General features: G+C 46.3%; 6 protein-coding genes across 9 annotated transcripts in view; 3 read left to right on the top strand and 3 right to left on the bottom strand.

The window, feature by feature from the left end:
• The window catches only part of LOC130388742 (aquaporin-9-like), an 8365-nt gene extending 1677 nt beyond the window's left edge, over nucleotides 1–6688 (top strand). The window contains exons 3-6 of the mRNA XM_056598228.1: nucleotides 16–153; nucleotides 447–565; nucleotides 1564–1781; nucleotides 2532–6688. Coding sequence (XP_056454203.1) covers nucleotides 16–153; nucleotides 447–565; nucleotides 1564–1781; nucleotides 2532–2754 — 698 coding nt within the window. The 3' untranslated portion in view covers nucleotides 2755–6688. The remainder of the gene's footprint in view (nucleotides 1–15; nucleotides 154–446; nucleotides 566–1563; nucleotides 1782–2531) is intronic.
• A 2897-nt stretch (nucleotides 6689–9585) lies between these two features.
• Nucleotides 9586–27149, bottom strand: LOC130389066 (disintegrin and metalloproteinase domain-containing protein 10-like). Its single transcript, XM_056598730.1, has 16 exons — nucleotides 26983–27149; nucleotides 24745–24895; nucleotides 23403–23521; nucleotides 23081–23239; nucleotides 21126–21223; nucleotides 20755–20892; nucleotides 16152–16244; nucleotides 15863–16046; nucleotides 13299–13462; nucleotides 13031–13214; nucleotides 12716–12866; nucleotides 12109–12292; nucleotides 10702–10810; nucleotides 10178–10398; nucleotides 9958–10084; nucleotides 9586–9803 (listed from the first exon to the last, which is right to left on the bottom strand). The coding sequence occupies exons 1-16, from the start codon at nucleotides 27047–27049 to the stop codon at nucleotides 9586–9588; spliced, it is 2367 nt and encodes a 788-aa protein (XP_056454705.1). The 5' UTR covers nucleotides 27050–27149.
• A 430-nt stretch (nucleotides 27150–27579) lies between these two features.
• Nucleotides 27580–39043, bottom strand: fan1 (FANCD2 and FANCI associated nuclease 1). 3 transcript variants are annotated; one of them, XM_056599365.1, is made up of 13 exons: nucleotides 37625–39043; nucleotides 37410–37550; nucleotides 37102–37303; nucleotides 36774–37007; nucleotides 36286–36417; nucleotides 31949–32057; nucleotides 31669–31788; nucleotides 30675–30839; nucleotides 29358–29517; nucleotides 29174–29277; nucleotides 28871–29065; nucleotides 28481–28609; nucleotides 27580–28308 (listed from the first exon to the last, which is right to left on the bottom strand). In XM_056599365.1, exons 1-13 carry the CDS (start codon nucleotides 38766–38768, stop codon nucleotides 28165–28167), a joined length of 2979 nt encoding a protein of 992 aa, XP_056455340.1. In that variant the 5' UTR covers nucleotides 38769–39043; the 3' UTR covers nucleotides 27580–28164. The 3 variants fall into 3 exon arrangements, with proteins under 3 accessions (XP_056455340.1, XP_056455338.1, XP_056455339.1); XM_056599363.1 differs by having other exon boundaries at nucleotides 27581–28308; nucleotides 37102–37291; XM_056599364.1 differs by lacking the exon at nucleotides 28481–28609 and having other exon boundaries at nucleotides 27581–28308.
• A 1830-nt stretch (nucleotides 39044–40873) lies between these two features.
• On the top strand, nucleotides 40874–48410 carry apba2a (amyloid beta (A4) precursor protein-binding, family A, member 2a). Its single transcript, XM_056599720.1, has 12 exons — nucleotides 40874–40951; nucleotides 41135–41974; nucleotides 42205–42315; nucleotides 42899–42938; nucleotides 43054–43199; nucleotides 43541–43627; nucleotides 43741–43926; nucleotides 44121–44300; nucleotides 44532–44744; nucleotides 45033–45152; nucleotides 46473–46613; nucleotides 47207–48410. The coding sequence occupies exons 1-12, from the start codon at nucleotides 40874–40876 to the stop codon at nucleotides 47276–47278; spliced, it is 2214 nt and encodes a 737-aa protein (XP_056455695.1). The 3' UTR covers nucleotides 47279–48410.
• Nucleotides 48411–48753: 343 nt separating this feature from the next.
• On the bottom strand, nucleotides 48754–51705 carry duox2 (dual oxidase 2). The gene is made up of 8 exons (XM_056599321.1): nucleotides 51673–51705; nucleotides 50791–50968; nucleotides 50574–50631; nucleotides 50362–50496; nucleotides 49877–50084; nucleotides 49567–49781; nucleotides 49263–49441; nucleotides 48754–49024 (listed from the first exon to the last, which is right to left on the bottom strand). Exons 2-8 carry the CDS (start codon nucleotides 50935–50937, stop codon nucleotides 49013–49015), a joined length of 954 nt encoding a protein of 317 aa, XP_056455296.1. The 5' UTR covers nucleotides 50938–50968; nucleotides 51673–51705; the 3' UTR covers nucleotides 48754–49012.
• A 110-nt stretch (nucleotides 51706–51815) lies between these two features.
• Nucleotides 51816–68658, top strand: duox (dual oxidase). 2 transcript variants are annotated; one of them, XM_056599358.1, is made up of 34 exons: nucleotides 51816–51960; nucleotides 52188–52338; nucleotides 52456–52539; nucleotides 52623–52787; nucleotides 52937–53124; nucleotides 54054–54252; nucleotides 55032–55198; nucleotides 55489–55552; nucleotides 55854–55950; nucleotides 56026–56116; nucleotides 56305–56407; nucleotides 56509–56681; nucleotides 57107–57282; nucleotides 57409–57527; nucleotides 57622–57759; nucleotides 57878–57991; nucleotides 58504–58706; nucleotides 58926–59111; nucleotides 59358–59583; nucleotides 59694–59787; nucleotides 60057–60232; nucleotides 60423–60492; nucleotides 60787–60834; nucleotides 60988–61166; nucleotides 62278–62508; nucleotides 62636–62735; nucleotides 62836–62885; nucleotides 62999–63126; nucleotides 63656–63809; nucleotides 64804–65036; nucleotides 65520–65678; nucleotides 65766–65921; nucleotides 66739–66867; nucleotides 68221–68658. In XM_056599358.1, exons 2-34 carry the CDS (start codon nucleotides 52269–52271, stop codon nucleotides 68341–68343), a joined length of 4593 nt encoding a protein of 1530 aa, XP_056455333.1. In that variant the 5' UTR covers nucleotides 51816–51960; nucleotides 52188–52268; the 3' UTR covers nucleotides 68344–68658. The 2 variants fall into 2 exon arrangements, with proteins under 2 accessions (XP_056455333.1, XP_056455332.1); XM_056599357.1 differs by having other exon boundaries at nucleotides 52184–52338.
• The last annotated feature ends 522 nt before the right edge of the window (nucleotides 68659–69180 follow it).

Here is a 69180-nt window from a genome sequence, read left to right as displayed (position 1 = left end):
TCGTTGTGTCCCCAGGGGGTCATGTGAACCCGGCCGTCTCACTGGCCATGGTGGTCCTTGGCAAACTCAAGATCTGGAAGTTCCCCATTTACGTCCTCGCACAATTCCTGGGTGCCTTTGCCGGGGCGGCAGCCGTGTTCGGCTTATACTACGGTGATGTTTGTGTCCTGACATGATGCACGCACACACACGCATATTAAATTGTTGTTTTCACAGACTCATCCGACCGTTTACGATGGTAAAAAAAACAACCATCTCAAATGCGACTTATAAATGCTGAACAAACAGTAGAGGATGTAAGATTCGTAGAGTTCATCTGTCCATTCTGACCTCCCTAGAAGTCACCAGTCTGTTTAACTACCAGCCCCTCCAATATGCACACAAGGATCTACTCCCCTTGTGCTGACCTGCTGGCCTGTTCCTCTGTGCTGTCGTGATGTTTCCAGACGCCTTCATGGACTTCACCAGTGGGATCCTGTCAGTGACCGGCATCAACGCCACAGGTCACATCTTCGCCTCCTACCCTGGACGACACCTGTCAATCCTGGGCGGCTTCCTCGATCAGGTGAGCCCAGACGGCCGTAGACCACCTGTTCTGCTCCAGTCTAACTCTGTTCAGTCTAACTCTGTTCCGTCTAACTCTGTTCAGTGACAGTCTAACTCTGTTCAGTCTAACTCTGTTCAGTGACAGTCTAACTCTGTTCAGTCTAACTCTGTTCAGTCTAACTCTATTCAGTGACAGTCTAACTCTGTTTAGTCTAACTCTGTTTAGTCTAACTCTGTTCAGTCTAACTCTGTTCAGTCTAACTCTGTTTAGTCTAACTCTGTTCAGTCTAACTCTGTTTAGTCTAACTCTGTTCAGTGACAGTCTAACTCTGTTTAGTCTAACTCTGTTCAGTCTAACTCTGTTCAGTCTAGTTCTGTTCAGTCTAGCTCTGTTTAGTCTAACTCTGTTCAGTCTAGCTCTGTTTAGTCTAGCTCTGTTTAGCCCAGCCCTGGTCAGTCTAACTCTGTTCAGTCTTACTCTGTTCAGTCTAACTCTGTTCAGCCTACTCTGTTTAGTCTAGCTCAGTTCAGTCTAACTCTGTTCAGTATAACTCATTTAGTCTGACTCTGCTTAGTCTTACTCTGTTTAGTCTAACTCTGTTTAGTCTAACTCTGTTTAGCCTAACTGTGAGTGTTTAGAAAACTATGTCTAATGCAAATTGATTGATCTACTTTGTTTGAGAGCACCTCTTACTGTGCTTTGCTGTCAAATGACCCAATTTCCTCGGGATCATTGCTGGGTCAAATCTATATGCATGGCAGAAAGCACTGTTTTCAGTTTAGGTAGAGTAATCATCCAGAAATAATATGTATAGTGGAAACTCTGTGTTGTTAATTACAACGAATCAATTCCTTCTAGAAAGCTACTAAAATAAGCCCCAATCTGTTGGTCCATTTATCAGTTGTTACCACTATTGCTCTGCCTGTCTCTGGGATGTAAATGAAGTCACATTTCTGGAAGTTGAACGTGGTCACCAATCCGTACCATAACCCTAACCCTAACCCTGACCCCTCCAGGTCATCGGGACCGGGATGCTCGTGGTGTGCATCCTGGCCATCGTCGACGGGGGGAACATCGGAGCCCCTAAGGGCGTGGAGCCGCTGGCCATAGGCCTCATCGTCATGGCCATCTCCGTGTCCATGGGGCTCAACTGTGGCTACCCCGTGAACCCGGCCCGCGACCTGGGCCCGCGCCTCTTCACAGCCGTGGCCGGCTGGGGCATGGAGGTCTTCAGGTAGGCCTCCTGTCCTCACCAGAGCTGGGTCAGAGGGATCCTCCACACAACACTGTTTTATCACAGACCAAAGTACTCGGTCTGCAACATCCCAGCCCGCACATTAGCAGTATAGGTACTATATCATAATCATTTACAATTGAGCCCCGTTATCAGTGTAAATGATTTAACCTGTCCTTATTTGGACGTGTTTATTTAAGACGAGGATGGTTTCAAATGCGATAACCCAAGATTTTCCTGTTCTATAAAACTACCTTCTTTCTAAAAGCTCAACGCTGACAGTGAAACCTTGTTCTACCGTCACTCTCACTACTTCACAACGGATCCTATTAGCACGATTGATCTTTCCGGAACCCTCCCACAACGGACCCTTGACTCTGCAGCAGCTAGCAGATCCTGGGTGTTGCATAAGGTTACACAGCAGCACTCCATGCCTGGGAGAGACCCAGAGTAAGCGGCCTGCAGGCCAGGGGTCTTCACCAACCTGCCACCCTCTCCATCACTTTGGGTTTATTACTACATGATGCTTTCTGCATTCAGTCGCTTATATCTGGTGTGAGTTCCAGCAGGGAGACATTAGGGTTTTTAGCCTACATTTCTTCCACCCAAGAAATCAACGTACAGGGAATTAAATTACAGATGAATTCTAGGAGCAGGTAGGGGGTGAGGCCGCCTGCTCACTGACTGCTACAGAGGAAGTCTCTGGCATCCAGGAGTCAAACACCCTAACCTCCCTTTCCCTGTCCCCAGCACCGGCGACTACTGGTGGTGGATCCCAGTGGCCGGGCCCCTGGTGGGGGGCCTGGTTGGTGCGGCCCTCTACTACCTGCTCATCGAGCTCCACCACCCCCAGCAGCCCCCCCCCTCGAGCCCCGAGGAGCCGGAGAAGACCCCGGAAGAGGAGGACGAGGAGGAGGAAGATGAGGAAGACGACAGTCTCAAGGACAAATATGAGATGATCGCCATGAGCTAAGAAGTGTTGCTATCATATAACATCATACCATGATGACATAACATGATGACATTACATTATAACATACCATTAACCATAACCAAGATGATCACCATGAGTTTGGCAATAACATCACATAATAACATAATGGTCATGTAATATATGTTACATGAAAAAGAACATGACCATGAGCAAATTGTTGTAGCATTTACATAGGAACATCAATTTACATCCTAACGTATTAACATACAATGACAAAGTAGCATGATAACATTATAATGTTACTAAGATGATCACCATGAGCTAAACGGTTTTGCAATAACATAACATCATAACATGCCATTATAACATAGCATGATAACATACCATCGTGACATAACATAATAACATACCATTGTAACATTACAATCTAGATGATCCCCATGACCTTAATGGTGTGGGTATAACATAACATTACATTAACTTATAACATAACATATTAACATAACATTATAACACCACAGCATACAATTATAACATACCATGATAACATAACACCACAACATAACAACATAACATAACACCACAACAAAGCATCATAACATACAATTATAACATAACATATTAACATAGCATTATAATGACACAACATCATATTATAGAATAACCAAGATGAATGCCATGAGCTACACGATGTGGCTAACATAATATCACACAATAACATTACTTCGTACCATACCATAATATTATATCCGAACAAATAAACATAATTTCAAGACATAACTGTGATGATCACCATGAGTTGGACAGTATGGCTATAACATAACACCATAAGAGACCATTATAACATAACATTATAACATACAACATCACACCATGACATCATACCGAGGTTTATTGCCATGGGTTAAACATTGTGGCTATACATAATAACATAATAACATAGCATTATAACATAACATAATACAATATCATTATACAATAACATAACTGAGATGATCACCATGAGCTAAATGGTGTTGCTTTAACATAACTTCATAACCTACCATTATCACATAACATAATAACATACCATTATAACATCATACCCTAATTGATGACCATGAGCTGAACAGCATTGCTTTAAAATAACACCATAATATACCATTAAAATATAAGATAATAACATGACATAACTGAGATGATCTAGACAGTGAGTCTATAACATGACCCCATAACATCAAAACATACCATAATAACATGATATAATAACATAACCTCATAACATCAAACCTAAGCTGATCCCAACTGAAAATTGTGGCTATAACCATAACAGTATTTGAACATAAAATGATAACATTATAAAATAACATTATAACATAACTGGGCCTATCTTGCTAACATAACTATGGTCACACTCTGCTTTCTTAACATGCTCTCCAGTTCTAAATTGGTTTGAGTTTATTTTCAGTTACTGACGATTGCGCAAACTTTCAACAAGACATTGTGCATAAAATACATTTTCAAGACAAAAGTCTGCAACAAAAATGTTGGCTCAATTCATACTCCTTTTGTTTTTCAATCTCAGAAAAGTCCTGAATATCTATTATTTAAGAAGATTTGTGTTGTAAATACTGTCTTGTAAATAAGAGTGATATGTGGAATAGCCTGCACTAGAATGCACTAGATTTGAGAGCAGTCATTTTCTGACACATGAATGTGGTTCCTATGTTATGCTCATCTTGTTAATAGGTGATATTTAGGACTGTAGTGCTCTATTTACTTGCATGCCCTTTTCTCTGTTGTGGTTAATCATTTAAAAATAATTCCCTGACGAGGTCTATCTTAAAGAGTCTTGCCTTAATAAAAAAAGGGTTTGAAATTAATTTATTCTTTTAAGTATGTCATATGTCAAATCATGGGCCCCATTGACCTTAACCTTACTAATAAAAACAGTTTGGTATAACATTGCCATCAGTGACAGACTGCATCTTCTAATGTTGATGTTCATCTTATGTATGTATGAAGGCCTAAAGGAAAATAAAACATATAAAAGTACCCTGCAAGGCAATGCAACTTTATTTATATTTTAACACTTTTCATATACAGAGCAGACTCAAAATGCTATAGATATAGTTAACTGATTCATTTATTTGCAGAATAGTTAGAGCATAATCCTACAAACTACAATCTTTCATTCTTTTAACGTGCATAGCCTCTTTGGTCATGAATTAGACAAGGGGTTGTATGCTTTATCTTGGAGACACTCGAGGACGGTGACATCATTACAATCAGAGACAAGGCCGGTCTGTGTTCATCTGACATCATCCACTGGACCACTCAGAGGAGCTTCATTGGGTTTCTCTCCACTGGTGCATTGTTTTGGACACAGAGCAAAAGGAGAGTGCTGTGAGAAGGGGTTACATGGTGGCCAACACGTGGTCCCCCGGTCACTGCTGACTCCAACATACTGTACAACATACTGTGCCACTGTGGCTTGTTACATTGCACACGTCACAAATTGCCCAACCCGTGATTGGACAGAAGGATCCACATTGAAAATCAATGTGCTGTCACATTCCACTGCGTTAACGTGTTTCCACCGTGACGGTAGGCCTACAATCTACTACCAATGTTACAGCATCAACTGACAGCCTTTTGTCAATTCATTTCCTCTTCTACCAACGACAATAATTTAATGTACAAATAAAGATGCAATTTTGAATGCAAATTAATGGATGAGAAGAAATAATAATTATTTCAGTCTTAACAACAAATGTGTTTTGTTGGCGGGTGTAATAAACTCAGGGTTCAGGTCACCATGCTGCTTGTGTCGCTCTCTGCCGGCCATAAATCATCACTGCATCACAAATTCAGGAGGAAGGAAACAAGGACATATACGAGGATACGAAAGGATGCTTCATGTTCATCAAGTCGACGTGGTAACACATCTCAGAAGGAAATAATTAAAAAGCCCAAGGCCCATTTCATAGGGAGTCAAAGTAATGAGTTGAGGCCATTGCCTCCTTTGTTGTTGGCTCATGAACACACCAATGTGAAACATCCAAGTAAGGGAATTTATGGACAAGAAATATATAACATTAACGGGAACTGTTGAAAATGAGGCAGAATTATCCAAGAACCAAATGAGATCAGTCAGGAGAGACATTAAACAGGGGGCTAGTTTATTTTGATCGAGTCTTTTAATTAATGCATTTCAAGTACTCCAAAAAATTACATCTCTTTGCACAATACAATTAGATTTTTTTCTTTTTTTCTTTTTAGTAAAAATGTTCAAAGTGAACAAAAATTTCTGATACTGTATAAAACACAGTGAACATTAAAATCAGACAGTAGTTTTAACTTTTTACTCTTGTGTTCTTTCGGCCTACATCACCTACAACATTTCAACTCAATTTGGACATTTCAGTGCACGTTTATTCAAAACTAGAATCAAGACTAGAAAATAAAAATGGAAAGTCAAATTTACAGGCATTTTTTTCACCTCCCCACACCCTTGCCACAGAATAAGACAAAATTAAAAATGCAACAATAAATCCATTACACTGAATGTTTTTTTTCTTTCTTTTTTCCATTGACGATGGGTGGAGGAAAGGTATTATAATCAAATCTTATTTGAACTAGCACACATAGTAACATGAATAACTTATAAGAGAGGTTTATCACACATGAACATCTTACTCCAGAATTAGATTACAAAAAAAAAACACGTATCAAAATGTAATTTTCATCCTCAAGTGAAATGCAAATTCTCTAGGTTCTGTACAAGTTTATATTTATATAGCCCAGGCTCACTGTAGGGACGGAGCCTCGACAATGGAATCAAAAAGATGTCCCCGCTCTGCACAGACCACGTCGATGAGGACAACCTTCAACCTTCAAAACCCCCTTCCTCACTGATGTCACATAAACGGCCAACAGGGACAAGCTCAGTAGTCACAATGCTCTTATTTGATCACTGCAACACGATGGGTGTGATAGACATGAGCACAGATACAACATGAAATCATGGAATAAGTCTTTAAGACCAAAATAAACACGACGAGGACATAAGATACCTATAGTCCCCTGAGGCATGTGCCTGGCTGCCTGTCAGCCAATAGAACGCTCTGTACAACGGCAGTTGGTGTGTGGAACTTTCCTATTGGTGCAATAAGACTTAACAGAGAGCCATTCCAAACCATGCGCCATTTTATAAAGTTTTAATTTAGCATTAACTCTCATTATTATAACTCTCATGCTGATACATTGAGAGAAAACCAAACGAATAACGTGGAGGTCCAACCGTTGAAAAGGGGCTCCCTTCAGCAGTCCTAGAGCCCTGAAAGGGACTTACACTGTTGAGCTTGTGGGAGGAATAAAAGGATTGGTTTGCAGTTGGTCCAACCCAGTCTTTAAAACCATGATACAGTCAGACACAGTATATTCACAAATAATCACTGCATGTTTAAAAGTAGTGTTTTTCTTTTTAGGTTAGTTGTTAAATTTGCTATCCTCCAAATATTGATCTTGTTCAGACATTTGCACCAAAGTAACTAACCACAAGAGTAGCACCAAAAACCTTGTGTTTCTCATCTTTAGGGTCAGTCAGGTTTAACATTTCGACTGGACTTTTGAAACAGCTGGCGTACACGAAAAACAAGCTCAAAATGAAACAGTACAACTATTCAAAAACTGAAAAGAGTAAAAGTAAAAGGACAGGACTTGGTGTGGCTGCAGCGTTGTGCAGAGAGCCTGCCGGGGGTCTGAAGGCGTGCAGTATGGAGGTCGAGGCCGCACACGCCATCACATGACAGTAAACAATTCAACAAGGACCGGGTTAAAAACAAAAAGACATGACACACAACGATTAAGTGTTTGTGGATGAAGAAGATGGGCACCCACAGATGCCTTGGTTGGCTAAGAGGTAAGTTTACTTGGTTTTCAAAATAAGAAAATGCCACTTGGATCCGCTTCATCACTCACTTCAAAACACGCCAGGGTTATTTTCTGTGTAGCGCGACAGACAATGTAATAACATTCCTCCTCACATTGTTCCATGTTATTTAATTATATCAGCTAAGGAAGCAAAAAGTGATTACTTGAGACAAATATTACAGACCTTTGTCAATCATTTATCACATTTAAGAGATGTGTCTGCATGCCCACATTGAATAAATTCCTTTAAAAAAAAATATATAGATTGATCTCAAGAATCAGAAGAATGAATTCATCTCGCATGTTTGTACATCCCAACTAGAGTCCCTTTAATGCGTTGTGTTTTCGCCCTTCTATCGTAGCTCTGGGACCAATACACTAGTTTAGATGGGAGCTGAACCCCAGCCTGCCTGGTGACAGGAGACACACTGAGCCCTGCTCGCCACCAGCCAGCTCAAAGAGTTTGATCATCATCACAGGAGCCGACACACCTGTGAGGGCCAGGGTTGAGGGTTTTAGCAATCTGAGCCCTGAGCTACCCATCCCATCGTCACGTTGGTGACCACGGCGACGGTTGAGCACATCTGTAGAGATGTCTTCCCATTGAGGAACACAACATTTTGTTTTTCCCGCTCCAAGCTTTTGCTTCATATTTGACCAGGTAACATGATTCATCCCTCCTTCGGTTAGTGGTTATTCATTCCTCGATATCAACAACGAAAAGAAAAATTCTTATAGACCATACAAGGCGTTCCATGAACCTAGTGTCACTCCCTTTCCCACAACGCTTTACACAAACCAGCTCTAGGAAACAAGATGTTAGCAAAAAGAAACGGATGAAAGCAAAACACAGACATTTTTTTCACATGTGATGGTCCCAAAAGGAAATTAAAAAGCTAGGATATAGTGTCTTTCATCTTGTTCCAAAAGTAGGAATAGACATTTGCAATAGGTCCATGCGTCTGGACGTGGGTGTGTCTGAGTGTATGCGTTTGTGTGTGTGTGTGTGTGTCTGTGTCTGTGTGTGTGTCCTCGTTCCGATACGTCCACCTTCATGTGGGCTAAAGAGTCCTGAGAGCACTAACTGAAGTATTTAAAAAGAAATAAAACAATAAAGAAAACCTTTTAAAAAGTAAATCATTACATTTATAGTAGAAGAAATAGTTTGTCTTCAGGTATGATACATGTCATCTGTACAGTCACATGCGGAGGCCCGGTCTGCAGCAAAGACCGGAGCCGGTGATTCTTTGCCGTTTTGAAACGTGTTTAAAAAAAAAATCATCACAAAATAAAAGTGCTGTGGATTCCCCCCCACGGAGTGTTTCCTGGCAAGAGAGTGGAGACCAGTGGCACGGCCTGCCTGCCTTCAAGAAGACGATAAGAGGACCCCACACACACAACACACACACACACACACACACACACACACACACACACACAAACACACAACACAACACACACACACAACACACACACACACACACACACACACACACACACACACACGCACGCTTCCTTAACTCCTTGGCACTCCTTTTGAAACGAATGAGAAAGAAAAGGTGTTGGAAAACAAAGACACCAGGTCACACTGCGCAAAATGGCTGACAGTGGAGTCCCCTCCACAAAGAGCGAGCCACCGCCGTGGACTGCAAAGTTAAAGTGGTTCCAGTTGGTTTGCTTCTCCCTTCTCCCTGGAGGTTGGAGGCCCCTGGAGTCCCGGTGTCTCCCCGAGGCCCCCTGGCTCTGAGTGGATGGAGGATGTTGACGGTGGCGACGCGTTCGGCTTTTCTTTGGATGGAGGAGTGTCGTATTTTCCCACTGTAGGCACGAGGAGGAGCCAAGGCATTGAGGGGGAAGTGGGGGGGGGGGGGGTTTGAGGATCGGGGGTGGGGGGGGGGCTTAGTGTGGTGGGCAGGTGGAGGTGGCCCTGCGGGGGGAGGGAGGGGGTGGGGGCCCTCAGCGTCTCATCTGGCCCATCTGATAGTTCTCGCGGGTCTGGCGGTGGTGCCTCTGGGGCTGGGCCTGCCGGGGGGCCTGCTGCCGGTTGGCCGGGCGCTGGCCGGCCCCGTGGGCCCCGTGGGCCCCGTGGGCCGGGTGCTGGGAGTGGGGGTTCTGGGACTGGTGCTGGACCTGGGAGGCCGCCTGCTGCTGGGCTCGTCGCCTCTTCAGGGTACCTGGAGGGGCGGAGACGCTCGTCACCTTAAGGTTCGTGCCTCAGCGGTCGCGTTCATAATAGCGCCGTCACAAGGTTAACGAACACCATCAATCACCACTAGGGTCCACCCCAGCGCTGAGGGGCCTGTGAGAGCAGTCTAGAGCCGTACTCACCTGGGAGGGGCTTGGGCGGCGGGAGCTTGGGGTTGCTGCTGGGCGTGTGCACGCTGCAGATCTTGATGAAGCCGGCCATCAGCATGATGAGGGCGATGCCCATCAGCAGCACCGCCCACCAGTGGGCCTGGAGGAGACACACAGCCCCGATCAATGCCCCGGTCACATGTACACCCCCCCCACACGTCACCACAGAGAGCGAGGCCGGCTGGGTACGCACCACGATCCATTCGGCGATGTTCTCGTAGAGCTCGGGGTTGAAGATGGCCTTCTTGAGGCGGGCCAGCGGGCCGTCGGCGTCCACCAGACGGCACTTCATGAACACGTCGCAGTAGCCCTTGAAGTCGTTGCAGGGCGAGCCGGCTGGCAGCGTGGTCACCTTCTTGTTGAAGAAGCGCGCCAGTCGCTCCGAGCCCGTGCTGCTGCAGGTGTTGGGGTTCACTGTGGAGGGAACCGCGGACATCTCAGGGTTTAGAGTAGCCCAGGGTGTAGAGTAGCCCCGGGTCTAGAGGAGCCCAGGGTCTAGGGTATCACAGGGTCTAGGGTATCACAGGGTCTAGGGTATCACAGGGTCTAGGGTATCACAGATACTTTATACAGACTGCCCCTGCACTTTGTCGAAACTCGGAGTCATGCCATGCGTGAAACGCTTATTTTTTGTCTATAATATAAATATTAACTGCATTGCTTAGACGGCATGTGATACGGGAGGGGCATGATGGAGAGGGATGGAGGGGCTCTTACTCTTTTCCATGCAGCACACGTGGCAGAGCTCCGTCTCGTCCTTGCCATCCTGGCTGGCGCAGGTGCAGACCTCCAGACCGTACTTCTCACAGATGGAGCCCGAGCAGCCCTGCAGCAGGGGGAGAGAACAGATCAATGGACGGCTCCAGCAGTTACTCTAAGCATGCCGCACACTGTGGGAGGACGCAGTGGCGGAACAAGGACTTGTTTCCAATGGGGTTATGTGGAGTGCACCGGGCTCAGAAGGAGCCCAGCCCCAGACAAGGAAGGACGGTAGCTGGTGGTACAGCATGATGCCTGAGGTGTGGGACAGTGTCCGATATCCAGTACTACGGAGGCCTATGTACGGTTCCTCCGCAGTCCGTATCCAAAGCATCATCAAAATACAATACACTTCCACGTCAGCCAGGCGGAGAATAACAAGACTCTATTCCCCCCAATATTAAGTTAAAGATCCCATATCATGCTTTTTTGGGGTTAATAATTGCATTTGGGGTACTACTAGAATAGGGTTACATGCCTGTATGTAAGAAATACCCCTTATTATTGTCACACTGTTCATTTCTGCAAAACCAATTTCAGCATCTTGCAAAAACTTTCTGTTTTGCAAAATGTCGCTTTAAGGCCCCCCTCCTGAGAAGCCCAGTCTGCTGTGAATGGTCAATGCTTTGGGCCTGTGTCGTCAAATTCCGAGTCCTGAGAAGTTTTAAACTTTCCAGGCAGCCGGGAGGCGCGACTTCTGTACTTCAGCACCACCCACTGCAGAGTCTGATGTCAGACTGTCACAGAAGTAAAGTTTGAGCGCAAGCGCCCTGTTTCACACACTTATTGAAGGCCATTTTCAGTGTGCGCGAATACTCCCCCTGGCTCGGACTAGGGCTGCACAATATATCTAATTTTTATCGCAATGACGATATTGGCGTCCCACGATGACACGTAGTGTTCCCGCGATATTTTCGCGGGAAGCGTGAAAACAGGGGGAGGGGAGGGGGCGTGGCCTGGCGGCAATTTGCCGCTGAGCACAGTGTGTGGCTCCTACCACAAGGGGGTGGTAGAAATTCGAAAGATTTTTTTTTTTCAATGAATAAGCGTGGTAAATAATCGTGATATCAATATTGATCAAAATAATCGTGATAATCATTTTGGCAATAATCGTGCAGCCCTAGCTCGGACTTAGATTTTTCTAGCTTAGCAGACTTAAAACATGTACATATACGTCATATAACAGTCCAAAGCAAAGGGAAAAGTCTAAAAAGCATGATATCACCCCTTTAACGTTTCTCATGAGCACACAGATACTAAATGCCACATAACAGTGAGGATGAGAGACCCTTACATCGTCCCGCATGCCTCTGGTCACAAGACGGCGGGGCGTCCCGTCTGGAGACCAGCTCTGCCTCTACTCACCCCGTTGAGGCAGACTTGCGTCTCTCCGTGGCAGGCGGTGAAGTTGGCCTTGGGCTCCGAGGTGGGGCACATGGCAGTGACTCCGTTGCACATTCCCTGGTGCGCACACTCCGACTCGTCCCTGCACTTCTCGTTGCGGCCCTTGTAGGAGCATTCGGGGGTGCAGCAGGGGCCCTGGCTGGGGCTTGAGGGGGGCAGGATGGGAGCCGTTAACAAGACTAGAGGAACCACAGTACACAAGATGCTTCCCCGATAACGGGCCGAACCGAGGGGAAGTGACAACATAAACAGAAAGCTGAATTATACACGCTTTATATTAAATTCATATTGATGTCTCTCTGCTCATGAGACCAGATGGAGATGCTATTTTATCAGGGATTTAAAAATTAACGCTTTCAATACTCGTATGAAGACCGAGCTCCTCATCAGCGATGAACTGATAAACTGGCTACTGGCTGAACGTTTCACTGCAGATCCAGACCCATCGCGAGCCAGAATTAAGAGGTGCCGTTTATTTACAAACGGAAAGCCCGACTAATCCATTAGATTAAAATAGGCAGGGGGGTTTCGCTAAAGCCCAGGAGGTTTCCCTTCTGCCCCAGCTGACCTGCAGACTTTGTTGGGCTTCAGCTTGCACTTCTTGTTGTCGGGCTGATTGGCGTCGTAGCAGCACTGGTCCCTGCACTGGTCGCTGTAGCCGCAGTCGCACTCCTCCCCCGGCTCCACCAGCCCGTTACCACAGATGGGCTGGCCCGACTCTGAACCCGCAGAACAGAAACACACGTCAGCGATTCAGGGCTCACAGAAGGAGATCCATGACTTTGTACAGGACTGTGTTTTAACATGTGGTGCAGGGATTAAATCTGAGGTTTCACAGCAACACCGTTTTGAATCGAGACACGATGACACAGGACACACGTACCGACGAAGCAGTTGCCCCTCTTCTTCTCCAACACCTGACTGATGTTACGCACGCTGCAGCTGGAGAACTTGTTGTTGTTGAGCTTGTCTCCAGAGGTGGCGCGGGCGTACATGATGTAGTTCCCCTTCTCCTTCTTGTCCTGGCTCTTGGACTCCCCTGGGGTGCACTCTGTTCCAGAGTCATGCTGAGAGGGGATTCATGCATCAATACCGACTTACAAGAAATAAATACATGGCTTTTAAAAGCAGCAAAGGGTTTTCCAACTTACCGGGGAGCCGAAGTTGTGACCCACTTCGTGTGCGAATGTGATGTGGGAAACTTTGGGGGGTACGTGGGAGGCGTAGTTCTGCACGGTGATGATGCCCGTGTTCAAAGACTTCTTTTTCCCATCCGAGTACAGCTTGCTCTTCTCACAGATTCCTCCCGAGCTCCCTGTGAAGACGGAACAGAAACCAGAGATGTTACGTCTCAGGATTACCCGTTTGAGATCAAACCAGACACCGTGTTGCTCCCCAACCTCCGCTGTCGCTACAGGAAAGCCCCTCTGTGTATTCACTCAGAGTTTCAAAGACTCAGCTTGTTGTTATATGGATAATAATCATTCAACAATTTTTATGCCAACGCCATCCATCGATAGGCACATTGACAGAAGAACACAGTGAACACACTGAATGCGTTCACACACACACAAGTCCATCCTGGACTCGTGTGTGAACATTCGGTTTCTCCCATTGAAAGCCTTCTCAGAATTCTGAAAATAATTGGGCAACATAGCCCCTTGGGGAGGAGATTGAGTTCATGGCGAGGAAGAAGAGCTGCAGTGTGCCGAAAAAAAAAAAAAAAAAAGGAAGGTGGCGCCCAAGGAAGAAGAAGCCTTCTACGGAGCACTCAGAACGATCTTTATGGGAAATACAGTGAATAATGAAGTAAGAAGGATGAGTGCTGCCAGGATCTGTCCCATCGATGAGCTGGTCGCTTAAAATGCGTCAAATTCAGTATTATGAAATGCAGCATGTTTTTATAGTCACATTTTCTTTCTGTAAAAAACAATCTGTTCAGGTAAATTTGGAATAAATGTGGTACTTCCGTATCACAAGGTAATTGTCATTTAAGCTCCATCATGGTCATCACCATACAGATCAGAATAAAAACTCACTGCGGCTGCAGCTGTCTGCAACCAGAGAGGCAGAGCGTGAAGGTTTCCCCGGAGAGAAAGCTTTAGAAGTATTGGAACACATAAAACAAGCAGACTCAAAGCGGCCGTCCCTCCGCTGTGCATAATACCTATGACTTTAAACAACCAGTGGCCTGTGCCAACGCTGTGTAAAAAGTATAAAGCATACAGGTGCTGTTCTGGAAGGGGGACCTAAACACTGGAGGTCACACCAAGCGCCTTATTAAAACACCGCACCAGCTTTACTCTTGCCCACCTATGGTACAGTAGCTGTGATGACCCATTGTTGTCCTAGGGTACAGTACCTGTGATGAACCATTGTTGTCCTATGGTACAGTAGCTGTGATGACCCATTGTTGTCCTAAGGTACAGTAGCTGTGATGACCCATTGTTGTCCTAAGGTACAGTAGCTGTGATGACCCATTGTTGTCCTAGGGTACAGTACCTGTGATGAACCATTGTTGTCCTATGGTACAGTACCTGTGATGACCCATTGTTGTCCTAAGGTACAGTACCTGTGATGACCCATTGTTGTCCTATGGTACAGTACCTGTTATGACCCATTGTGGTACTATGGTACCTTACCTGTGATGGCCCTGCCAATTGATTCTCAACCATGGCCGATATAAGCACAACTACGAGTCTTTACTTGTGGAAGTACCAGAGACGTCTGAAAACCAGACGCAGTCGATTAGGGCTCATAATATCACCCGGAGGCACACACAGCTTTTGGCCGTGATATTATATAATATAGATATCTATATATTATATCGATAGAGCTCTTGGAGTCCTCATATGGAAACACTCACTTTCTCCTCCATGTTGTGGTTCACTCTGGACTTGCGTGAACCAGATTGTTCGTGCGAGTAAAATACGCACCATTTGTCAATTTGCGCAGCAGGTTTTCTGGCGAAACATTTTTGGCTCTAAATGCATCTCTGCATTAACTTCGTATGGATTCAAGCCGCCCCTTCTTTTTTGGTGTGGACGCACCTTTAGCCTGCTACCTCAGGTTGTGAATGAACAAGTGTTGATGAGAGCATTCTCAGGCAAGGTCTGGGCTGATTCATGTTGATTGGACATTTGTGTGCGTTGGGCTGGTTGGGATGTATATCCCATGTGATTATTTGTTCCTGCCATTATGTTAATCATATATATAACAATTGAATAATTGTGTTCAATATAATTTAAGGTTAAAGGAACATTTGTAGTAAATGTTTAATGATCGTTGTTTTTCTTCTTTCTTAAACAAATTCAATCCATGAAATAAACTATAAATTAAATATTAAGCGTTAGTGAAAGCCCCATAAAGGTTACCAGAATTCAGCACCGAAGGCTTCACTCAGAGGAGAAGACTTTCACTTTACCTTCAACCAAATTCACCAGCATGACGAGAGCCTCACTCTGATTGGCTGGAGTTTTTGAACAACTTAACGCCACGGCCATATTATAAAATAAATAAGTGGCGAGCCACGGCCAGACGGACGTTCATTGCAAACTGCAAAGGGGACACAAGGATATTCACACGAGGCAAAAAAAACGATACCATTCAAAGCAAACACTTGCCTCTATGTCTCCCAACTCTACATCACTGAACAGGGTGCGAAGGCCACCAACTTTGTCCATTCCTTAAATCCTCCTGTGGCTTCTCTTCGTACCTGCGGGGGCCCCGACCCAGGCCAAGCCCAGGACGCCGTCGTCAAAGTCCCGGTCGGTGAAGACGTAGGCCAGGCAGTAGTCGTCGTGGTTCTGCTCAGAGTTCAGCTCCAGGAACTTCTCCACGCCGATGTTGGCGAAGCGGAAGGGGTTCAGCCGGTCACGCTCGTCGCTGGTGGTGTTGATCTGCAGATCAGAGGCGGTGAGACAGAGGCTTCAGGGACCAGTCCATTTACCAAGGATCCATTCAGAAAGACCACAGTTCAAATGGTTTACAGCTCACACACTCACCCGGATCCTCTTCACCATGAAGCTGATGTTGCGAATGCCCATGAAGTCCGTGCCCTGGTAGATGGCATCGATGGCCTTCACATGGCTGGAGATCTGAGGATGAAACCGTGGCTTAGCTTAGGGATTCAGGTGTCATATTGTACTACTAATAAGGGCTGTTGGAATGAATTCCGGGAGTGGAATATGAATTGAATAATAAAAAAAAATAGAAATAGAATACTGAAACTCTACGTTGGCTATAGTAAGCACACGCAATCCTTCTCACCTTGGCCTACCACGAGTGACAACAAAATACTATCGTCTCGTCACACCTGATTAACAATAAAGTTTTCCCGCATGTTAAAGATCCCATGCCATTCTATTTTATGATGCTTTAATATAGGTATTAGTGGGCCACAAAACACAGTATTCAAAGACGTCCCCGAAATTCAGCTGGTGGCAGAGTTACAGTCACTCCGAAACAGTCGCACATTGAGCTTCCCCCAAACGCGCTGTTTCGGTGGGCGTGTCAAGGCAGGTCAAGGAGGGGGTTGGGGTGTGGCCCTGAGCAGCTTGTAGCCACTACCATGCGCTCTGTATACGGTGGGCGTGTCAAGGCAGGTCAAGGAGGGGGTGGGGGTGTGGCCCTGAGCAGCTTGTAGCCACTGACAGTACCATGCGCTCTGTTTACGGTGGATGTATCGCAATGGCTCGTAGAAACCCATATTATACATAGATATCTATATCATATATATAATATTATCACCTGGCCCTGAGCAGCTTGTAGCCACGGTACCATGCGCTCTGTTTACGGTGGATGTATCGCAATGGCTCTTAGAAACCCATATTATACATAGATATCTATATCATATAATATATAATATATATTATCACGGCCAAAAGCTGTGTGAGCCTCCAGACGATAGGTTATTATGAATCTCAAACGACCGCGTCTACTTCAGATTGATGTGGAAGTGGAAGAACCAGAGACGTCGGAGAACCCGACGAAGTCCTTTGTGATTCATTATATCGTCTGGACGCGCACACAGCTTTTGGCCGTGATGTATTATTTGAGATAGATATCTATGTATTATATGATATTATTTAGATATAGAGCAGAGCTCCAGGTCTGTAACGCAAGTGTTGTACACTTCCTTGTTATTTGGATAACCGTTCTGCTGTTGGTGTTATGGCATAACACGTCGGACTCTCGTCTCGGTATTTCTACAACGAGACTCGTAGTGGGGGTTATCTCAGCCATGGTTGAGAATGAATTGGGGAAAGGAACTTTGGCTTTGACTCCCTGAAGTAGGCTACATGAACCACGACATGGAGGAGAAGGGGATTGTTGGCCGCGAATGTATCCCTATTGAGCCCTGCTTCCCGCCGCCTCGGCAGCGGTCAGCGCTAATCACCGCATCCTGAAGCCGAGGCGGTGGTCCATCGGCAGCGAGGAGGCTCCGGCGGGAGACGACCGCGGTCAAAATCCCTTTTCTCCTCCATGTCGTGGTTCATGACTTCAGGGAGTCAAAGCCAAAGTTCCTTTCCCCAATTCATTCTCACCATGGCTGAGATAACCCCCACTACGGGTCTAGTTGTAGAAATACCATAGACGAGAGTCCAACAGCAGAACGGTTATCCAAATAACAAGGAAGTGTAGGCCTACAACACTTGCGTTACAGTCCTGGAGCTCTATATCTAAATAATATCATATAATACATAGATATCTATATCAAATAATACATATTATCACGGCCAAAAGCTGTGTGCACGTGCAGACGATATAATGAATCACAAAGGACTTCGTCGGGTTCTCCGACGTCTCTGGTTCTTCCACATCAATCTGTAGTAGACAGAACCGCGCGCTGCCTGCTGCCTGCTGTCTGCTGTCGGCGCAAGGCACCACCGCCCGGCTGCCCGCTGCCGGGCGGTGGTGCTTCGCGGCGGTGGTGCCTCGCGCTGCGGCAACCGGCGGCAGGCAGCATGTCGCAGTTCATGTACTTCGATGTCGTTCTGCCATTGCATTCAAAATTCTGTAACTAGCCTGTTACTACGAACTAAGCAACTACCATACACGTATGAGCATTTAGCACTAGCTCAATCACGACTCCTTCAGAATTCTTGTGGGTGGTTACGAACCAACCAAGTGGGCAGGGCCATGAATAATAGTTTGACAACGCTACGTCACAGTGTCACCTTATCCTGATCGGCTCATTTCTTCTGCCATTTTCCTTTCATTGCCTATTGCATTCAGCAGACAAACTGCATAGATTTCAAACTTACCACAGCTCACAAACTTATTCAGACCTATGTCATTTAACAAACAACAGGAAAAATGTGATTTTAATGGCATGGGCTCTTTAAAGGTATTTAAATAAGCCACGATGCAAACATGGATCCGGGGCCGTATTACAGAAACTTCCTATCTTAAGTTAAGATAGGAGAAGTGTCAGATAGGATTTTTCTCAATTAGGTATTACAGAAACATATCCTATCTTAATTTAGGAATCCTATCTTATCTCAGGTTAAGATATCCAAAGTAGGCGATCTAGCATCGAAATTCAGCTTCTATGTCTTTTACCTAGCAACAGATGAAGCTTACATGCGTATCCAATATTATTTAACTATCCGTTGACGCAACGGAGACGGAAAGCGCTGTGATTGGTCCTCTAACAAAATAATTTCCGGAATCACTTTGCACCTTATTTACTTTGTACATTGTTTACTTTGCTCATTAAGGACCAATAAAACATCAAACAAGTTTTGTAAAGCTTTGGAAGTTTATTTAAAACACTATTCACATGGTTTGTAGTCAACATAAAAGATCGATCGGGCGGCGAATTGCATTGCGTATCCGACATCCCGACGGCGAACTCTGAATGCTCGAGGGGTCTCCGTAGTTACGGAGTCGGATTACGGATTAAGCCTTTCAACCAACATATTTCGTCGATCACCATTAGGCCTACGTCTACAATTTTGCTGCGCTACATGTAATAAAAGTGCTGCAATCTCGCTAATTTGTAACAGTAAATGACAGTTAGGAGAGCTGATCGGTCATCCTAAAGTTAGGACAGTTTATTTGGGATTTTGGTAATTTAGGATATTTCTGTAATACACATTTCCTGTCTGGAGTTAAGATAAGAACCCTGACTTTAGGATCGGCCTTTCTGTAATGACTTTTTTCGTAAATCCGATCCTATCCCTTGTTACCATAGATACCAAAGAGATAAAATAGGATTTTCGAGTTAGGAAGTTTCTGTAATACGGCACCATATATTCACGTACCGAGTTGAAATTAAACATGGGCTCTCAGCGTTCACTGCTATCAAGGTGAATTATCAATTAGGGATGGGCGATATGGCCTAAAATCCATATTGCGATATACATTGCAACCTATTGCGATAACGATATATATCACGATATATAAATCATAATAGAACCATTTCAGAACAGGTTACATAGACTCTAAGGAAAGTCAAACTGCTAAATGTATAAAACAAAAGAAGAAAGAAACTTAGTATGTCGTTATGTCGTATTTATTGCAAAACTAATCATACAACATAATGTTGTAGCTGCTGAGACTTTAAAAAAGAAAAAAATCTTCTGTGTAATGACGTATACTTCTCTTAATGAAATTAAAACTGGTGGGGTCTTGTTAATAAAGAAACGGATCCTGTGATTTAGGGAAATACGTCCAGTATTAGGCATGGCTATTTTAAATAAAGAAAAATCTTCCAAGTGTGTGCACAGATACTTGCTATTAAAACATTACCAAAAACACGTGCAAATTGACGCGTTCTTTGAAATGAAACATGAAATGAGCGCAATCACCAGTCCTGCCGTTCGCTTCAGCCATACTTTACTTAGATGACGATGATGCGTTGAAGCCGGTTGGAGCTCATGGCTCTTTAAATTTCGCGGGTCTCGGATGATGCGTTGCAGCCGGTTGCAGCCGGTTGCAGCTCGTGGCTCTTTTTAAAATTCGCGGGTCGCGGATGATGCGTTGCAGACGGTTGAGCCTCGTGGCTCTTTATATTCGCGAGTCATGGATAGATCGAGTTAAAACCATACATTATCGCGATAGAGCAATATAAGTAAAATCTCTATCGTAGCCCATTTTTTATCGTTCATATCGTATATCGTTTATTTCGCGCATTCCTATTATCAATGCATATAACAGATAACGATAACTTGGTCTATGAATATGGTCACTACTATGGATTCAGCAAGAACACCGTTTTTAGAAACGTCAATAGGCTGTTACCTCCACCCTGACCTGCAATTTGAACAGTGGCCATTGGGACTGGAACAAACTCGACAAAGATACCCGATTGCGATTGGTTACATCGATTTATTTCACCACTTACCTGGGTGCATAAATTAATGTTGCTTTATCGCAAAACGGATTAGAGAGGAAGGTTGACAGCTCTGATACTGATTGACTAGGCATGGTATTTTCTAGGAGGTACTATTTCGTCTTTTAGTCTCAAAGCTACAGGTTGCAAAGTTATTGATAGTTTGGTTGTTGCTCGGTGAGATAGGGCTTCACAGAGGCCAGCAGGTCGACGGCAGACCTCAACCCCCTCAACACCAGACCCTCCTGCTAGTGTGACCCTGGGCTCACCTGGGCGATGACCGCCTCCCTGGTCTTGTAGTACTTGAAGAAGAGGTGGTCGGTCTGGATGAAGAGCTGGCAGGTGTTCTTCTCCGCCTGCGCCATCCTCTTCCTCCTCAGCAGCATGGGGTCCAGAGAGACCTCCTCCTGCCAGGGAGGAAGAGTTGAACACACAGATGAATAAAACATCAGGAACTTCAGGATGAGTGCAGGTAAATAAATGATGTTGGCTATTTTTAGGTAAGTGTTCCATGATACGATGCATTCATGACTATACATGTTGATTCTTAGTTAAAAAGTACACCCATCACAAAAGGCACATTGCTGTGAAATAAATTGAAACGTCATTAAAAACAACAACTGAGTGTACTGTGCTTTACCGTAGAATCCTCTACAGCTGAGGTCTGGAACCTCTTCATCCTGTCGAACACAGAGTGGTCCGCACAGCCCCCTTCTGGCCCATACTTGTGTGGGTAGTCTAGAGGAGAGAGCAAGAGAGGTAGAGGATACGCTGTGCGACTGCTAGCTCAGAGGTTCAGGGTTCATACCCCAATGTCCGCAGACGACTGATAAAGGCTGGCTAGACAGGTGTCAACTCCGCTCATTTTCAGGTGCATCCATCAGGCAAACTATCACAGGACAGCCACCCTTGCGCAAGATGCTCAACCTGTACCTGCCCTTTAATGACTGCAGGGTGCGAGTGCGTTTTTTGACAGCGACCCGGGCTAGGCCAGTTAGCAACTGAGAGCTGCAAAGGTAGGGCCCTATAGTTTTTCTAACAGAATCAGGGGCCGTCACTTAAAATGTAGGTTATAAAAGCTGTATAGGGCCCTGAATTAAGTTAAAAGAGCCAACTAGATATTTGAAAACATGGGCGGTAAGAATGATAAAAAAGATATCCACAACTAGAGCAGTCTTACAAAAGAAGCTGATCATTTACAGTCTTAGAATGCTGCGTTTTCACCAACCTTAAAATAGATTAAATTGAAATAAATTACAATATATAATATCAAAGATTTCCCTCTACATAAATGTATGCTTCCTTTGACATTCTTGGTGCAGCAACAAAGCCATAATGTGAAATTCTTTCAATTAAAGCCTTCTTGATTGACGTCCAAAAATTTGAAATAGGATATCAGCGGTTGAAAAAAAAAAAAAAGCCCATGAAGAATGAATGCGCACCTCCAGAAATGCAGGAGATAACAATTTGAAGACTTTTCCAATTTAGCAGCCTGAAATACTTTGGATTTCAGAGCGCAACAGTCAGGGTGAAAAGATAAGCAGGAGTCGAAGGGTTCAGATGGCTTCTGCGATCACTCTGTTTAAAGAGGAAATCTCAGACCTGCTAGGTTCCTATTATGCGTTCACATTAAGAACAGATGTCGCCGGTGAGCTCTCCTACCATTATGTATACGTTTCCAACAATGCTTTCCTTCTGTAACCGTAGTTAAAAAAAAAAAATAAGAATACATTTAACAAAAGGCTGAGATGCTGAGGTCCTGATGGCCACCATGCCGTCTATACACACTGCACTGTCAGTCACTTACAGTGGTAAAGGCGTGTCTGATGATGATTAAACCCTTAATATAGATTGAGAGCAGGCGACAGATATAGAGAGTGAGATAGGCAGACCAACAACACAAGTCCAATTACAGAGGACAATGCTACTTAACACTGTGAGTCGGTCACTCTATTTCAGGCAGCGTCTCCAGGCCAGATAACAGTCTTGCATGTCATGGTACGAGGTACACTGAGTCTCTCCTTCCTCACCTCCTTAGCCCTCGTCATCTCTCCTGGCCATTAACCTCTCTCCCTACCGCCCACCCTTCCCACCGACCCCTCCGCGTATCCAGAGATGACCAGACCCCACAGGGGGCAGGGCTGGTGAGTGAGCAGGACTGTGGAGGGTGTCGGGAGGGTGTGTGTGTGTGTGTGTTTGTGCTGGCGGGGACAACAGTGTGTAGACGGCTTAATTGAGCCGTGCAGCCCTGGGGAGAACGGCCTTGTTACTCAGCTAATGAGCAGCCTGGGTATGCCGGCTCCTTGAAGAAGGGTTCGGGGGGGGTTTACATAAACATATCACTTCCAGTCTGTCTCAGCTTAGGCTGGGAAAACAGTGTTCACACCCCTCTCTCTCTCTCTGTGTGTGTGTGTGTGTGTGTGTGTGTGTGTGTGTGTGTGTGTGTGTGTGTGTGTGTGTGTGGTGTGTGTTGTGTGTTGTGTGGTGTGTGAGGTTGTGGTGTGTGTTGTGTGTGTGTTGTGTGTGTGTGTGTGTGGTGTGTGTGTGTGTGTGTGTGTGTGTGTGTGTGTGTGTGTGTGTGTGTGTGTGACGCACTGATGTCGTCCTCGTGGTAGATGACCGAGTGGAAGGGGACGTCCTTGTCGTTCAGGTATCTCTCGGCTGGCTCCACGTAGTAGGTGCCCTGGTAGGTCTGGATGAAGCCCTCGAACTTGCCCTCCACCACAGAGCCGTGGCTCAGGGTACCCTTCTCCCCTGAGGAGACAGAGAGGAGGGGTTACTGGAAACACACACACACACACACACACACACACCAACACACACACACCCACAACACACACACACACACCACACCACACCACCACACACACACACACACACACACACACACACACACACACACACAGCTAGAGCTCACCGTAGATTTCCCCTGTGTATATATGGGAAGTATCATAAGGTATCTCAGTGCCCGAGATGTCCACCTTTAGGTCTTGGGCAAATATGGTGGTGTCTCTCTTCATCCGCAGATTAAATTGTCTGCAATGAGGAATTATTTCATTAGACAGAGGGCAAATTTAGACTTAAGAAGACACTGGAACACACTGCATCATGTTTTGCCTCCCTGGCTCCCTAGACTATAGTCATACTTTAGAGAAAGGAAAATGCCCATCAACAAGTATAATACAAATGGTGTTTGGCTGTTAAGCCCAAGAATGACAAATAGTTTTCTGTTGAATTATTGAAGAGCAGAAAAATGAGGGCGTGAAACCATTTTTTGTGGTTGTTGACAGGGAGATATTGTAAACAGTGCAACGCGGATGACACTAACCCTAACCCTTTTTTTTTAAATGCAGGTACGTATGGAATACAGGGTGTGTGTGTGTGTGTGTGTGTGTGTGTGTGTGTGTGTGTGTGTGTGTGTGTGTGTGTGTGTGTTGAAAGCAATGCTTCATTAACAGTTAAACAATCAGTTTTCAAACACAAGATCTGCTCAATTACATATATATTAAAAAAAACATCAAATGTTGTATAATTCAGGGTTTACAAATCTGAAAAGCCCTTCTCAGCATTTCTCAGGATGAAGAGGTATTAATAGCTTATAATAATCGAAGCTGTTAATTCCAGAACCCAGCTACGCATATCTATAGTGCGTGAAGCAATGAGAGGTTGGAATGAAATGTATTTCCAACTGATCAATCAAGCGCAAAAAACCCAAAATAAAGACTACAACGCTGCCAGGGGAGACCTGTGTGTTGACAAAAGAATCAACATCTCCCACCCAATCTCTGGTGTTCCTCCTCTCTTCTTCATTTCCTTCCCTGTTGAACAGAATCTATCCATCCATCCATCTTTGGCACAGCAGACCCTGCCACAGGCAGGAAGACAAGCGCAATGTACGCCAAGCTCCAGGCCAGATGGTCTCCTCTCGCTCCATCAACCAACTGAGTATGGCTGGACACGTTCATGCAGATCACCCACCACAGACCCCTTCTCCTCAACAGCAGCCACGCAGGGCTCTGTTACAGCAAGGCGACCTCGCCAAGAAAACAAATGGAAATTATAGCTACTAAATATAACGACGACTATAACCAGCAATACTACAAAGAAAACTCATCCAAAAACAAACTATTTCAATCCACTCTCTAAGCGCATGTGTCACTCTAATTACACACAGCGCGTTGCATAAGCAATGGAAACTGCCTGGTTGGTGATTATGGCGGCGTGCCAGAGTGAAATAAATAAATATAATGATCACATACCTTCCGTGTGCGTGGAAATCTAAGTGGAGGAACTTGTCCTCGTGGGAGAGGGCCCTCTTGACTCTCTGGTGCTTGTCGTCCACTGGGTCCGTGTCGTAGGACAGACCCTCATAGTGGCGGATGTACTTGTTCAGGGGATTCCCATAGTGTCCTGTGGGGTTCACACACAAAACACCTTTCCTTCAGAATAGGTTTCTTATTTGTTTTTTTTTACCATTAAAGCAAATACAGTTCAACAAAAACACTGATTTGGTTGTGAAAATGTAGTACGAGTGTTAGCCCTGCTACTAAGATGAGGCAACATTTTATTTTAGTATGCTTTTGGTGTATATTTTTATAACTAAAACTTAACAAGAATCTTTAGTGATTATGCTTCTTTCAATATACTATCAAGTTATAACATTATTTGGCATTATCAAACAGCTGCAGTCAAAAAACACGTTTTTAGGACAGATTATTAATAATAAAACTAGTCGCAGACGATAAAATAGCTCACAACTGAATGTTAATGTGTTATTTTTTGTTTTTCATATTAATGGGTCAATTTCAAAAGTCATCAAAACCTGAGCATTAGGGAATATGTTCTTAGGGCCTACATGACATGTCATGACTTTTTTCTCCTTCAATATAGACTACTGCATTTCACTATTCAATGTATATGAAATAAGGCTAAAATCAATGTCACATACAAATATGGTCAAGCAGACCAGAATTCCCTTTCAGTCACAAAACATTTAAGTCTGAACCATTACGTTACATTTTCCACCTATACGAGAACAATAAGTAAAATGACAATATTGTTTGTGTTATGGGTTTGAATAGAAAGGATACAACATTAATTCATATATGAATATTGATTAAGGTCATGAACTGTGGGAATGTGTACGATCAACGTTACCGTTGAAAGACAGTTAAAACCAGTTTGACCAGAATTGAAAGTATTGTGAAATTAACAATACAGTATATTTTGCAACAGTACTAACCTATTCAAGACACAACTAAAGAGGATAAGCATGAAGAGAAGAACCATACACAGTGGGCTGCTGCACTGCATGGACAGCTAGGACACATCACCCACAGCAATATTAAAGTCAACATTGTCATAACTAACACGTTACATGAAGAGAGTATATGTGCCACCGATGATCATATACGTTACCTAAAGTTATTGTAACGCTAGTTGACGTTACAATGGCGCTAGTTAACGATACAACAACGTTAGTTAACGTTACTACCTGACTGTGACATTAGGTAAGGTTAGAATAAGGCAGTAACCTGGTAACCTTATTGTAATGTTAGTTAACGCTACAATAGGCAGTACCGTTAACTAGCGTTATTGTAACGTTAGGAATAGGATCATCGGTGGCGCACAGAATTATTAAAGGTATACAACCTATATCAAACCGATACTTTTATACCTAACGTTACAATAAGGCAGTAATATAACTAACTGAACGTTAGTGAACGTTACTGCACTATTGTAACGTTAGGTATGCACTCATCGGATACCATCATGTAGGTTTATAACATAACCACATCTGTAAGCAGCAAAAAGAGTAACGTCAACCCATGACAGTATGCCTCCAATAAGAAATGTCATAATACTGCATGACCTAAAACCCCACAGAACATGTCATGATATCTAACGACATGTCCGTTATTACGCTTTAACAGACAGCGTCCTCGTTCGCTCCAGGGTAGCCTAGCCGTGGACCCATCCATATAGCCAGCGTCCTCGTTAGCTCCAGTATAGCCTAGCCGTGGACCCATCCATATAGACGTCTTCCTCGCTAGCTCTAGGCTAGCCTAGCCGTGAACCCCATCCATATAGACAGCGTTCTCATTAGCTCCTGGCAAACGCTATGCTAACCTAGCCATGGACTCCTCCACATCTCAACTCACAACAATGGCTGTCGGCGGTGTTTTCACCAAAACAAAACCCTTAACGAGCCCAACAGAAACCAAAGAGTTGAAAACACATTCCGTTACACAGACGAAAGCTGCACCGTTAAACGAGCTGAACAAGCCAAAGGATCAACCATGATGAATTCGTCTGTTAACGGGACCAATCCAACAATAAGGACGCGGTGTTCGGCATAACAAGCAGGCCCCGGTTCGCTCCCACCGCTAGCCTAGCCTGCTAGCCCCTCCTAGCTTTGCGCTATCTCTCAGCTCATCGGGCTTAATTCGCCCAGTGAACACCACTTATGTCGCGTTCGCTGCGGTCGCCTTGCTTACCTTGAGCGTTGTTCAGTAGACATACAAAGAAGAATGTTTTAAAGAGAAGCATATCTGATAAATCCATTGTTAGAGCATCGATGCCGTTGTCACTTCTCGTCCTCCTTAGATAGGCGCAGACGCCCTGTGTTTATCGCCGCAGCTTCCTCGCCGCCGCCTCCCTCTACTTTCGGACGCCTCTACGTCACAAGCACTGTTGTCATCCCGTCACACAATTCGCCTTTAATTTTTTGTTTTGTTAAAATCCTTTTTTTTTTACAAACCTTTTCACAATTGCAGAAATGTGCATTACAAATTCCATGAGTTTCAGTCATTCAATAACTATGGGAAGAAAAATATTATTTCAAATGCCTCATGGGATGTTAAGTGCTTATGGCACAGAAGGAGCTTTGTACAGTGTGAAAGGCAAAAAGTCAAAGTAATGCATATTAATCATCAGCCAAGTATGTAAGTGGCGACAGTATCTCTGGGGGTTGACTGGTTCGTTTGTCGAGCTCCCTTCTGGCTTGTTGAAGTGTCCTTGAGTGAAACACTTAACTCAATACTTGCTCCCTTGAATGAGGGAATCCAAGACACAATTAAGAATCTCTCTGAGTGGCCATATTAGGTAGAAACGTGCTAATCATTTGATGCTGTTAAATGGCATCCATTAGTTATAGTAGACTCTAAGATGAACACCAGCACATTGGCTTGAGATCTCCCCAGGTTATGTAAGTCAAGTTGATTATCCAATTATCCTTGAGATACTGTACAAAGGACTTTCTCCAAATACTATTTTATTGGTTCTTTCATTTCCTCCTGGTAACAGGAACACATTTTCAATGGAGTGGTTATAGTGGTAAAAGATTTAGGATTATATTTGTTACAGAGTAGTGTTAAATGACATGGAGGTCCAACTAGAAAATAGTGTTTAATGGCATGATCTTTTTTCTACATGGAAAGTAAGAACAATGTAAGACAATACATTTTTGTTTAACAAATCCTCATATATATATGATCATCAACATCAAATATTTTTTTCAATTTCAATTTGAATCACAGCTTATTCCTAATATCAAACTTCATTATTATTACATTATAATTGAACAGACTTTTGCTACTGATGGCATCAATTGTCCTTAATAGCACACAAATAGTAAGCTTCTGCCCAGTTTAAAGACAATACAATAAAATACCATGGCACTATTTTCCTTCAACAGCGAATCCTTTAGCTCCGATGGCGGTCACATGGCAAACCTCCACGTCCGCCCCCAGCTTCTGAAGCTCGTCCAGCCAGATCTGCTGCTTCTGGGACAGCCGGTCGCTCGGCCCCTTCACCTCCACCAACTGGAAACAATGCACAGAAAAGGGCTTCCCATCAATGCACAGGGTTCACAGTCTTGGGCCATGCACTTTGACCCTTGGCTAACAAACCTATCTGAGTTCAAGGAGTTGCAACATTAACACTAGAAACAAAACCGAAAGCTTAACAGAGAGTTTAACTTGGATGCCATCTCACTTTGTAGCTGTTGGCCGATGTGCTCCACACCACTAGGTCTGGCAGACCTGCTCGGCAATGCCTGTAATCCTTTGCCATGCGTGTGATCATACCAGCCAAGAAAGCTCCTCCCATGCATGACACCAGACTCTGCCAAGACAATACACATTAAGTATTAGGTTATGAAAGACTCCCTATGGCCACTTCTACCTGTTAAAGGACACATTAGACAAAAATACCTCCGTCATTAGATCTGCTCTTGAAATTGTTAGATGATGAATGTGCATTAAGGAGAATATTGTGAGCACGTGGTGTGCTGCTCGCCCAAATCCACTCTCTTGCTCGTTCCAAGCAGTAGTTTCATAAACAAACTCACTATGGTACGATGTATAATACCTCTCAGATCATTACCTGTGCCTGTTGCAGGCTAGCGAAGCGCTCCCAGTTGACCAGTGAACACGCCTTGCCCATGTGACATGTCCACACGTCTTCCATCATGCTATGCAGCACTTCCACTGAAGCTTCACGAAGCAGCTGCACACGTGTCTCAATAGAATCTCTCCGGTTCCCATAGAAACAATCTGTGAAAAGGTCCAACGGACATGTCTGCGAGAGGAGATGACAGGTTAATAGGTTTGTGGTAATTTTGTGTTCATTCAAATTGGTGAATTTATATAGTTCAACATGAATAGACGATAATTGTATTATACACACCTGGTAGGGATTTCGGAAAACATCTGGAATACCCTCCATGAAAATGACATCCCATAATAGAAGACCAAACAGGGTTGAGAATGTTGAACCCTCGCCATGGATCCCTATACCCGGCATGATAGAAACACTTACTTACAGTTCGATGGTCAGGATGGAGGGATGGATAGGGAGCAGCCATGCCTACCTTGGTCAAACCCTTGCCTGCAGTAGTGTGCCAGCGACAGCTCTTCCACGGAGCACATGATGGTGGCATTGCTGTGCTCTCCTCCCTGGTCTGCAGGCATGAGGAAAACGTTCTTCCCTGTGCCCCCCTCGTGTGGAAACAGCTGACCTCGGATAGTCACCTGAAGGAGACCAGTGCACAAACAGAGAGCCACAGGTACATCATTTTATGTTCAAATCATGTTCAAGACATTATCTATGTCGAGATGTAAATCAGCATTTATTTTTGTTCAACTCACCATTAGCTGAGTACAAACAAATTAGTCTTTGGCAGCTCCCACAGCTGTATGTATGTTTTGTCTAACAACAGAAAGCGCATACAAACTGCCCTGGCTAGGTTGTTCCCTTCAATAGGGCAGACCGATGAACAAATCCATACGTTTCGATTCTGTGTTCACACGCCATTGTGCATGCTCACAGACTTTGAGACAGAGGTGTGCAGTTAGTGTTCTGAGCGAAGATGGTGGCAGAGTTAGAGGCAGTGAGATGATTCAGGATTCTGAGTGCAGAGCAGCTCAGATGAGGGGTGTTTTTTAACTGATTAGAACACAGCATAACTGATCACTCGTGAATCTAAATGAGTGCTCAGTTCCAGGTCCATTTGTATGAATGCACGGAAAACGAGACTTTCAATTGAGCACAAATTGAACTTTTCCCCAACTGAGGCAGTATATTGTAATTGTTGGATCGAAGCAAAAAATCATCCACATTTCGATCCTAAATACACCGACCTGCTCGTGACATTACACTTACAAGAATCCTAAATGCATGCCTCTCCGTCTCTAAGTAGGTGAGCATGCAAAGAGGCTTGTAGTGGCAGATTCAAAACTTCGAATTGTTCGTTTGTGGGCCCTTTTGGAGAGAATATACAAATATAATACCCTAGTCAGGGCAGTTTGTATGCACTTACTTGGGCAGGACACAACATCAATACATTTAACTAAGTGCTGCTAAACACTCATTTGGTATAGAATGATGTCAATGGCTGGATTCCTTGTAATCAGTGAGAGGGGTTGAGTTTAACAACCTGACCAATAATAGATTTATTAATTACAACAATTAACCTGGGGTCTAGCAAGCCGGCAAAACCCTTTAAGGTTGAACTGAATCATTGTTGTTCAAAATTATTCCTTATTGATTCATAGAGAATAACATTCACCGGGTAAATTAAGCCATACATGGATGGGTTTTACTCTTGAAAAAGTGACATGCAGGCTAAGCAATATCTAATGAAGAAACCCCAGTTGTGACCACGACCACATGTGGGCTTCAAACATACATGTGGGACATCGGTGACGTCGATATTAGGCAGCTCTTTGAGCTTCACAACGTGTTTCTTCATGCTAGGAGACTCCTTCATCCGGACTGCTCTCTGGTGAAGTGACAACTGATGACCTGTCCTCACCAGGGGGTCTGCCAACCCATCTCTGATGGCACAAATCGCCTGTATTCATGAGGCAAGGAGGGGGAGCAAACAAACAGGGCCAGGTGGATGAAAATATAAGAGAGAGAGCCTGAGTCTGAGGAGAAAAGTTGTAGGAGTTTTGGCAGAGCCATGTTACGATATTTCTAACAGTTTATTCACATATTTTATATTCTCTGATAACAATTATCCAGTTGGACGGACGGTAATGACTTGTTTTGAGTTACGGTATGTGTTTAACCTGAGTGATGAACTGTGACTGAGTAAGTCAAGGATGGGCTGACGTTTACTGTTTCCTCCAGTTCTTTCTCCATTTCCAGTGTCTCTCCTCGTGAGTGTGCTTCAGTGTTTCTACAGAGTTGCTAACATCCCTGTCTACTCCAAACCCCCCCGCCTTCCCTCCTCGCATTACCGAAGCCCATGCTCTCCCCTCATGAGGCCAGTAACCCCATTCTTTATTTATACAGGCCCCTTCTATTTGGTTTTCGGGGAGCCCCTTATCCATTATCCATGTTCATTAAATGATACTTATTTGAATATAGTAACTCCTCGCCTGTATTCAATTAAATATATTGGAATTAAAGTTACTTAAAAACCTTGTGAGAATAGAATTTAATATTAGGTGAAGGCACTGCATCCAATTGCATTCATAGTGGGTTATAAATACAGTAACAACTGCGTACCTAATTTATATTTGTGATCACAACATGATGTAGCTCTATAATGGTAGATAACAACTGCCTGCCACAAATCTTCCTTAAAGATTCCACTTAAACCCAGTAAAATATACTTAAGCTACTTTAACAGCTACTTTTAACTTACGCCTACCGTATAACCCATTGTTGCTCACCTGCTCGGGTTTCTTGAGGTGCTGCTGGAGGTTCAGAGCCAGTCTGTCCCACCAGCGTCCCCGGCTGTCAGGACAGTACACCGTCTGAGCTAGAAGAGACCGCAGCTCCTCTACCGCCTCCTACAACACACCATGTACCTCAGTGCAGCTGATGGATACCTAATTATCGCCTCTATCATTCCACTGGCATCCTCAGTGTTGTTGGTTGTGCTTGGAACCAATGGACACATATGGAGGATCTTTGCTGTCAGGCTAAAAGAACAGAAGCTACGGAGCAAACCTTATAGCAGCGCTGCCTCTGCAGGATCTCCACCCCTCGGGAGAGGATGCGAGTGTAGGCCCAGCCGGTGGTGAAGCACCGCAAGAACACAGGCAGCTGCTCCTGGTGACTGACAGAACACAACAAAGAGTTAGCAGTGCCATGGTTACAGGAAGTTCTCCTCCTGGTGACTGGCACAACACAACAAAGAGTTAGCAGTGCCATGGTTACAGGAAGTTCTCCTCCTGGTGACTGACAGAACACAACAAAGAGTTAGCAGTGCCATCGTTACAGGAAGTTCTCCTCCTGGTGACTGACAGAACACAACAAAGAGTTAGCAGTGCCATCCTTACAGGAAGTTCTCCTCCTGGTGACTGACAGAACACAACAAAGAGTTAGCAGTGCCATCGTTACAGGAAGTTCTCCTCCTGGTGACTGGCACAACACAATAAAGAGTTAGCAGGGCAATCGATACAGGAAGTTCTCCTCCTGGTGACTGGCACAACACAACAAAGAGTTAGCAGTGCCATCGATACAGGAAGGGGTTTTATCGAACCCTGTTTTATCGTTGTAGATGTCCTGAAGGATTCCAAGTTTGAGCGCAGTGGATTTAACTGATGACAGGTGAGAAATGGAGATCCTTATCCATGTCATTGAATTTACTTCCCTGAGTTGTATTCGGGGACTGACTAATATGATTCAACACCCCTGTGATATCTTGCTCCCTTTGAATGGAGTTCAGTGAACAATCCTGTTGATCTGATATTTAATGACACCAACTTTGGGGGAATTTGGAACAATACCATAAAAGACGACAAGAGGAAAAAACCTATCCTCTCCCGTCTATTCTTTGGGCGAACGGACAGTCCTTAAAAAATAAGCCAGACGAGGTGCAAATTTACATGAAGAACCCCGACAAATTCATGGATCTCTGTCTCATGGCCTTCAACCAGATGTGGTGTCGGAGATCTGGACTCTGAATTTGATGTACGAGGATTAGATATTCCTAATATCTAATATATACTGTGTATACTTTCCCGTATATATCAACCAGCGATGGTGCAACAACTTCATGGTTTGTGAAAAGACTGAGTCTACAGGCCTTTGAGCTTCTATCTGAATCCGTGAGACGGTCTACCTTCCCAGAGTTTCACCTCAAAACTGTCACTGTATCCACTTCTAAATGCCAACCAAAGATTCTCAGTTAAAGATTTGTTGTAATCTATCTTACTGACGACTAACTTTATACATAATACTCTGAACAGCACGAGCTTGAACCTTTGGCTCCATCGAGGTGGCATAGAAGATCCCCAGATCACAACACGGTCCACCTACTGCCAGCCAGTATTGATTCATTGACAGACGACGCCGTGTGAAGTTACATTGCCATTGGTCTCTGTTATCCCCTCTTAAACACTGTCCCTTCGAACCTGACATGGTAAGTGTCAGTCTGCTTTTGTTGAGAGGGGTATGATCGTTGAGGGTAGAGATAAAGAAAACTTAACTTAAGTACAAGGGTAAAATAGAGGTAGCAGCTGAAAACACAGGTGGCTGAAAACAAAGACAGGGTCATGTGATGGGGGCAACAACAAGGTCTTAGCTATTAATGGTTATAAGAAGTACAGGTGAGCAGCTTGACGATGGCAACAGTCTTTTAACTTGTTTCTTTTTCACTGCTGATTTGACATAGATTCATGTGTGTGGGAGTGTTCCTAAGACTTTCACATTTTTCTTTCATTGAAAATAACCAAAAACCCTCTTAATGAAACATATTTGTAAAAGAATTTTAGGACAGGAGAGCCTGCATCATCCTTTCCAGTTCCCCCACATAGCAGGGAGAGGGGTGATAGATGCTACTCTCACACCGCTCCATCTGCTTAACCAACATGGTAGACTTCTGTGGATTGACTTCTCGTTGGCTTTTAACATATCCAGCCCCACCTGCTGGCAGAGAAGCAACTTGCTAACCTCCATTTAGAGCTGAACATCACGGGCTGGCACTGACATACAGATTGTGAAAAAATGATACATACCTTGACTGTTATTGACAATGAACTACGTTTTGAGTTCAACACTGAAACCATTTGCAACAAGTTGGAGCATTGGTTATATTTCTTATAAAGAATTAGAGGGCGTAAGACTGTTATGAACCGTTATCTCTGTTAAGAATTTTATTTAATCTTTTGCGACATTTTGTAAGGTGGCCTGGTTTAAACGTGACCCTTTGTAATAGAAATCGACCAGCTATACTATACTGGTGACAGTGGTCAGTAATAGATCATTGGGCTGGGATAGGACCTGCTGAAGGGTATCATTAATAGGCATGTTCTCAGGAAGGCCCATGCCGTCCTGGACTGTCCAGGCCACCCCCTGCAGGGAGAGTTTACCTTGCTCCCCTTGGGCCAGGCCTCCAGACTGCCATGGGGGATACCAACCAGGCCCATGAACCCCTCTGTCCCTGTGGCCATTGGTTTAGTTTATCGCTGACTACTGGTAATGATGTGTTGGCGTCTTGTCGTTGTGCTTTTATTTGAACCTCATGTTGATGTCCTTGTCTTGTCTTGGCTAATCCAGTGGGATGTGTATGGTGCTGAATGTGTCCAACTTTTAGCTGCCCAACTCATCTCCCAATGGGACAATAAAGATATTGAACTTGCTGTGTGTAAACTTTTATTACAATTCAACCATTAAAGGTCCCATGGCATGCTACTTTACGGATGCAGTTATATAGGTATTAGTGGGCCCCTTATACAGTATTTGAAGATGTTCTAGAAATTCAGCCTTGGTGCAGAATTACAGCCACTGCGAGCCAGTCCCACAATGAGCTTTCCACAAACGTGCCGTTTTTTAGAGGCGGGTCAAGGTGGAGGGTGGAGGTGTGGCCCCGAGCAGCTTGCGGTCAGGGTACCATGCGCTGGTGTTTACAGTGGATGTAACGTAATGGCTCGGATTCATAATATCATCCGGAGGCGCACACAGCTTTAGGCCGTGTTCTGTAACTATTCTAAAACACTCCGGGTACTCCGGTGGGAGTCCTGGAGCTCTGTATCTAAATAATATAATATAAAATATAGATATCTATAAAATATAATATATATTATCACGGCCAAAAGCTGTGTGTGCCTCCGGATGATATTATGAATCTCAAACGACTGCGTCGGGTTCTCCGACGTCTCTGGTTCTTCCACTTCCACGTCAATCTGAAGTACAGACTGAGCGGCAACATGGAGGAGAAAGGGATTGTTGCCGTTTGCGCACTCCCGGTGTTACACCGAATTCTGCGACTCACCGAGAAGTGTGACCACAGGGGGCGGGTCTTTCCTTTCTTGATACAAACGTTAATTCTAAAAAGCATTTTACACAGTAGCATACAATAGGAAATGCTCAAAGGTAAATCCACTAATTAAAAACTGACTGTAGGTTTTTATGGGGAATGAATCAACTGACCGTACCGTACTAAACGCCCTATCCATTGTATGGGTCTGTTAAATGCTAATCAAATCAAAACTATTTATTTAGCACATTTAATAACAAGGTGAGGGGGTGGGGGGAGATCTTATGTTTGATTATGTTTTTGTTTTAATCCTCACGTTTATCCGACTTCATGTCTGTCTACTTCAAACTAGTGCTGCGTGCATGTTGCAGAAAATGTGCAAAAGCGCCCCCTGGGGTCACACTTTTCGGTGGGTCGCAGAATTCGTTGTAACACCGGCACTACCACAGTTACGAGACTAGAAGTGGGGGTTTTGGGGAAATTGGGGGAAAGGAACGTTGGCTTTGATTCCCTGGAGTCCAGATTGAGCGCGGCATGGAGGAGAAAACGATTGTTGCCCGGGATTGTCTCCCGCCGGAGCCCCAGTGCCGAGGCACCAGCGCCGGAGAACCACCGTCGCCGAGAACTAGCGACGCGGAGAACCACCGCCGCGGGGCACCACCGCCGCGGGGCACCACCGCCGCGGAGCACCACCGCCGCGGGGCACCACCGCCGCGGGGCACCACCGCCGCGGGGCACACACACACACACACGTGACGCTAATTGTCTTGTCATTGTCTCAGTGGTGGGCCAAATTCTCTGAGCGGGCAAAGCAGAGAAAAGGGAGGTAACCTGGCCCCTTATGACGACATATGGGGCCAAATTCCAAATCAGCGCGTCTGAGCTTTCATTTTTCAAAGGCAAGTAACAGAGTTGCAGAGAATACTTTTCGGATACATTTCAATATGCTAGGGGTCTGGGGTGTTGCTCAATGATGCCTGCAGGTAGGCTGTGGACTTTAGGGTTCGAACCAAAAACCATGACCACTGGACTATCCTGCCTGCCTGATACGATCAGTAGATGGCATGGTGTGTGTAGTGCTCACCTGAGGTCGAGGGTGTTTCCCAGTTCCTGCCAGGAGTTCTTGGCTGCTTTGTAAAGGTCAGAGGCCTCCTCCCACTGGCCCCCCTGCATTGCCGTGATCACCTCCTGTAGGGCCCGCATGGCGGCCTCATACCTGTCCTCAGCAGGTTGAGTCAAGTTCAAATCATGAATATGCATGTCATTTTACTATAACTATTCAGGATCTCTAATTTATTTATATAATAATCAAATTAAATATCACAATTTCTTAGACTGAATATATTATATATTTCATTAATATTTTAACATTGATACTTTGTTTAAATATGACATATATTTATATATATTTTTGATATATTTAACAGGATAAACAATGATTGTTACCGTGGAAATGGGGAGAAAACCATTTAAAATGAAATAAATTTACAATAAAGCACCATTTAAGATGAAGAAAATACACTATCACAAAATTACAAAACTCAAGTGCCATTTCTGGCGGCAGCAGCCCACCTTATAAGGTCATCCCTGTCCTGGAAGAGGCTGGCGCTACGCTGCACGGTGTAGTCAGGGAAGGCCATGCGGCCGGAGTTGACCAGTAGGATGGTGTACAGCTGGCCCTGGCCCCCGGAGCCCATCTCCTCCTCCTCCACGCCGTCCGTCAGAGAGAACAGCAGCAGCACTCTGGAGAACACAGCCCGGGGACCTCGACGCAGACGCACACAGGAGCCTGCCAGCTGCTTCGCCCTGTAGGTTCATGGAGGATCATTCAGTGTGCTCTACTAGTGGGAGTGAACCGACCTGTGGATTGAATGATCCCTGGATGCTCTTTTGTTCAGACCTCTTAAGAATGACGGCTCCGATGTTGTTTTGACCGGCGGCCAGGCTGAAGAGGGACTTCTGACGGCTCAGACGCCGAAGTCCTTCCACCAGCTGCTGCTTCTGAGTCACCGAGCTGCTCAGGTGGAAGGTCTTTGCAATACTTTTGAGATCTGGGGCCAGGAGGAGGTCCAGAGCCTCACCCAGATCCTGCAGGTCACTCTCTGCAACAAGGAAGGGTCCGGAAAACCAACGTTTATTACCACATGAAACATTTAATAATAAGGTTAATTATATTGTGATGTGCAATTCATTTGTGATTTCATAAACCTTTCTCTAAGGAGCCACAATCCACCAGCTCTTGAGCGACGGGTCCCAGATCCTTGGATATTTCTTCATAATCCAGCCGATTAACTTGGAGCCATTTCAGTTTCCTTTGAAACAATCTCACGTACAGCTTCTGTCCCATGACTTTTAAAAGGGAAATAGGCGTGAGTGAAGCTATGGTAAACGATAAAGAAATTAAACATTGTATTTAAAGTTACCTGAGAGTTTTTCAAAGGCCTGTATCGACGACAGGTCCTCCTGGTTAAAGAGCTTTCTGTCGTCCTCGTTCTCCAGCACCGCCTTTAGAACGGTCCGGAAGTTACGGAGGTAGTACGGTAATCTGGAGCTATTACTTTCAGAGTCCTTGCTGGGTTCGAAAGCGCTATGTTCAGACGTTTCAGCTCCATCCAAGCTTTTATCCACTTTCTCGTGGACTTTCTGTTGTTTATTCCGTAAGCCAGAAGCTGTATACGGCTCCTTTTGTTTGTTGCTGGTGTCAGAGATCTCTGTTTGCTCTTGGCTGGAGATCAGCATGTTTGATTCGATACTTATCCCCTCGCGTTTAGGTTTTTTGCTAGAAACTGGCATTTTATCCATGGACGTCCCGGGAAGTTCTGCCTTTCTCTTAGAGGAAGAAGAGGGCCCCGGAGAAAATACTGGATTGATGGTCACTTCTGCAGACTTTTTTACTGCCATGATGTGTTCATTTGCTAGACACTGTGGGCTTGTTATTGAGATACAGTTCATCTCACTATGGCTAACCCGTGATGTCAGATCAGTGGTTATTGAGCAGACTTCGTTGTCATCGAGACCATCACACAGATTTTCTTTCTGTGAACCACTCAGCTCCGAGTTACATCCATCTGTATCTGGTATCTTTCTGCTCTCCCCATGTTCACGTATTCTACACATCTTCGAGGAGAGAGCACCAAGGTCGATCTGTCTCACCACTGACGAATTGCTTTTCTCTCGCGTCATCTGTCTAGTGCGGTGCTTTTTAAAATAAGGACTTGTTTTGGTCTCCTTGTTCTCTTCAGACTGAGAGGATAAGTCTCGGGCAGGTGATTTAACGCCATTTACTTTGGGGGACAGTTCTTTACGAGGTACAAGGGAATCATTACCTGCTGGGGCAGCATCGTCTGCTCTCTGGAAGTTCTTGCACTGCAAGTCGATGTGATGGTTGATGCTGAACCTGGGTACCAGCTGGCCGCACAGAGGACAGGCCACGTCCGGTGGGGGCGTGTTCTTAAAGAACGAGGTGATTGGAGTCGTTACACTGGTGGATGATTTATCACTTTGGTTTCCTTTCTTCTTACCCTTAGACAGGGATAAACGGTTTCTGGGTTTGTTTCTTTCACTCATGTTGGAAGGTGGACGTAGACCCACTGCTTGGTCCACCAATGGGGAAAAGAGATTCAAAGTTACCGCTACATGGACATGTGTTCCGCTATAACTAAAGAAAAATCGTATTAATCTTCGCTTTGATTAAATGCTGATGCTTTAGAGATAGTCTATACATATGAACAATTTTTTTTTCGATTTCTGGCTAATTAGACGGATACTCATTCACTAAACGACACCATAACAACAACAGAAGCTAGCTCATTCTGTACCGCGCCTCAGACGACCAGCAGAGCGCAGAGCGTGGATAGACTGTAGTAGTCGATCACAGATCAACTTCCACAACCCAGCGTCTAAAAACTAAAAATAAACGTCTTTTTCTATAAAGTTTATCTAAAACAAGTATCTCAAAAATAATCGTTGTTTACGATGCATTCAGGAAGAAGGTGAGCGACACTATGTTAAACCGTTTTTTACCATACTTAATAATCAACATTAATAATTTAGAAAGAGCACCTTGAACACTTATTAACGACAAAGGGACATTTTAGGTGCCTCCATTTTTTTCATTCCTTCTCAGGTTTTTTACCCTTCCTTTTTTTTAATTGAATATTCGTTTTCGTGAATCGTTATCAGCGGACTGGAGGTTGAAGCGAGAAGTGAAAACAAGGAGCCCGATATGTGTTCGCTTCTCCGCTACGCCCAATCTGGCAACCCTGGCTGCAGTGCGCTGCAGCCAGGGTTGCCAGATTGGGCGGGAAATCTGTCCCAATCTGGCAACACCGCACAGGAGTGGGGGTGTATCTACACAGATTCCAGGGCGCACCTTTTATTCCCACACCTCCCGTCCAGACAGATCAAGATGCAGGCGTTTTAAAAGCGAGGAGGATCGCCGTCCAGATCGATGTTTGTGAGTGCTGCCATATTGAATAATATGATGGGGAGGGGGCGGGGGCGGGGGGGGGGGGGGGGATAACCTTTCTATGCATAGGCCTGTGATGCTTGCGGTAGTCCTGGTCGAGACAATAGTGCTGGCTATGCACCCTAAGGTGGAACCCCAGCCCCATGAGTGAGATGCCAGCATAGTGCAATCTCGGTATATTTAAATCAAGGTCGATCTGAATTTGCACCGTTGCGATGATGCATCCTGTTTGGGGGATGGATAGCACAATGCGATCACCTTCGATACGTTGGAGCCGAAATGCGGAGATCTAAGATCTGGTGATGATCCCAGCCTGTGATTTTGTAAACGCGACGTCCACTTTTGTGGCATAACCAGGTGGACCACAAACCCCTGCAGTTGCGGCAAAAGTTTGGCGTGAGGGCTGATAGAATCTCGTCCAAATATGAAGGTTCATCCCCGAAGACTGGGATGTCTGTTATTGATCAGAGCTCCAGAGCCCGTTCAGCACCATGGAGAGTACACCGTTTGGTCTGATGGGGTAGCTGTGTTTCTGGGGAGCCTGTGTGTTGTTTTGCAAATAAAATACTGGGGCATTGCTATTGCTATTAGTCTAGTTCTGAACCATGATGTGTCCATTATACATTGTAAAAGGTTTTGAAATTTTAGATGATAAAATAATCAGGCAGTCATTTTTGTTTATTCAAATTATGAAATGAACAAACAACCTGTCAATCAGTTGAACGTCACTGTTGCACCTTCTTGTTTTGGTGAGGGTGCCACTGATCACGGGTCTGTGCTGGACGTGGTGTTTAAATTGTAATGATTAAATTACATCATCAAATTTAACCTTTCAACCATTCAATTGGCTCATTGATTATTCATAATAAAATCATCATATGAGTCAACAAGGTCTATATCTGTTCATACCGTGTCATCCATAATGTAATCTGTTTGTCTGTGTGTTTGGTGTCCCCACAGGGCTTAGCGTAGTGGTCTTACTGGGCCAGATATGGCACATGGAAAAAGGCCAGACACACTTAACAGAGTCCTGGTTCCCGGCTCTCCGCCCTGCCCTGCCACCTGCCGGGGGAAGAATGAGCACCAGGAGGAACAGAGGAGTCTAGCAAGGGAGGAGCAGGCTCACTCCAGAAGAACCCACGGGGACCATGGCCAGCCCCCCCCCCCCATCCCTTCCACTCACTACTTCCTGAAGTCGGAGAACATGGAGGAGGCGGAGACCTGCTCCGAGTACGACAACGTGGGCTCGGACGTGGAGCAGGACTACGACGAGGTCCTGCACGTCAACCGAGGAGGAGGAGGAGGAGGAGGAGGAGGAGGAGGAGGAGGAGGAGGAGGACACGTCAACATGAGCTACTACAGCCAGTACTCCTCCGAGGAGGGCAGCTACGCAGAACACACCCTGTCGGGGGAGGGGCTGTCCGGCCCCGTGACGCCCCCCCCCTCTCCACCTCTGCATCGGCAGGAGGCGTGCCCCGACACCGAGCCGCCCCGCCCGTCCGACCCTCGCTTCTGTCGCCACCCGCCCCCATCCCCTCCCCTCCCTGCCCCCCCTCCCAGAGGCGACCGCGACGGCCACGCCCACGCCCACGCCCACGGCGGCGGGGGCGAGGCGGACGCCATCCGGAGGCTGGGCTACTTCATCGATGACTCGGACGAGATAGAGGAGGTGCTGGACGGGGTGCGCTTCGTGGAGGACTTAGAGGAGGACTGTGACACGGGCCCCGAGGAGGCGGCCTCTGCGGTGTACCAGTGCAGCGACGCTCAGCGGGGCGGCAAGAGGGGCGAGGAGAGGTTCAGAGAGGACCGGGCGGCCGTCGCCAGGAGCCCCGAGCCGCCGCCAGTGGCCAGCAGGCGGCTGGTGTGTGAGGCCGCTGGCCGGGGGTCCAGGGAGAAGGGGCGACCGGGCAATGGGAGAGGGAGGAGGGGCCCAGCCGGGGAGGCTGAGAACGGAGCCGCGGGCCCCAAAGGAGGACCTGACGTCAGCGGTGAACCCAATCCAAAGATGGCCCCAAAGGACGGCAGAAAGGCCGTCGCACGGACCAAAACCAGATCCGACGGTGTGAAAAGCCGACCTCAGCCCCCGCCTCGGCAGCCCCCGCCCCCAAGGCACGTCCCCCCCAAGCAGGCCCCGGCTCCCAAAGAGACCCCCGTCCCGTCCCCGGCCCCCCTCGACAACGGGGCGGCACAACAACAAGAGAGTCACCCCAGGGCCCCCAAACAGAACCCGGAGCAGGTGGAGGCTCCAGCGCAGCACAGGGATCCCCTCCCAGACAGACCCAGACAGCAAGAGAGAAACCCACAGGTAAGGTCCTGTTCTACATCCTGTTCCGGGCTACGGCCGGTACATTCGGTCCGTACCAGCCTCCCTCCAGTTTCACACAGGAACATAAGTGGGACGTTGCAAACATATTCAATTCCTTTTTCAAACACAGAGATAAAAAAAATAATGCAAAAATCCATTTTATGAATAATGCATCCATGTTAATTACCTTGTGTTCAATTATTCCTTGTCCTGTTGAATGTGTCCCGCAGGGCGAGAGGAGCCAGCCCACCTCGATGGCCGAGGAGGCGCCCGAGCAGCCCAGCAGGCCCCCGTGCCCGCAGGACCCCCCCCCACCAGAGGAGAACAACAGCAGCCCCCAGGTGAGGTCCTCAGCTTAGCCATGTGTGGTCAGCCTCCTGACTGGTGTAAATATTAGGTTCAACAAAGGGAGTAGGCGGTTCTTACAGACATTGGGAAACATGTGCCTTCTTTTTATGGGTGTGTGTTTGCAATGTGTGTGCAAGGGCCACAGTAGCTCAGGGGGTAGAGACTAGTAACTGGAAGGTTGCTAGTTCGATCCCCAGCTCCTCATAGTTTAGTTAAGAGGTTTCCCTGAGCAAGACACCTCACTAACGGCTCCTGACGGGCTGGCTGTCGCCCTGCGTGGTTCACTCGGCCGTCAGTGTTTGAATGTGTGAAATGTGTGAATTGTGTGAATTGTGTGAATTGTGTGAATTGTAAGTCGCTTTGGATAAAATCGTCAACCAGCAAAATCCCCTATTTGTAAAATGTAAAATGTAATTGTTTGACATTGGGATTTTGTGATGGAGTGTGATGGCGTGTGATTGTCCTAACCCCATGAATGGTCTACTGGAAGGTAGTGCTGTTGTTACTGAAGCTACAGCGATGCTATGAGTGTAGACCCAATGCTACAGAGCACTAATCAATATCCACCTTTTGCAGAAAACGCAGGAAACGGCCGCCTTCCCCAGCTTTGTGGACGGTAACAGTCTTACATGTAAATGCCAAACATGTAGAGCTTCATTTACACAGGCTTTGTGCTCCATATGTAACTACAAGAGTGTGCTGCTGTGTGTCTTCTGCTGTTGTGGCTTTAGTCCCAGGCCCCTGTGAGCCAGAGGACCTCATCGATGGGATCATATTCGCGGCTAACTACCTGGGTTGCACGCAGGTGCTGTCCGATAAGAATCCCTCCAAGTCCATACGCATGACCCAGGCCCAGGAGGCCGTCAGCCACATCAAGGTGAGCGTCTTCTAGAGAGGGACCCAGGTCAGCGAACAAGATGAGATGAGCACTTGAGATGACTAACAGTAAAGGCTGGCTCCAGATAGGGTAACACCTGTGTTATACACTGTTGCGCCACACGATGGTGCTATTACACCTTTTATACGAAAATCCTTAAAATCCTTACACTGAAGAAACCTCAGTGTAAGGTTGCACGTTATTGTTTTGTATATGGACTGCTAAATAAAAGGTATAAGTATAATGTCCAATTATTGAACCTGTGATAGAAACATACTTCGTATACCAAATGAAGGCCACGTTTATCATCCTTGTTCTGTGAAATCCTTGAAACAACACAGAGTCAAGATGAAGACTCTCAAATGGTCACTGAGGTGGACCTCTTCATCTCCACTAAAGCCGTCAAGGTGCTGAACGCTGATACGCAGGTGAGTCACTAAAAGTACGAAAAGCGAAACTAATACTTAACGTAATACATGTTTTTATTTTGGTCTGATAAAGATTATGACCTTGTACGATTTCTGCCCCTGGTGCTCTTCAGGAGACCATGATGGACAGTGCCTTGCGGACCATCTCCTACATCGCAGACATCGGCAGCATTGTGGTGCTGATGGCCCGCCGACGTATGTCCCAGGGCACCCTCCAGGACGACTCGGAGGCCTCCATGTCCTCCGCCGACGGCAAGAACCAGTACCGGATGATCTGCTACGTGTTTGAGTCGGAGGACGTGAGTTTTCACACCATTACAGCACAAACACAGCAATGAAATAGAACTAAAACACCCAAAGAGATGACATATAAGGTATGGCATCTGGTTTTCTGTTTCTATATATAGTTCAGTGGACGATTACATGCGTTTTCTTTACCCTCTCTTGTGCTGAGTAATAGTGTACCCTAAGCCCCTCCCCCTGCCTCCTCTAGGCGCAGCTCATCGCTCAGTCCATTGGTCAGGCCTTCAGCGTGGCCTACAGGGAGTTCCTCCGAGCCAATGGCATCAACCCCAAGGACCTGAGTCAGAAACAATACAGTGACATCATCAACTCCCAGGAGATGTACAACGATGACCTCATTCATTTCTCAAACTCTGACAACTGTAAAGAGGTAGGAAAAAACACAATGTGTCCGGGACAGCGAAACACAAACAATTATCATTCATAACATGGTTGATTCCCTTTAAAGATCCCATATCATGCTTTTTTAGGGTTAATAATTGAATCTGGGGGAACGACTAGAATAGGATTACATGCCTGTGTGATAAAAGTATAGCCCTGTAAACCATAAGAGCCAATCAGTCGGCCTGCTTTGCCCTGAGCTGTGCTGTGTGCTGTGCAGCTGTACGTGGAGAAGCAGAAGGGGGAGATGCTGGGCGTGGTGATCGTGGAGTCGGGCTGGGGCTCCATCCTGCCCACCGTCATCCTGGCCAACATGCTGAACAGCGGGCCGGCCGCACGCTCGGGGCGGCTCAGCGTGGGCGACCAGATCATGTCCATCAACGACACCAGCCTGGTGGGGCTGCCGCTGGCCACCTGCCAGGGTATCATCAAGGTAGCCCCTCAGCCGGCTCCCTTTCTGTCCGTCCCGCGGGACGTTTCCCCCGTTTAGGTTTCCAATGATGGCTAGAAAGGTTGATGTATAGGATGTATGTTTATAGACGAGAGTTTTAAGCCAGCATTTTCACATTCGACCCCATCCTCACGATGGAGTCGAACACAAAGCAGGCACTCACACAGACAGATGCACAGCACGCACACATACACACAGGAAGAGTGTTGTATTTGAGGAGACACCTATGGTTGGAGAGAGATGTGTGATTGTGTTATTGTGTACCTTCAGGGGTTAAAGAACCTGGTGAAGGTGAAGCTGAGCATCGTCAGCTGCCCTCCTGTCACCACCGTGCTCATCAAGAGACCCGACCTCAAGTTCCAGCTGGGCTTCAGTGTTCAGAACGGCATTGTGAGTAGCACCTGTCAACGCACGTCTCACCTAAAGTCCATCCATCCATCCATCCACTTTTATTTCCCGTATCGACTTTACCTTAACTCGGGTGATAAGGTAAGTAGGGCAGCCCGGGGTCCCCCTCCTTTGGGGCCTTCCACCACCTGCTCCAGTGGGACGGCTGGACATCCCAGGCCCCCGGGGAGACCTCCTCCCTCCAGCGTGTCCTGGGTCAGCCCCGGGATCTCCTCCGAGTTGGGCGCACATGGAGCCCCTCCAGCAGGAAGTGCCCGGGCGCATCCTGAACAGATGCCCCAGCCACCTCAGCTGGCCCCTCTCCACACAGAGGGCCACTAGGGGGGCCATCACCCAGCTCCTCATCCTGCCATGGAGTGTGGACTCGGCTGGGCCGCGCTTCTGCACAGGAAATTAATTCCTGCCACTTGGATCCAGCTCTGTGTCCGACACTAAGCCTAAGCCTGCTCCCCAGTCACTCCCATCCAGGTTTCCCAGTCCCTGCTTAAGTTACTGGTTCAGTCAGTGAGATTCCAGTCAGGAGTCAGTAGGTGGAGCCTTTTGTGATCTGTGAAGGCTAATGATCTGTACTTCTGTTAGCATAGCATATGTTTGTTCAACAACAAATATTATATTTAAAAGTGTAACTATGCAGTCATAAACACATTTGTTGTTTGCGATATTGGCTTATAACAAGTAATTAAGTAAGTAAGTAAGTAAGTAAGTAAGTAAGTAAGTAAGTAAGTAAGTAAGTAAGTAAGTAAGTAAGTAAGTAATTGTGTAACTGCTCCTGATGCTATATATTTTTCTCAATAGCCTGTGTCGGCAAAATAGTTTGATAACACTTGCTCTGCATAACAATAAGTCAGGACACTTCCTTGATTCAGTTTTCATGTATTCAATTACGTGCCGTTTGTCACACGCATACTGTTTACATTTGATATCAGTTGGACTAATGTGGATGTAGTGGTTTTTAAGAACCAAAACAAACCAGATTAAAAACAATACAAACTACAGCCTCAGCCAAAGTGCTCCTCCCTGGCACGGCCTCCCTGCTGAGCGGCTGGGAGACTCAGACTTCAGCGGGATGTTTATGGGGTTGTGGTTTAGGGCCCTGGATCTGCTTTGATAAACATGACACACGGCATGGAGCTCCTTGGAATGCAGTTACAAAATAAAGAACTTTCCTGTGAATGTACATTTACACAAGGGCATTCAGTGACGGCAAAGTTTCCGTCTGCATAGGAATCAGAAATAAAATACTAAACATAAAATAACCCTATTTTGACTTCAAAGTGACTGTGACTGACTGTTGTGCTTCAGATTTGCAGTCTAATGCGTGGCGGAATAGCGGAGCGCGGCGGGGTTCGGGTCGGCCACAGAATCATTGAGATCAACGGGCAGAGTGTGGTAGCCATGGCCCACGAGAAGATCGTCCAAACGCTGTCCGTCTCCGTGGGCGAGGTAAGGCCGCCCCAGTCCACTCTCTACTCTACTGTTTATTACTTTAGTATTAGGGAAACCAAGGCTGAAGGATGTCTACAGGTACACTGTGGACACTGAGGTGTGTTCACACCAAAGGATGACACATTGACTTTTAAACTAGTGAAAAACTGTACAGTCTACTATTAGCTATTTTCAATAATTCATGATATGGATACAGGACTACTCGATGGCCATGGGTAACTTGAAAGAAATATGCAGGCATCATCATTCCAGCCCTCCTCCAACTTTCTTCTTCATTCAGAAGAAAGTTGCATAATGATGTATCTTTATTTCAAACTCTTCTACCCTTATTTACCACGTTATTCCCTTGGGGGGCCAATTCTTTGAAATATGTATCTATAAGCTTATGATGTCCGGAGCCTAACGCCTAGTCCTGTATCGGTCAGTGATAGGTCAGACGTGGTAGGACTGTTTAAGGCGGGGTGGTGAACCATGTCATCTTGATATAACTTAACTTTGGCTGGGCTCTCGATTACTGGGAATGACTTCACTTTCACTGTAGTCATCAGCAGCCTTCCTTTTCCTCCTGCACCTTTCTGCCTCCATACTAGATCAATATGAAGACAATGCCTGCAGTGATGTTCAGACTGCTGACCGGACAAGAGACGCCCATCTACATATAGAGGAGACCTTCACTACGATCGCACAAGACCAGTGGGCGCATGCATATAATAACCACTCCTGGAAAAATGCTCAATTTGGTCGACTTGATCACCAAGCTATGAAAGATCAACACCACTGAACATTAAAAACAACACCAACATCGACACCCATGTTTAAGATAAAGGCAACAAGGCCGAGCTGCTGTTTACCAAGAAAAAACAAACCGCCACGCTTAAATCACGTCGCTAACTGTGTGTGCTGCCTTACGTGGTCCGCTATGTTGAACCCACAGTGTACATAACCCTGCTCCTTTTTGATGTGTGCCGAGGCGGCGAGGAGCCCCGGGGCCATTGCTTCAGGGCGTAGGGGACGCAGCGCGGTCGCCTGCGCGGACCGGGGAGGAGCAGATCCGTTTACAGTATTACCCCCAGCACTGGGGGGAGGGAGGGGGGAGTTGTGTCTGCATGAAGTGCCCCACTTTAGTTCTGCATGGCTAGCGAGTTGGAGGAGATAGACAGGGAGTTAAAAAAAATAGAGGAGAAAAATCATTTTATTTGGAGCTGTCGCAAGCACTGGAAAGAACATCCAGTTCTCACCTACAGATTAGTTGTTTCTCTTTCTTGAATTGCATTGTCATAAGGAGTATAGTGTGAATAAGCTGTCTATAGTGGTGAGTGTGAGCATTGGGTATGGGAGAGAGGGAAATAATAGGGCCATGATTATTTTCTTATGAAGTGACGAAATAGTACATTTATTTTTTATTTCATCGTTTTTTTTTATAATATTACGAGGTGTAAAGTGTAATACTACTGTACATAGTTTGGTTTCCAATCGGTACTGTGTGGAAAGGCTTTGTGTATTCCTAGATGCATGTTACTTCCTCAACTTTAACTTTAATCTACAAGAAGAATCGGCACCGGTATTCATTTTTGAACTGTCTCAATGTTTTCTGTATCATGTTTCAGAGGAACATACTATGTTGTAAAAACGCTCTTTAAGTATTGAAACAATGGTGAAATGGTGTTCCTGAAGGCCAAAGAAACCATTATACTTGGAAATTCATATTGTTCAGCATATTTACCATAGCGTACCAGAATGTATCAAACTATATGTAACTATATGAATGTATTAGACAATTAAAAAACTAATGTCACAGCGTAACAGCTGCCCCGGTTCTTTTTGTGAAAACAAAAGGCATAGAATCGTCAAGTCATATGAAGATGCCTTTGCGTGTGACTCTTTGATTAGCAAGCAGAATAGTTTGAACCCTCATTAAAACTTTCACAGTTTAGAGTTTACAAAGTGGAAATGAGTGAAGACCCAAGAGCATGGAAAACTGCTCGGAAGCAAAGCTCAAATGCAGTGGACATATTTGCATAAATCTTTTTCAAAAATCCCTAAATATATATATACAGGATGGGGTCAAATCAGTTCATAATAGGATGGACGATTTTGATGCTTTTACATTTTACTAAGTTTTCAGTCTACATGACTAGGCCTGCTTCACATCAGGAAATATCACAATAGAGGCTTGTTATATCTACATCATTTATTTACAGATGGTATTCAATAAACTGATAAACATTGCATTGGTACGTATACATTATAACATTTATATTTACAAAACAATGGCACACAACACAGAACAATGACCGCCACTTACGGTGTTAAACAGACATTTAAACTAACATTCTTAAGACATTCATTTAAATATTTTCAAGTATTAGCTGGTAATGTCGACTGATGGGACATCCTCATACATTAGCCTGAAACATAGAAAAACAAAGACTTCATTAAGAAATTCACAAATTTAAGAAAAGTACTAATGTTTTCACGACTGCAAAATAGTCATGGTTAAATCATTTCATTGGGCAATGAAAGGAGTATATCAAATGACAGCCCTTTGGACATGGGTACTGTAGTAATATCACTATGTACAGACAGGTGAAACGTCAGAGTAGTTTCATGTTCCTTCAAAATGAGCCCCTTTTGTTAGCCACTTACTAGGGTGATTACTGATACGGGCCCTTCCTCCAGGAACACCGAGTTCAGGTAACCCGTCTCCGAGTACGCGTCCTCCTCTTCCTCACTTTCCACGGCTATGCTGAAGGCTTGCTTCATCTTCTCTGGTATCAAGCAGTCAAACAGCACCACCGCCATGCCAATGACCGCACACAGCACACCTAAAGAGCGTTAAAGTGCTCGTTACAACCACCACAACAATAACACAATCATTCTCCCTCTGTGCAAAGGGAAAAGACCAGGGGGGAATAATGAGCTGGTTATCTGGGGTGGAGGTGATGTTTACCTGTGGCTAGCGCCAGCCAGAAGGAATGGCTGTACTCTGTGACGAAGGTGCCCGCCCCTATGGAGAAGGCGCACTTGGGCAGATTCATTATGGTGGAGAAGGAGGCCATGGAGAAGAAGATGAAGGCGGCCGTGGCCAGCATCATGTAGCCGGCGTACAGGAGAACGGGCATGGAGAGCAGGATGTTGGCCACCAGCCAGCAGCAGAAAGCCGTCCTGGGGAGACAGAGAGAGGAGATCGAGATCTGGACCCCGCAAAGAATGTCGACGTTTGATTGATGTTCTAAAAGATGTGTGTGGTGGTTTCTTACCAGAGCGTGGCGGAGGCGTATCGTCCAGAGTATCTGTACTGGAAGATGAGGCCGCAGGCGCTGTTGAGCGTGAACTTCTCTGCGATATACAGGATGGGGTTTGGCAGGCCTCTCTCCAGGGCTTCTTGGTACTCCTCCTCCAGGGAGTCCTGCCAGCTGAACATCTCGTTGTAGTCGATGGTCTCGTTGAGTTGCATCACAGGGTTTCCTGTTCGGGAAACCAGTAAGCATTGATTATTATCACAGGTTGTATAAAAATAGCATTGCGTGGAAAAAAAAGAACAAACACAGGGACAACGGTGTTTGTTTAAAGGCTGATAAGATCAGTCAACCGAAAGTAAGACAGGGTGACTCTTGGCTCCTTAATGCCTGAACCTGCCCGGACAAAGACTTCTTAGTCACACAACGTATAGGTGTTTGGTGCAAAGCTTAAATCCCTGAGAATCAAAGGGCTTAGAACTGTCACGCCGGGGAACGTGACTCACCGCGGAGGGTAACGTTGATGCCGTAGAGCCCGACATGCAGACCGATTTCAGCATCCACGACGGCGTTGCTGAAGGACTTATAGGTGGCATTAGTGGTCGTCCAGCCCTCAGCCCAGTCATTAGTGAAGTTCAGCGCTAGAAGAAATAACAGAGAGGCGTTAGGCCGGCGCTCTCCACACTGAAACACCAACCAGCCAGGGATTCAAACTCACCCACTATCACAGCGCCGATGAACAGGCTGATGATGATACGAACCATCCACAGGTACCTCTGCAGGAACAGATGTTTCATTAGTAACCACCAAGGGGAGCCCCCAGTTCAGGCAGGGCCTGCCCTGGTGGACGCCACCACCGCACAGGATTAAACTGTGTTACAAGTCCAACGTGTGCGTGATTATATTTAATGGTTTCAGGCTCGGGTTTCACTCACCGCCTTGCCTCGGATGCCTGGCAGGATGAGGAGGAGACTGGTGAGCAGCACCAGGAACACCAGGATAATGGTGAGCAGGGCGCCGCTGAAGATGAAGGAGGTCCTTTGTAGCGGGTAGAATGGGTAAATGTCATCGTAGAAAGTCATCTTCCTGGCGGTTTGTGGAGGCGCAGTGTGGCTGAAAGACGGTGTTAACAGTGAGGACAGTGTTAGCGGAGGGGCTCTCAGTTACACAGCCGCTCAAAGAGAGAGAGAGGGAGGGCAGGAGGCGTCTTGTTTCTTGCAGCGATGTTGGAATACTTTTTGAGCAATTTAAAAGTAGTAAGAACATAAGTGTGACATGATGCCACAGGACATGCTGCTCTTGAACCCCGGGCCTGGTTTAGACATAACAGACCCCCTTTGCACTCTCGTAGCTTTTCTCGTAGTAGCTTGTGATACGTTAACATATTAAAGATCTCAACACATGTTATATTTAAGGGGATGTCGTGTATTGTAATCTGCTAATTTGGAGTAAGGTTTTTGGTATACTCGCTGCAATAAATACAAACAAATGTTTGTCCAATGGCACTGAAGCACAGACATGAATACATGCATGCCCACCCACCCACCCACCCATCCACCCACCCCCACACACACACACACACACACACACACACACACACACACACACACACACACACACACACACACACACACACACACACACACACACACACACACACACACACACACACACACACACACACACACACACACACACACACACACACACACACACACACACACACACACACACACACACACACACAAAAAAATATTATATCACTTCATCAAAAAAGGTAATCCAAAAGTTAAAATGGACAAGAGAAGCGTGCTCACCTGAGAGTGGAGAGGTGTTTGGATCCGAGCGGGAGAGAGTGGTAATGGTACAGGGACATATGGGTACACTTCTTATATACTGTCACTTGGGAGGAGGATGCAGTGATCGGAATCCCTTGAGAAGGAGGTGCGAGCCACAGATTGCGGCCATTCCTTAATGGGCGACGGACAGGTGTGTTAAGCGCAGAGTGTGTTTATCGTCGCCCCACTCACTTGCTGCTGCCCCTGCAGCGCACTGGAACTTCAGTACGTGCCAGTGTACTTCTCATCCCCTCCTTTGGATAATATGTAAGTTTCCTACTTCCTATTTCAATTTTTATGATATGATAAAGCAATTTTTATTTAAAATGGGTAATTTCATGTCAACTGTATAGCCCGGATGCATAATTGAAAAACTCAATTAGAAACTATGAAACATTAAATGCAACATGCTTACCTTTGTTCAGCCAAACTGCTTCTTATTAACACATTGTTTTCACTAAAATGCTAAATCAAATGCCTGTAACCCTAGCCAGCCAGCCGCAGTAGTAGGCAGGTCTCCAGACGGCTCTGAGCAGCTCTTAGCTCGACTGCGCTGGAGCGCATCGCTCGCATCAATGGATCTGCGTAAAAGCGCTCAGAGTTCCCCCGTCATGCTCGTTTTTTTAGGCCTACTTGTGATTCAAAGTAAGTGGATGAATGTCATTTGCACGTTATTTTTTATTTAGCAGTGGCCACCACAGGTCCGCGAATATATATAATTAAAAAAAAAAATGCATATAATATTGTTTATTATTTCACCAGTTTGCCAGTCTAAGAACGACTGGGAGGTCCAAAGATGTGACGGCTGGTACAACAATTTAGGATATCCCAACCGCGGAGCCGTCGGTGAGTAACAGAGAGCAGTGTGTACATGCTCCTGCAGCCCTGCCCTAGTCTGTCGTCCATACTCACTGAGGTTTCTGCTAAAGGTTCCCATCTCATGAGGCTCATGCCCGCGCATTACTCGGACGGTGTTGCCCATCCAATCCAGGAGCCGCAGCACCCAAACCCTCGACTCCTCAGCCGCGCTCTGACAGCTGGACCCTCCGGTCTGCCCTCAGCACGCAACCAAACCGTGCTCTCTGTTTTCTTTGGTAAATGTTTTGCCTCATCAGCGTACAAAGTCTTAGTATATATATATATATATGATCATTATGGACTAGCACCATTCATCTCATTTACACAATCATTCTATTTTACTACGTTGAATTTATTTATTGATTTGCCTTTTTCAACTTTCCAGGTTACCACTTGACGTTCGAGATCTTTGATTCCAGGATGCCTGGATGTCCCCCTGAGTTCATGAACATCGACATTCCAAAGGGCGACCCGGTGTTCGATCCCTCCAGTACCGGAGAGGTCAAGCTTCCCTTCCACAGAGGGCCGTGGGACAAGGACTCTGGCCAGAGTCCAAATAATCCCCGGGTTCAGGTATTTATTTATATATTTAGAAGCCCTATCGACCAGGGTTATCACTTTAGTTCCCTCCAAACTCCTGCACGACAAGACATGACTAATATCAATATATATATATATAAATCAGATGACATGTTGAGAGGTATGTTGTTATATTGCATTCCTTTGGTCAGAAGTGGTAACAATAATAATGAAATATCGATATGACCAAGCAAAACCGTGATTGGCTTAGGGGTCATACAAAACATGAAGCAAACGACTACATGGCTTAAGACTGTGACCCTTCGGACAACACTGTCCGAGGGGTCACACTCTCCAAGGGGGAGCGAAGGGAGACATGACAACCGGTATTAGGGAGGAGGGATGGATTAGAAGGCTGATGTGATTACACACCTGGTCCTGAGTATTCAATGTTTGTCTTCACAAAATAATCAATTGCATCATATTTATTGGAGAGATGCTTTTTAACGTGAACATATGTGAGGTGCAATATCCACATGTAATGTGGCTGGTTAACTGAATAGCTAAATGTTCATTATTATGTCGACTAGACATTGTCATTATCACAATAGCTATTCAAAACCTTTTTACCTACGTTCAATCTTGAGAAATCCAGGAGACGAGAACAAGAAACTTGGAAGTAATGGACATGTCAGTGGAGTCAATGAAATCCAAATCCCCCGACTCATAAACTCATTTATCTTTACAAAAGGGATTGTTGTCATTTTGCAACTGTGTTTTTGTGAGGGTTATGATTGTTGTGTTAACATTTTAGCCCATTAACACGAAAACGGTCAGCAGAAAATCACCCGCAGACAGAACCATTGTGTGTCCATAAGTGACAGACGCTATCCTCACATGGACCCACACCTCGCCTCCCAGTACAGCCGTGAGTGGGGTTCCTTGACGTGACTCTGTTGTTCCTGGTCCGCTGGGGGCTGCAGGTGAACCTGGTGACAGCCTGGATTGACGGCAGCTCCATCTACGGGCCCTCCTCCTCTTGGTCTGACACCCTGCGGAATTTCTCTGGGGGGCTCCTGACCTCGGGCCACCAGTGGAACATGCCCCGGCAGGACGTTCACCTGCGCATGTGGAGCGCCCCGGACCCCTCCACGGGCGACCATGGTCCCGCCGGTCTTTACGGTAACACATCACTTCACTCTAACACATGCAAGCTGGGCCTCTTCCTTTCTGATGTAGCATCGTCAATAAATGAAAGAAAGAAAGAAAGAAAGAAAGAAAGAAAGAAAGAAAGAAAGAAAGAAAGAAAGAAAGAAAGAAAGAAAGAAAGAAAGAAAGAAAGAAAGAAAGAAAGAAAGAAAGAAAGTTTTTGTGGTCCAGGTCTGATAGTTTGGTTTAAGCATCTTTGTTATCAAGTTTATGTTAAAACTCAGATGACAATAAAGACAATTGGCATCCCCTGGGTTACGCTCTCCCAACACGGCGTAGAGCCTACAATGACATGTGTGTGTGTGTTTGTGACGTGTGCTGACTCTCTATTGTGTAAACGGATTGTTAAGCTCACCACAGCAAATCATCGGCGCTCCGACCAGAAGGCCCGCAGCGTAGCCCCACCCAAACCCGTGTTTTGTTGCTCCCGCGTGGTGTGCGTGCGTCTTGTTATTACCCCGGCCTGGGTGGTGGTGGGGCTGGGGATTGGGACTGTTGTAACCTTCAGCTCTCAGGCCCCTTTGGAAACAAACATCTGTCATTATCACTCCATTAGTGGTCGGAGGGGGCCCATACCAGTGAAGGGACAAGAACATAACAATGAAACTTACACGTCTTGAGCATAACATCAACGCTTCATGATTTCACCATAGCCTCAACATGGTATCTGTGTGTTTGTTTCTACCATGCTGCCGAGCCACGTTATCATGTAGATCCAACTGGAAATGTCCCCCCCCTCCTCCTGTGTCCAGAGTTTGGCAATGCCTGGGCCAATGAGAACCTGTTCACAGCCGCTGAGGGGATTATCTGGTTTCGTTACCACAATTACCTGGCCGTCCGGCTGAAAATGGAGCAGCCTGGATGGTCAGATGAAAAGCTGTTCCAGCACGCCAGGAAGACCGTGGTGGCCACACTCCAGGTACGGGGTGAAGTACCTCTTTGTCCATGTGTCAGCGTTGGACGGGAAGGCTAGCTTTCATGCACTCCCTGGGCCGGTCAATCATTCAAATACATCAATCATCAATCAAATGACATCATTAGTATGACAACACTGCAGGTCCACAAAGGACCTTCATCGCCACGGGAAAGAACAAACAATGGAGAAAGAATGAAGAGTAGATATGGACTGTGTACATCATATAGGGAGATATTTGGAGACACTTCAGGTCATCAGCTGTGTGTTTAGTTTCCTCCTTTGTTGCTCCACAGAACATCGCCCTGTATGAGTGGCTCCCTGTGTACCTCGGCAACAGGACTCTTCCGCTGTATCCAGGTGAGCAGAGGGAAAAGGATTCTGTGGACACAAAGGGGGAGGAGGAGCAGGCGATAGACTGCTGACCGCAAGCCTCTATTAGCTCAGCTACCTCTGGCGCTGTTGAACAAATATGTGCCCTGTCAGCAGGCAGGCTCTCTCAAGCTTCTGCTGAGTAAGGCAGAAGGAGATGTAGGCTAAGTGGACCTGGGCCAGGTTTCACGTATATCTTTATATCAGATTACACTCAAATATATGAACCTACCCTGCTTTGATTTTATATGCTTGCACGTCTACATGGTGTGCTTCTGTGTGTGTTAAGGTTATCAGAAGTTTGTTGACCCAGGGATTTCCCCTGAGTTTGAAGTGGCTGCCATCCGCCTTGGCATCACGGCGGTCCCACCTGGCGTCTACATGAGGTACTGGTCGTTAAGGAAGTGTTGTTCTAAAAGAAAGATGGTTTAAACAAAGCCTTCCACTTGGTCACATTGCAGGAACAGAACCTGCCATTTCCGGGAGGTGGTGAATGCCGACGGGAGCCTCTCCCCTGCACTGCGTCTGTGTAACAGCTTCTGGAAGCGTGAGGTACCTTCTCCCATCTTGCCATATTCTTTGGCTGATCAGTAATATGGTTCCCTGTGGGGCGAGGTGTGCTCTATATGTATATCATATGTGAGCAGTTCTTTTCCAAGCCTGTATAGAATCAGCATTGTTGACATGCGGTTCGGCTTAAATCGTCCGTTGCTTTATTTCGTCGGCACTGTTTCAACCAGAGTGTGAACATGAGGACCGGTCAGGACGTGGACGACCTTGTCATGGGCATGGCCTCGCAGATCGCAGAGAGGACCGACAATGTGGTCGTGGAAGACCTGAGAGGTTCATGATCATAACCCTTCTTGTTCACCAATAGCTGTTCATTATGACACCTGAGGAGTAGAACAACGGTCCCATCTCTAATCTGATCTCCGCCCTGCCAGACTACATGTATGGTCCCCTTAGGTTCTCCCGCTCGGACCTGGTGGCTCTGACCATCCAGAGGGGGCGGGACTTCGGCATCCCAACCTACAGCGAGGTGAGGCAGGCCCTGGATCTGCCTGCCATCATGACGTTCGGTGAGATCAACCCAGAGCTGAACCGCAGCAACCCCCAGGTAGCCTACCGCTCCACCACTGATCCCAGTGTTACAGTGTAGCCCAGGTAGCCTACCGCTCCACCACTGATCCCAGTGTAACAGTGTAGCCCAGGTAGCCTACCGCTCCACCACTGATCCCAGTGTAACAGTGTACCCCAGGTAGCCTACCGCTCCACCACTGATCCCAGTGTAACAGTGTAGCCCAGGTAGCCTACTGATCCACCACTGATCCCAGTGTAACAGTGTAGCACAGGGTATTTTCCTGCTGTCATGACTCATATTATTACTTTAGGAGGTCATTGCCTGGGTAACACTGCCACATTCCAACTGTCTTCAACAGTCACTGATCTGCAGAGATGTGTAGCTTAGCAGCTCCTTGTCCAGCCCTTGCATTGGCTAAGCAGTAGATGAGGATGTGCTCCATGCCTTTGCTGTGGTTGCAGTTGTTCCGGGATGTTGCAGAGCTGTACGACGGAGACGTCTCCAAACTGGAGCTCTTCCCCGGAGGCCTGCTGGAAGCTCTCCACGGCCCGGGGGCAGTGTTCTCCAGGGTCGTCCTGGATCAGTTTGAGCGCATCCGAAATGGAGACCGCTTCTGGTTCGAGAACAGGCAGAATGGGTAAAAACTCCTTTGTAGCTACAGCCCCTTTATAACAAAGACCAAACAGAAGCCTCAATGTTACTTAAGAGATCTTGTGTCCTCTACAACCATGAAAGTGGCCGACCAGCCTTTGTCTGTCTGCAGTTTGTTCACCCCCAGCGAGATCCAGGCACTCCGCAAGGTGACGTACCATGATGTCCTGGTGGCCGTCACCGGGGCAGAGGCCGGCGACGTGCAGGAACACGTCTTCCTATGGATGGACGGTCAGTCGACTTAATGCTCATTATGCGATAATAACGGTGTATCGTTGAGAACAACAGATGGAAAACGTTCTCTGTGCTCTCTTATCCCACCCAGGTGACCCGTGTGCTCAGCCAGCACAAGTCAATGCTTCAGGGCTTCACCCTTGCACCCCATTCACCACACTCAACTACTTTGACGGGAGCAAAGCTGGTTTCGGCATCTTCGTTGTGTGCTTGTTCCTGTTCCCAGTGGGTCGGTGGTCCTTATATCTTCACAGATTCATTGCATCAACATGAAGTATTGCCATTTGAAAGGCTATCTGCGATGTTCTTAGTGTTCATTGGGGATTATTTTGACTCTATCCCTACAGTGAGCCTTATTGTGGCTTGTATGGTGGCGTATATCCGTAAGGCCAGGTACAAAAGGTTTAAGAAGAGAAGAATGGCAGTGAGGGGAACAGAAGAGCCTGCTTCTGGGATCATGGGTAGGAGACATCGGTCACTGTAAAGCCCCTTCTTTATTTCTTGCTTGCTTTATTTCTTTCTAGCTATCTTTCTCTAATTTTTGCTTTGTTTCTCGCTGACTTTCAGTCTCTTTTTTATCTCCCTTACACTGTAAGTCAAAAGTGACCTACAGATATATGTTTTGTGTATCTATATGTACATATATATATATATATATATATATATATATATATATATATATATATATATATGTATGTATATATATATATATATATATATATATGTATATACTGTATATATGTCATTTATGTGTAGGTTAGCATTTAGTTGTCGTAAGTCAGCTCAAGGTCACCTCCAGATGGATGCTGGATATCGGGTGAAATTAAACCCTTAATCTTTCAGCTGGGACTCAAACCCCCTGACCACAGCACTATCCTCTTCTTGCAATCTCTGTTCCTGTTTTTCATGCAATGTCCCGCTAGCTGAATAACCTTGGGCCCCCCTCCCTCTCCCCCTCCCTGACCCCTCTCAGCCTACGAGTGGTGCGGTCATAAGAAGCCCCTGCAGTCCGTCAGTGTGGAGGTCAACGAGAAGAGGAGGGTGCAGGTGTTTGACCACGCTGGCTCGGTCCTCCGCAGCCTCAACCTTGGTAGCCAGACCAGCCTGAAGATTCTTCTCTCCAATGACCACCAGCAGAAAGTACTGCTGCTCAAAGTACCCAAAGAGTACGACCTGGTGAGTCCACCCATTGTGATGGAGTTGGTGTATACCTGCAGATATAGGCTGCCCCCTAGAAATCAAGGATAGAAATGTAAAAAATCTGTGTTTAAATTTGATCAAAGTGAAGGTGTGTGAGGCATTACAGTGGCTTCATCAGATTCAGATTCATAATGGGTCATTCTGTATCCATCAGCCAATCACAAGCCTGTTGTGTTCCCTCTCCTGCCACACAAGGTGTTGTTCTTTGAAGACGAAAGCAAGCGAGCAGAGCTGGTGAGGCAGCTGAACCCCGAGGCGGAGGGGTCGGGCCAGCAGATCGCCGTGACGCAGATGAGAGAGAAGGACATCCTGGGCGAGGCGCTGACCAGGGAACAGCGGGCTCAGATCGTGGAAACATTCATCCGCCATGCGTTCTCCGAGGTAACCAACAGCGCTCACCTGGTCTCATATTCCGACGCAGCGGTAGAACACGTAGCCGCTCCGGTCGTGGTCACGGTGTCGGTGTCAGCGTTTGTTTGAGGTCAGACCTCAGGCTGAGAGAACAGATTGGGGCCTTTACCTTGACCTCAGTGGGTTCTGTGGACAGGCCCGGCTGACGTGGGTGATATCGCTAATGTCAACACAGTGAAATGCGATTTAATCCCTGCCATCTCCGGGCCGCTGCAGGTGCTGGAGATAGAGAAGAGAGACGCGGGGGACATGAGCGGCACGGCCCGCCATAAGACCCGGCAGGTCCTGCAGTGTGAGCTGGCGGCCACCGAGCTGGCCGACGCTCTGGGCCTCAAGCCAGACTCCCTGTTTGTGGACTCCATGTTCACGCTGGCCGATAAAGATGGCAACGGATATCTGTCCTTCCAAGAGTTCCTGGATGTCATCGTTATCTTCATGAAGGGTAAAGCGAATCACATGAGAGGATACACGTGGTCGTGAGACAACGTCCTCCGCCTGGTTTGAGGTGATCTCACTGTGGGACTCGTGTTTGACTGTTATGTGTCTGTCTAGGCTCCCCAGAGGAAAAGTCCAAGCTGATGTTCTCCATGCATGACATCGCTGGCAATGGTTTCTTATCCAAGGAGGACTTCACAAGGATGCTCAGGTGTTTGTGCTGTAGTTGTTGTCGTTGTCTGTGTGGTACCAACAGACTTTCCTGTGCAGTAACAATGTACTACCAGTTGTAAGATCTCTCTCTCTCCCTCTCTCTCTCTCTCTCTCTCTCTCTCTCTCTCTCTCTCTCTCTCTCTCTCTCTCTCCCTCTCTCTCTCTCCCTCTCTCTCTCTCTCTCTCTCTCTCTCTCTCTCTCTCTCTCTCTCTCTCTCTCTCTCTCTCTCTCTCTCTCTCTCTCTCTCTTCCCCCCCTCCCCTACAGGTCGTTCATTGAAATCTCAAATGGCGCTCTGTCTAAGAGCCAGGCGGACGAGGGGATACTGGCCATGCTGAAGACGGCTGGCTTCGAAGACAAGGAGCTAATCACCTGGGAGGACTTTCATTTCCTCCTGCGGGACCACGAGAAAGATCTGCAGTTCTCCGAGCTCAATGTCAAAGGTTTGGAAGGAAACCCGTTAAACTCCAACGTCTTTAGGTGTCACCCTCTCAGTAGGAAGTAGATGAAATGCAGTCGCAGTCGCAGTCGCAATGACGTCAATCCTAATCGGAGAGAGTAACGGAAAGTGTTACTTCTTGCTTCCCCGTTTGAACAAGTCGTGTGTGTTGTGTTTTTTTGTTTATCGAGCAGGAATGGAGCAGCAGGGGAAGAAGAGGTTCAGTCGAGAACAACGTGTCTCCTTCATCTGCCCGACCAACAGGTACTAGGCCACAGGAAAGTAGAGGCTAAAGTAAAGTTACGGCTAAAGTAAAGTAGAGGCCAGAGAAAAGTAGAGGCTAAAGTAAAGTTATTGCTAAAGTAAAGTAGAGGCCAGAGTAGAGTAAAAGCTAGAGTAAAGTAGAGGCCGAAGTAAAGTAGAGACAAATTCACAATTTTGCATCCAAATGATTGAGGTCATATCTTACAGTGATTACTAAAAATAGTCATTAGCAGAGGACTTGAGATGGTTCCAGGGTACCAAGCGTGTCTCTGAAACGTTTTCCACATGTTTCAGCACCAACGAGACGGCGAGACAGGAGCTACGCAGGCGGCAGAGGAAGAAGTGAGTATTTAGATGAGTGACGGCTTCTGCAGCAGTCAATTCCTCCATTCATTGATCTGAACACATGCTTCGATTATTTAAGGTACATTTTGGTCGCCACATCATGTCAAAGTGAAAGGCCGGGGTACTAAGTCCGTCTCGATGTGTTGTCAGGTCGTCCCTGGCGTCCCCTAAGGTCTACGTGAAGCCGAGGCGAGATCACTATGAGCGAAACCCCATCCAGCAGAAGATCCAGGAGTTCAAGCGCTTTGTGGAGAACTACCGCCGCCACATCGTTTGTTTCCTCGTGGTCTACGGTATCGTGGCCGGTGTGATCATCGAGAGATGCTACCGTGAGTGGACCTGTTAATTGACTATCACAACCTGTTAGTTCAATACAGTGTGATTAGATGTGATCCATTTGGGGGAGGTCTTTATCCAACGTCTCAGAATACCATGAGTGGACCTGTAGTCTTAGTCAGGGCAGTGGCCCCGTATTGCTCCATGACAGCCCATTTAAAGGTGATATCATGCTTTTTCAACTGTACCCTTTGCTTTAAATTGTTGTATTACTTCTGTATACATTTGTTTACGTTTTAGCATTTTTATGTCTGCTAAGCTAGAAAATTCTAAGCCTCTTCGCGCCCATTGAGAACTGCCCTCAATAAGTGCGTGAAACAGCTTGTTTGCGCTCAAACTTTAATGCCGCCTGCGTAGCTCATGTCTCGCAGTCTCGTTAGTGCTCAATCATGTGGACAACGTTTCAGAGACATTTTTGGTACCCTGGAATCATCTCAAGTCCTCTGCTAATGACTATTTTTAGCATCACTGTAAGATATGACCTCATTCATTTGGGTGCAAAAATGTGAATTTCTCTACACGTTGCACCACTTGCTTGAGGCTTAAGAAATAAATTTCACACGAATGTGAATCGGTGCACTGGACTTCACCATAGCCTTTACTTTACTCAGTGCCTCTACTTTACTTCAGCCTCTACTTTACTTTAGCCTGTACTTTACTCTGGCCTCTACTTTACTTTAGCCTCTACTTTACATTAGCCTCTACTTCACTTCCGGAAAAGTGTGACGTCAACCTGCAGTGGTCGCTGCTGAAGTCCTGCATCCTGACTACCTGCTTCTCAGGTGTTTGCAGACACATGCGAAAAGCGTTCAACCAATCGTAATATAGTGGGCGTGCTGACCAATCACAGCACACTGGGCTACGGGAGGGGGACCTTAAAGAAACATGATACAAATCAGAACGTTTTTGAAAGTCGCTGAAATTGGTTTTGCAGAAATTAACGGTTTGAGAGTAATAAGGGGTATTTCTAACCTACAGGCATGTAACCCTATTCTAGTAGTACCCCTAAATGCAATTATGAACTCATTAAAAACCATGACAGGGTATCTTTAACCTTGAGCTGTCCTCGGCCCACTCCATGTGCCCCCGCCCCGCGGCGTCTAGACTACGCTCTGCAGGCCGACGCGTCTGGTGTCCCGGAGACCTCGATGGTGGGGATCATCGTGTCGCGGGGCTCCGCCGCCGCCATATCCTTCCTGTTCCCCTACATGCTGCTCACCGTGTGCCGCAACCTCATCACACTGCTGCGGGAGACCTTCCTCAATCGCTACATCCCCTTCGACGCCGCCATCGACTTCCACCGCTTCATGGCCATGATAGCCATCCTGATGTCAGGTAGTGGATCACTCCGCTGCCACGCCGGCGGCTTTAATTAGAACATGGCGAGATGGGCTCCGGTGGTCCGACCTTGCGCCGCTTGTGTTGTCATAACCTAACCTTGTCTCCTCCTCCTCCATCATAGTTATTCACAGCCTGGGTCACGTGGTCAACCTCTACATCTTCTCCATCAGTGACCTCAACATCCTCGCCTGCCTCTTCCCCAAGGTGTTGCCCAACAATGGGTAATTGGAAATAATACATATATATATTATATATCTGTACGTCCCTGCAAATATATAATGAGCATTTAGCGAGTCAACCATTTATTTTCTTTCTTCTCAGATCTGAACTTCCGCTAAAGTGGTACTACTGGTTCTTTCAAACGGTGCCAGGTAATGTGTGAAGAGTGAAGAGTGAAGCTGGCTTCACAGTAGAACTACAACCCCCATAGGGCCTGTGGTTGGTTGTAGTTCTGCTTTATGACCATCTTGCACCTTTGTTTCAGGCATGACTGGCGTCCTGCTGCTCTTCGTGCTGGCCTTCATGTACGTGTTCGCCTCCCATGTCTTCCGTCGCATAAGCTTCCGTGGATTCTGGATCACACATTACCTCTACGTTGTGGTGTACCTTCTTGTAAGTAGATGTCCCCCGGGTATTAAGCTCAAATACCAGAAGACCAAATGTACCATATTAATTTCAGATGGGAAGTTAACAGCAGCAGAAATACAGGACAGGAATAAGTACATCATAAATAAAATAAATACCATTTGTAAATATGAATATACAAAAGGAAACCTATATAGCCTACTTGAAATTACCATGTCAAAGGACGATGCCAGACTCCACCTAGGGGACTTTTATAGGACTCCTCCAGACGAGGACGCAGCGTGGAGGGGATCGTACTACAGTTCATTGGAAGGTTTACAGATGATGATGTATGGCCTGGTGCTCCCTGTTGCCATGCAGAAGACCTCTTCCTCAGTGTGGGTGGAGATGGCGGGTTTAACCTGTGCACACTGATGGGTCAATGCACAAATGGTGTGCAGCCTCGCCTAGCCCCAGAGCCCAATCTGACTCGGCCAGTGGGGACGCTGAAACCAGCCATCCTCCACACACTCTCCCCCATTGACCTTTGGCCTTGTGGTTCTGTGCTCCCCACCAGACGGTGGTCCACGGCAGCTTCGCCCTGCTACAATCACCCCGCTTCTACATCTATCTGATCCCCCCGGCACTCATCTTCCTCCTGGACAAGCTGATCAGCCTGAGCAGGAAGAAGGTGGAGATCCCCGTCCTCAGGGCGGAGCTGCTGCCCTCAGGTAAGGTCTAGGTCAGGTGAGGGCTAGGTCAGGTGACCTCTACGTCAGGTGAGGTCAGGTGAGGTCAGCTGAGGTCTAGGTCAGGGGAGGTGAAGGTCAGGTGAGGTGTACGTCAGGTGAGGTCTACGTCAGGTGAGGTCAGGTGAGGTCTAGGTCAGGTGAGGTCTACGTCAGGTGGTCAGCTGAGGTCTAGGTCAGGGGAGTTGTAGGTCAGGTGAGGTGTACGTCAGGTGAGGTCTACGTCAGGTGAGGTCAGGTGAGGTGAGGTCTACGTCAGGTGAGGTCAGGTGAGGTGAGGTCTAGGTCAGGGGAGGTGTAGGTCTAGGTCAGGTGAGGTCTACGTCAGGTGGTCAGCTGAGGTCTAGGTCAGGGGAGGTGTAGGTCAGGTGAGGTGTACGTCAGGTGAGGTCTACGTCAGGTGAGGTCAGGTCTACGTCAGGTGAGGTCAGGTGAGGTGAGGTCTAGGTCAGGTGACGTCTACGTCAGGTGAGGTCAGCTGAGGTCTAGGTCAGGGGAGGTGTACGTCAGGTGAGGTCTACGTCAGGTGAGGTCAGGTGAGTTGAGGTCTACGTCAGGTGAGGTCAGGTGAGGTCTAGGTCAGGTGAGGTCTACGTCAGGTGAGGTCAGCTGAGGTCAAGATCAGGTGAGGTGAAAGATGAGCAGAGGTCTAGGTCAGGCGAGGTCTAGGTCAGGTGAGGTCTACGTCAGGGGAGGTCTACGTCGCTGCCCTGTCTCCTAACAGGATGACTTTCTTCTTAGAATCGGTCCAAAACCAGTTTCTATATGTCTGGTTTGAGCATAGACGCTGTGTTGTAGCTCAGGTTCTCCAGAGTGAGAATGTTGCGCAACAGGAAGATGAGACCAGAGAATGTGAGGAGAAGGAAGAAACATACTTCTAATTACACATTTAGGTCTCAGCATGTGTCCCAATCTTTTATTAGAGAATGATTAGAGTATTACCTTCCATCCCTCCTTCTGCGCTGCCGCCCTGCAGGGGTCACCCACCTGGAGTTCAAGCGGCCCCAGGGCTTTGTGTACCGCTCGGGCCAGTGGGTCCGCATCGCCTGCCTGATGCTGGGCACCGACGAGTACCACCCCTTCACCCTGACCTCGGCCCCCCACGAGGAGAACCTCAGCCTGCACATCCGCGCCGTGGGGCCCTGGACCAGCCACTTGCGGGAGCTCTACACGGAGGACCGCCTGGTGGAGCTGGGCTTCCACCCCAAGGTGCCCTGCGCCTCCCCTGACCCTCAGCTAGCCTTGGGCTAGCCTGCTAGCCTGACGGTGTCCGGCCCCAGCCCACGTGACATGTGGCCACATCGGGCCCTCGCAAAGTACTGTGGTGGAATTTCTGAGCCCAAAATAGACCCGAGTTCTATTTGAAGAGATGATACAGCTACGTTGCTACGTTGCTTCGTGCTTCGTGATCTGTGCTGTGTGCTAGGTGCTTTGTGCTTTGTGTTTTGTGTACCTTTGGGCTAGACAATGACTTTAGGTCCTTTTTAGATATTTTTGGCTCGAGTAGAATAATGAGAAGGTAGGGGTTAGGCGTCTCACTCCAAGGTTGCCTGTGGATATTGGGTTTCAAACCCCTGACTGTTAGGCTGAAACCCTCCTAAGCAGAAGCCTCCCCTTTGATATCTTGGTCTGGTAGCATGGTTTGTTTCATATAATTATGATGGTTAATCTAATCTCTCTGTCTGTGGGCAGCTCTACCTGGACGGGCCCTTCGGGGAGGGCCACCAGGAGTGGATCGACTTCGATGTGTCTGTCCTGGTGGGCGGGGGCATCGGGGTCACCCCGTTCGCCTCCATCCTGAAGGACCTGGTGGTCAAGTCCTCCAACAAGGCCAAGATCCAGTGTAAAAAGGTACATCCACTCAAGTTACCACACAGAGATATTCCACCAAAGCATCCCAGATGTTCGGAACAGGTCTAATGTTTCTTTCTTGTGAAGGTTTACTTCATCTGGGTGACGCGGACCCAGCGGCAGTTTGAGTGGGTGTCTGACATCGTACGCGAGGTGGAGGAGATGGACACCCTGGAGTTGGTGTCGGTCCACATCTACATCACCCAGCTGGCCCAGAAGTTTGACCTGCGCACCACCATGCTGGTAACTCAGCCTGATTGATCTCTTCTTCATTGCATTCAATGTGTGACAATTGTAAAGGTTATGTTCAGAGGCACAGGGGAAAGATGTACTGCTGTTACTACAAAACTACAAATGTGTTCTGCACCAGTTTTGCAGGGCCTATTAATTAATTTTATCTAATAATTCTTATGATTGTGTTTCTCATCAAAATAAGACGGGATGGCTGACATTACAGCAAAGGGTGTGACATCAGAAAGTATAGGACAGTAGTATCTTTAAAAATAGAAAAAACCCAAGAATAAAGCTATAGAAAAACAGAATAAAGCTAAATGCAAATGGAGGTATTCCAATATTTACATCATCTCAGACTACTCGGGCTGTAGGCCGTCCTCTATTGCAGATCAGTCCCCTGAATCAAGACAGGAACATTCTAACATTAAGACACCATTGTTAATATCAACATTTTTAGCCCATGCATTTATATTGCTCAAAAGGGGCGTGGTTAAGCGGCAGCTGCAGTCTTTTGGTAACAGGCCATGACACAGCTGAGCCTCTGTCAACAAAGATCTTTATCTATTAAAAATGTGTGTGTGTGTGTGTGTGTGTGTGTGTGTGTGTGTGTGTGTGTGTGTGTGTGTGTGTGTGTGTGTGTGTGTGTGTGTGTGTGTGTGTGTGTGTGTGTGTGTGTGTGTGTGTGTGTGTTTGTGTGTGTGTCTGTGTGTGTGTGTGTGTGTGTGTGTGTGTGTGTGTGTGTGTGTGTGTGTGTGTGTGTGTGTGTGTGTGTGTGTGTGTGTGTGTGTGTGTGTGTGTGTGTGTGTGTGTGTGTGTGTGTGTGCAGTATGTGACCGAGCGCCACTTCCAGAAGGTGTGGAACCGGAGTCTGTTCACAGGCCTGCGCTCCATCACCCACTTCGGCCGCCCGCCCTTTGTGGCGTTTTTAAGCTCCTTGCAAGAGGTGCACCCAGAGGTGGGTCCCCCCACACATCCCCTCGATGGGCTGGACCAGCAGATGGTGGTAATGTAGCAGTTATGAACGCCATAGAACTCAATAGAAGAAGAAGATGATGAGGCCCCAACTTCTGAGTGGACTGGGAGCTTCTCCTTTATGTAGGAATGTGTCCAGTGAACTGCCATTCTGGAAAAAGGGAGCTTGTTTGCAACAAAAATAAGCTGTATTGATTAAAAAATGTTTTTCCGTGGTCACTATTAGCAATGAATGCCCTGTGGATCGGTTTTGGTGAAAATCAATGCTCTGGTGCTCCTGTTTCCCGCTGTTCTGTGTTGGAGGAGGTGGCCGGGGAGAAACGACGTGCAAATGTCTGAGAGAGAGAGAGAGAGAGAGAGAGAGAGAGAGAGAGAGAGAGAGAGAGAGAGAGAGAGAGAGAGAGAGAGAGAGAGAGAGAGAGAGAGAGAGAGAGAGAGAGAGAGAGAGAGAGAGAGAGAGAGAGAGAGAGAGAGAGAGAGAGAGAGAGAGAGAGAGAGAGAGAGAGAGAGAGAGAGAGAGAGAGAGAGAGAGAGAGAGAGAGAGAGAGAGAGAGAGAGAGAGAGAGAGAGAGAGAGAGAGAGAGAGCAGCGCTCGGCCAAGAAATAAGAGTCGAGGTAGAAATGGTTGGATACGACATTCATTCACCGTGACCGCGGCCCTGGCACTCCCACGACTCCAGTCGCATCGCGTCAGCGTGAGCACACCGTGGCCGCGGCCCGGGCACTAGTGCCACTCCTGGCCGGATCGACTCCCGGTCGGATCTACTCCCGGCCGGATCGACTCCCGGCCAGATCGACTACCGGCCAGATAGACTCCCGCGGTGCCCCGGTCTTCCCGTGGGCCGTCGCAAGCCAAGGTGGGCGAGGCCATCTATTTACTTCAATTTGCTAATGCAGGCAATCGAGGTAGAATAACATTTTTACGTTCAGAATGGATATTGGTATTTCAAAAGAAACAAGATTAAACGATTTCTTGGGGAATGACAACTTTAAGATAAACGGTTGCGATTCGATTTCATCATCAGACTCCGCTGAAGACGAAGTGGTGAAAGACTCTAACATCAGACTGTGCCTCTCAATGTAACTGGTTTTATTCACAGCACAGTTAAAAAAAATTAATGATCGCACACTGGTTGGTCCTTTTTTGGGCTGGTCGAAATCATTTGAAAAACACACATTTTATACATAGAAGGACTGCTGCCGACTGCCTAGAGGGTTAGGCCTATCAAAGCGATAGATTGAAACCTTTCTCCCCACCACCTTAGCCACTGTATGGTCAGGGACGTGTGCTCATAAGACATCTCACTATGTCTTCTTTTATTGGGTGTTTTTTCAGGTTCATAAAATGGGCGTGTTCAGCTGTGGACCTCCGGGACTGACCAAGAACGTGGAAAAGGCCTGCCAGCAGATGAACAAGAAGGACCAGGCCCACTTTGTCCATCACTACGAGAATTTCTAACCCCAGCGCCTGGCTCACCAGAGAGTCGGAGATGGAGAGAGGGAGTCCAAGTTAGAGTAGAAACAAATGCAGCGTTTACAATGGAAGATAAGCTGATGTTCAAGATTGTGGGTTTGCAAGTTGAAATTCCCATTATTTCTCAAAGCTTTACGTCGCTTTCTCAGTGCCTTATCCACATTGATCTGTAATGTACATCTTTCATATAACTATTTTCTGGAATTTTAACATAGTGGTGTGCTGTTTAAACCATGGAAATAAGAGCGACTAAATAAAGTGCCTTTTACATGAACTGAAATGAGTTGGAGGAGTTTGTACTGTAACTGAATGGGCATGTTCTATAACTCTTGGTTATAAAGCTACAAGGAGTTTAATGATATGTTCTATAATATATAAGTAAGATACTATAATATACAAGTTAAATGTATATATATATTTATATATATATTTATATATATATATATATATATATATATATATATTTATATTCAGACAAAATACATACTGTATAATGGTATGCAGGTTTTGGTGACTGGCCCGATTGGCATTCGAACCAGACCAAACATTTGTTTTTCCATCGTTCAATACTTCATTTATCATTTTAAAAATAAAGTAAATAGATAAAAGATTGCAATAGATAGCATGGTTTTCCTTTATTTAACGTTATTCATTCTCTTATCTGCACCTCCCTCACATGTTTAATATTTGAACGTGTTATTGCCTATTCCCAATAAGCCGATAAGGCCGACCAGGCTCGAAGCAGGTCAAACCTCTTTCTAGCCCTTTTATAGCCCTTTTCCTAGGGAGGCATTTTGATACATCACTGCAGGGAAAAACACA

Source organism: Gadus chalcogrammus, chromosome 9, assembly GCF_026213295.1.
Source record: "Gadus chalcogrammus isolate NIFS_2021 chromosome 9, NIFS_Gcha_1.0, whole genome shotgun sequence".
Lineage (NCBI taxonomy): Eukaryota > Metazoa > Chordata > Actinopteri > Gadiformes > Gadidae > Gadus > Gadus chalcogrammus.
This window is presented reverse-complemented; position numbering and strand designations above follow the sequence as displayed.

Coding starts and splice junctions, on each gene's coding strand:
- LOC130389066 (XM_056598730.1), bottom strand. CDS start 27,049: ATGGATTTATCAGATATGCTTCTCTTTAAAACATTCTTCTTTGTATGT. Junction 23,522..24,744: donor GATTTCCACGCACACGGAAG/GTATGTGATCAT, acceptor TCCTCATTGCAG/ACAATTTAATCTGCGGATGA. Junction 10,399..10,701: donor CGTGTGCTGCATGGAAAAGA/GTAAGAGCCCCT, acceptor TTCCCTCCACAG/TGAACCCCAACACCTGCAGC.
- fan1 (XM_056599365.1), bottom strand. CDS start 38,768: ATGAGTGAAAGAAACAAACCCAGAAACCGTTTATCCCTGTCTAAGGGT. Junction 32,058..36,285: donor GGAAACACCCTCGACCTCAG/GTGAGCACTACA, acceptor GTGTTCTGTCAG/TCACCAGGAGCAGCTGCCTG. Junction 29,066..29,173: donor TTTTCCGAAATCCCTACCAG/GTGTGTATAATA, acceptor CTCCTCTCGCAG/ACATGTCCGTTGGACCTTTT.
- apba2a (XM_056599720.1), top strand. CDS start 40,874: ATGGAGGAGGCGGAGACCTGCTCCGAGTACGACAACGTGGGCTCGGAC. Junction 42,316..42,898: donor AGAACAACAGCAGCCCCCAG/GTGAGGTCCTCA, acceptor CACCTTTTGCAG/AAAACGCAGGAAACGGCCGC. Junction 42,939..43,053: donor CTTCCCCAGCTTTGTGGACG/GTAACAGTCTTA, acceptor TTGTGGCTTTAG/TCCCAGGCCCCTGTGAGCCA.
- duox2 (XM_056599321.1), bottom strand. CDS start 50,937: ATGACTTTCTACGATGACATTTACCCATTCTACCCGCTACAAAGGACC. Junction 50,497..50,573: donor CATCGGCGCTGTGATAGTGG/GTGAGTTTGAAT, acceptor TATTTCTTCTAG/CGCTGAACTTCACTAATGAC. Junction 49,442..49,566: donor CTGGCTGGCGCTAGCCACAG/GTAAACATCACC, acceptor AACGCTCTTTAG/GTGTGCTGTGTGCGGTCATT.
- duox (XM_056599358.1), top strand. CDS start 52,269: ATGGATCTGCGTAAAAGCGCTCAGAGTTCCCCCGTCATGCTCGTTTTT. Junction 60,493..60,786: donor TTCATCTGCCCGACCAACAG/GTACTAGGCCAC, acceptor CACATGTTTCAG/CACCAACGAGACGGCGAGAC. Junction 65,922..66,738: donor ACCTGCGCACCACCATGCTG/GTAACTCAGCCT, acceptor GTGTGTGTGCAG/TATGTGACCGAGCGCCACTT.